The sequence below is a fragment of the Conger conger genome, chromosome 14 (genome assembly GCF_963514075.1).
Source record: "Conger conger chromosome 14, fConCon1.1, whole genome shotgun sequence".
In the NCBI taxonomy this organism is placed as follows: Eukaryota; Metazoa; Chordata; class Actinopteri; order Anguilliformes; family Congridae; genus Conger; species Conger conger.
In genome coordinates, this window is record NC_083773.1 from 22,942,434 (window position 1) to 23,013,795 (window position 71,362).

Genomic DNA, 71,362 nt, shown 5'->3' on the forward strand with positions numbered 1-71,362 from the left:
GATGCTGATCTTGTGACTGACTGAAGGGCCACTTTCACAGACACCGCTTCAGCCTACTTCTAGACTTAATAACATTTTGATTGGCGACTCTCCATACAAAACTCACTTCAGTCCAGGACTAAGCTTAATCTGTGTCGGTGAAACCAGCCATACATGTAGTGTAATGTGATGTGATTATCCCCGCAGGGCCTCCTCCGCTCCTGTTTAGAGCAGCTGGAGGTGATGCTGGAGCACAGCCTCCCTCCCTGCTCCACAGCTGGGGGGGCCAGCTCTCCAGAGACCCCAGTGTCCGGGATCCAGGGCGTGCCCCAGTGGGCCTGCACCCCCACCGACATCCAGGACGTCCAGTTCTCCCCACAGGGAAGATCGCCCTCTAGATCAGGGTCATCTGATCGGTCGCCATCTAAATGAGAGGCTGGTAAGAAGTGAAGGGGACTTCACAGGCCAGGAAGAGAAATACATGGCAAATACATGGCCCTTTTTAGTTTCATTGTGTAGACCAAGTAAAGTATTTGATCAAATTTGTGAAAAGATGCTCAGTTTTTGTTCTGTTATATTGTCAAGTTCTTAGCAACAGTAGTGTTAAAGAATTCTTGGTGGGGTTTTATTTAACATTGTCCGTGCCAAAGAATGCAGTTTCATGTTTTATGGGTGCAATAGACTGTGGCTTTGAATGATAACTAACTTGGTATTAACTTGAATGTAATTACTATGCTTGATATGGTTTATGATCTTTTGCACAGGTGCAAATATTTACAATGCATCAAATACATTTGCTCTCTGAACTCTGAACGCTTGCTCTTAAATATTTTTGTTCAGTTTGTTGAATCAATTGTACTGTTAAAAATGCTGCTTTTCATTTTACTGTCCAATGTCATTTTGAGAGAAAAAACTGCAGTGAAGAATTGTATACAGAATTAAATATACACTAAATATTGCTGAGGTAAAATTAATTCACTGTTTTACCACCAGGTTAGAATTTTATAGTTCAGCAATAAAGTCTATAAAGCACTAAAGTGTATTGTGTTAACAACTGACATGAATTTGAACTGGGTCACTACCTTCCATCATGCCCTGAGGATAGAGGTGGAAGAGGCATTTTGTGTTTTGGAGAAACAATGGATTGACACCCTTCCTCCCTGGCTCATGCAGATAGGTAACTCAAACCAACATTCTCAAGGGCAGCCAGGGGTGCTGCCAGGGATTTTTGGCACCATTAAAAGATCTCACATTGGGCCCTACCATCCCAAGCCAGCACATTCCTGCACAATTTTTTGAGGGCAGTCAGGGCCAACTCTCCCCACCCTCCACACAGCAGCCCTAAGAGGTGCCAAAACCAGGTTTGAGAAATCCTGCAATAAACAGCCTTCTTTACACAATCAGGGACTATGCACACTGCAGGGTGAACATAGGTTTTTCAGGGTGAACATCTGCCCTACTTCCAACCTCCATTTTGCTATATTGCATTAAGTACACAATATGATTTTATTTGTAAGTTTCACAAACATGTTCTCCCATTCTCTACTTTCTATGCAGATACTCATCTGCCCTTGCTCCCAGGACTGGGTCCTGTTGAATATCATTTTATCATTTTGGCTAATACATAACGATTTATTTCCTCTCAGTAAAACTCAAACAGGCTGTTCTGTTGTTAATGAATGTTCAGAAACCAGTGGTTGCCAATAGAAAGAGAAGCATGAAGTTAAATCTAGTTCCAGAGTAAATAATAGGATTGGCCACACCAAGGCCATATTGTAGGAGCTCAGAGCAACAGGTCACATTGCAGCCCAATAACCGTCCCAAAGGACCACAAAAAAATCATGCACTGTTCCAACAGCGGATAACAGCTCATGAAGTTTCATTTGTTTGATTACACCGTGTAAATGTTTCAGTGTAGGTCAACACAAGAGCACAAGAGCATGGCCACATTTTGCTGCTTTTTCCTTTCATTTATTATTTTACTGCCCCCAATCGACCAGGAAGTGTAGACAAAACAGCACTCCGAAGTTCATGCAAAAAGAAAAAAAAACCTTTTGGTCACCATTATATTCTACAAAAAGACTTGCATACATCCTGGGCTACCAGTCCTAAATCAGAATTTTACCATTTTGTGTGAAAATGTTGATCATTTCGATTCCTACTGAAGGGCAGGACTAATGCATTACATGCTTCCACGATAGCCTTGCTTCCATTCCTTGAAATCCCTATTTATACATAAGATATGAGGCACTTGTCAAGAAATTAATAACACTTGGTACCACTCATGTTTAAGAATTGCATTCTGTTTTATTGAGGGAATATCCACATTCTAGTCACATGATCACAAACATCTGTAGCTGTATGCACAGGATGATAAACAGCGTGCAGTAATCGGTGTAAACATTCTTAACAAATTTCTCAACAATTGCACCAAATCGGATTAATAGTATTGAATAAGGCACAACCAAAAGCTGGATTGCAATTCAAGTCGCCTTAAGGCATAAGAGTGCAGTCCAATTCCCCCCCCCCCCCCATCAGATTTACCAGAAACCGAAACAAACCTTTACCCTCTGTCCTTGTAATGCAATAGAGATAAAGCCCCGTTGTTATTAGGCTAGACTGTTCTACACTCGTCATAAAGGCAAAACATTAACCCTGTCCAACAGATGGTATATGGATTCATAATTGACGTTAATGGCACTTATTTAGCATTCCTTTCCCTGAAAGATTAACCTTCTGGATACACACACTCATCTGAAGTGTACATAGGATATGCATATCTTTTTTAAAGCAAACCGTCTTGAGTATCATATTAGGTGAGCATAGCACAACCCCCTTGGTCACACTTGCATATTAAGCCCAGTTACAGCAGATCTTTCAATGGTCAGACTAATCAAATGCACTAAAGATCGCATTTTGTTTGAAATAGCATGGATGATGTGATAATTGTGTTGAGTTACCCTTTGCATACAATCTAGGTCTTTGGTAAGGATAAGAGTTAAATTAACTCCCCCATTTAAGACTAACGGATGGTTTCACTTGAGTCAAATTTAAAAATAAAATTCAACATTAAAAAGCAACAAGTAAATTACAACATGACAAATGGACACAAAAAACCAGTTCAAGTCACACTTCAGATAAATCTCAAATAGCCACCCTCTCATTGAGATCCAATAGAGATAATAATCATTTTGATTGCCTTTTCCAAAAAATGCCTTTAGAAGGTACTTAGATCAAACTCCCCCTGTGATGGATGTACCGAAAACATAGTAAAGGCTTCATGGAGTCTTTAAAAGTACTGAGAATTAAATGCAACCAGATTCAGAGTTTGCCTACTTATTTTAGTTTGAATAAATCCATCAATGTATAAAAATTAATATAACTGCATAACAATAACTTTATATTCCTGAGATTCATTGACTTATACTGCTGGAACATTTTTCAAGTACAAAGTACATTCGAAAAAAAAAAACTACTGGATATCAATAAGAAGGTAAAAGTATTTGCAGTCTGAAGTCTTGGTCACAAGTCTTTTTGGTAGTGTTGAAGGGTTTTGGTATGGTACTGAAGACCACACCATCTTCAAAAAAGTCTCCCTGCTAATGGCTAACCCCAAACCACTATCCAACTCCAGTAATCATGGTTCGAAATACTTCAGTTAAACAAGTCTTTGCAGGCATTCCCAACGCCATTCTTAATGTGCAGTAAGCGATGACACCCTCCCTTTTGTCTCACTGAAAATGTCATAACGGCAGAACGGCCTGGTTTAACAGGTGTGTCCGCAGAGCTCCACCGACCGCCTGTAGGCCTCAGTCACGTTTTCGCAGTCGGTGATGGAGAAGGCGCTCTCTGCGATGCCGGTCTGATAGCAGCGCATGTCCCACAGGTTGTGCTGCCGGCCCCCCTCCCCCGCGCAGTCCCTGAGCCCCAGCAGGTCGTCTGCAGAGACGGACGCTCGCATGCCCCCGCCCCGGGGCGGCTCGGCCGGGGGTGGCAGGCCCCTGCGCTCCGGCAGGTCCAGCATGTCGAAGGACTCGGAGGAGAGGATGCTGTCCTCGCTGATGGCCCCCGACGGCCGCGCCCGCCCCCCTCGCTGGCCCGCGCACGCCAGCTGGTCCAGGGAGCCGAAGTCCTGGGCGCAGCCCGTGGAGAACTTCCCCGGCCGCTTGAGGATGCCCTTCCTACGCGGGGGGCTGGCCGGCGACGCGGAGGCCTGGGGGGTCTGGGCGGAGTCGCTGCTCTCGGGGGAGGAGGAGTAGTACCCCGACTCCCGCTCCGTCGGCTTCTTCAGGATGCCCTTCCGGGGGAGGGAGACGGAGGAGGGGGGCGAGGGAGAGGCTGCGGGGGGCGAGGGAGAGGCGGGTTTGGTGTTCTCGCTCTCGCTGCTCTGCGGCTCGTTAAGGGCCTTCTGCTTCAGGCTGCCGCGCTTCTTCAGGATGCCCTTGAAGGGGCGGGCCGACGTCCCGTCCTGCATGGTCTGGGAGACGTTGTTCTCCTTCCTGGACCTCCGCAGGGAGCGCTGCCGCACCACGTCGCCCCCTTGAGAGCGCAGGAGGCAGCGCACCTTGGAGCCGTTCTCCAGGAGCGGCCGGGAGTTCCTGCGCAGCCAGCCGGCGATGCCCGCCAGCCCGCCCGTCTGGGGCGCCGCGGCGACCGGCTGCTCCGCCACAGGCTCGGGGTCGCTGATCAGAGGGTCGCCGTAGCCCCAGTTCAGCCACCAGTGCCTGCCGATCTCCTCCAGCGTGGCTCTTCGCTCCGGATTCACCATCAACATCCAGCGGATCAGTCCACAGGCGTCTGAAGGAGGCAGCAAGGAGGGTCAGAGCGCTCGGGAGATTGCTGCTGGCCCATTCAGGCTAAACTATTCCAGCTTAAACCAGAGAGCTGACTGTAATGTAGCTCAATCTACATGCATCAGCGAATACAAAACTGCGGTATCACCAAAAACACAATAATCAATAAGAGTAAATGTTAACCTAACAGACAATTCAATTCTTTAGATTTGTAACTAAAGAAAGTACCACTGGTCAGAGAATCTATGTTTACACAGCTATCACTAAGAAAGCAAAAGAAAAAGAATGGCTATCTATCTAAAAGGGGTCAGGGGAGTCATGGGGCAGTCTAATCTATAAAATACCAAATTCCAACTGCCGATTCAGCCATTCAGGAGCATCCAGTTTGCCTAATATTCTCCTTCCAATGACACTCGTGGGCATGGTGGGCCCTGGTGTGGCTGCACTTCTTACCGGAAGGTTTGGTAGGCTTGCGGTAATCGCCAGAGCTGATCTGGCGGATGAGGTTGCGGTAGTCCTGGCCATCGAAGGGCATGGCTCCATGCACCAGGGTGTACAGCAGCACCCCCAGGGACCAGCTGTCCACCTCAGGGCCTTTATACGGCCGGCCGTTCACGATCTCAGGCGAGGCGTACAGTGGACTGCCGCAGAACGTCTGCAGGAACTCGTCACCCCGGTACAGGTTCGACAGCCCGAAATCTGCAATCTGAGAGTAACAACAGGACTGTGGTTATGAACCCTGTTTCATCTCAAAGCCTCTCCATCTGAGAATGGGTCAATATTGCTGATGGTAAGTGCATGTTCTGTAATTTACAAAAGCAAAAGTTTCACTTTTTTTACAGTTATTTCCTTTATTATATAAATTTACATAATGGAGACCACAAAAATGTCCATATGCCTGTATATAATGTGTAATAGCCAATCTCATGTTAAACAATTTCTCATTTTTGAAACACTTGATTTTCTTCAGATGCTTGGCATACTCAAGGAGCAACAAAATGGAAACCATTATATTCCCTTTCAACACTTTCAAACACTGTTATCCAGCTGGATATTTAACTGAAGAAATTCAAATACCTTTCTCGAAATGGCCGCTCCCCAGCTCCCCACACCCTCATTTCTCTAACAAATACAGCACATCAGCCCCCTAGGACTAAGCCACTGATGTTTCTCAGGCAACAGGAAGCAGTGTTCCTCAAGGGAACAAGAAGGGGTGTGACAGAGCACAGTGCAGAGTGGAGGTGTGGGAAAGCTTCAGTGTGCAGAGTGAGAGATGAGCTTCAGTGTACACAGTGAGAGATGAGCTTCAGTGTACACAGTGAGAGATGAGCTTCAGTGTACACAGTGAGAGATGAGCTTCAGTGTACACAGTGAGAGATGAGCTTCAGTGTGCAGTGAGAGATGAGCTTCAGTGTACAGAGTGAGAGATGAGCTTCAGTGTGCAGAGTGAGATGAGCTTCTGTGTACAGAGTGAGACATGAGCTTCAGTGTGCAGTGAGAGATGAGCTTCAGTGTACAGAGTGAGAGATGAGCTACAGAGTAGAGTGAGAGATAAGCTTCAGTGTGCAGTGAGAGATGAGCTTCAGTGTGCAGTGAGAGATGAGCTTCAGTGTGCAGTGAGAGATGAGCTTCAGTGTAGAGTGAGAGATGAGCTTTAGTGTGCAGTGAGAGATGAGCTTCAGTGTGCAGTGAGAGATGAGCTCCAGTGTGCAGTGAGAGATGAGCTTCAGTGTACAGAGTGAGAGATGAGCTTCAGTGTGCAGAGTGAGAGATGAGCTTCAGTGTGCAGTGAGAGATGAGCTTCAGTGTACAGAGTGAGAGATGAGCTTCAGTGTGCAGTGAGAGATGAGCTCCAGTGTGCAGAGTGAGATGACCTTCAGTGTACAGAGTGAGAGATGAGCTTCAGTGTGCAGAGTGAGATGACCTTCAGTGTACAGAGTGAGACATGAGCTTCAGTGTGCAGACCCTCACCTTCACATTCCCTTGTCCATCCAGAAGAATATTCTCCAGCTTCAGGTCCCTGTGCACGATTCCATTCTGCAGAGAGAGAGGAGAGGTCATGAGCTTCAGCAGCCTCTTACCACACAGCCTTCAGGAGCTTCAGGAAAACAGCCAAGCAGGCCCCCTGTATAAGGTTATCAAATAGGTATATAGATCATGCTGGCCATTGTTCAGATTTTGGAAGTGCAGCTAAACATTACTTTTCAAATGCAGTTTACAACCAGAAAAAACTGCTAACAGCACTACTTGATAACACTTTCCTGGGTGCCCTGCTAATCTAAATGGAAGAGGCACATCTCCAATCTGGCAACAAGTCCTTGCGTATCTTCAAATACCAATAAGGTCCCATTTAAAATCTACCAACGCGTACCACTATGGTGTGCACACCTGCACGTCTGCTAGTAAAAACCATCAGTTTTGCCATTTTAGGGTGAGAACAGAATCGTGAACAGAGGGGAGTTGCACATTCCTGCTCTGGGCCATTATCCTGCGCTCTAGGAGGACATTCCTCACATGCCAAAGGAGCTTAAATTTAGCCCAACAGACAAAAATGCAGGTCAGCTCCATTGTGTGCCCATTCAGCTTTAATCATTCAGGACATTAACCAGAGAGCCAAGAAACAGAGGGTACACACTGACCTGCCAAAAACTCTGACCTTCATTTCAAGACTAAAAGTGTGCCAGTAAACAATAGGGAAAAAAGTATTAAATAATTTGGGGTTTTTTTTTCGATCAAATCTTTATATTAATATATTCAAATACTCTAGATGGAAGTGTGTTTGCTGATTTACCACACAGAATTTAGTATGTGAATCGGAAACGCTTTACAATAAGGTTCATGAATTGGCTTGAACTAATGTAGTTGCTAACATGAATTAATGATGGGCAAATACATTAACCATGAAATAACTTAATTAATTATTGCATTTGTAACAACTAACTAACATATTTGTTACATGATATTTATACATTATCAAATGGATGAATTTATCATTAGTTAACCATTAACAAATCTATTAACTGACTTTTTCATTCCAATATGAATTGGCAATAACTAATGTAGTTGTTACATGAATTAATGATGTATAAATACATTAACAGAGCAGTACAAATTAACTTCTCAGTAGCAGTAAATGTAATTAACTACATTAGTTCATGACAATTCATGGAAACTTATTCTATGTTTGGTGTTACCAGTGAATCTATAATTATTCGCATAATTTTTGTTTTGTGTCAAGCTCTAACCGCACCACCATATTGTAAATGTCTTGCATTGTCATCCCAAATGTCTCGCACGGGTGCCAAATGGGTGTAAATGGTAAATGCAATTCAAGCGGTTTAATTAACATGTTCCTAAAACTGCATGGCCCTTAGTTTCTGACAACGATTAGGAGGGGTGTGAAATGGATTTATACTCTCAGAAATCAACCAGACTCCTGTCACACTCACAAGCAACGTGAAGAATCCGTACCGAATAATGCGCAATGGCACTGACAGTCACTGCAGAGAGGGGGAGGGGGGGGGGGGGGGGGGGCTTGTTACGCAAGTAACAAGTTGGACAGTTGGACACCCCTCAAAGCACACAGATCAGATTAAGTGAAGATGGCGTGTGAGGTTCACCAAAGCTCCTTCTGTTCCCACAGTCGCTCATTAGTGTCGCTGTAACCGCCCTTGGCATTCAGAGCTGGGAATGTAACCCTGAACCAAATGATTTGATTCGCTGTAGGACGTTGTTGTCAGCAGCCATTCAAAGGGCTTGATTGACGGTGAATAACTCTGGTTATGTAACAGAGGGGGGGGGAGAGTGGCAGTCTGGATCGGGCCAGGGCAGGGCCCGGCACGGTGCTGCAGGGGGGGTGGGGGAGGTTCAGACGCGCGGGCCCTTACCCTGTGGCAGTAGTGCACCGCGGACACGATCTGGCGGAAGAAGTGGCGCGCCTCATGCTCGCTCAGCTTCTGCTGCTCGCAGATGTAGTCGTACAGGTCCCCGCGGCTGGCGTACTCCATCACGATCACGATCTTGTGCTTGTTCTCAAACACTGCCACAGAAACATACACACACACAACACAATAAGTGAAAGGAACACAAAAACACACAGACAAACACTGGAGTGCTGGGGGGTGGGACTGGGACTAGTGATGGTGGTGGTGGTGGGGGGGGGTGGGACTGGGACTAGTGGTGGTGGTGGGGGGGGGGGGGGGGGGGAGGGTTGGCGTTTGAGAACAAGAGGCACATGCACAGTCCATCTGCAGAGTAGATAGTGTGCACTGTGTCCCCTGCCTGGCTTGTAAATGTCCCTCGGTGCACCGTTTACAGGGCCCTATTACTCTCGCTTACATAAGGGAAAATGGATGGGCAAATTACATAAACCGACATGAGTATAAAGCAGCATTGTGCCACAGGTCCACATGGCTGCAGTACAGCTGTTAGTTTTATTGCACTTGGTTACTTACTTAGCTGATGTACTCACATAAGGCAGTGGCTTACAATGGGCTTTTTATCAGTTTATACGGCTGGACAGCTATGCAGTAAACTTCATACCTGACCCCATAATCTGTGATCATTGGTGGCGAGTTTGTCAAATTTCAGGATTAAAAAATATATATATATACCAAAACAACTGTCAAAGAAGACACTACTGCCATTAACCGTAGCTTTCACAACCTTCGACCTTTAAACACAGGGATACTTCAACCAGAAGGGCCATAAAAAAATAAAAATACTTCTGTGACTGAGGTAATGACAGTTTCTCACTCAGCTAAGCATGGCAGATACAAACAGTGAAAGTAGATGGAGAATTATGAACCACATGTTCCACACATTCTGGCACACAGAAACCAAGGCTGCTTAGACAATAGCTGCCAATACCCAGATTGGTTGATTTGAAGCTACTTGCTTGAACAATGGCGATCTAGTTTTAAGTAAACTCATGTATAATACAATACAATTTATTGTACACTAAAACCTGCTCTATTAAAGAAAGTACCAAGCCATAATTCCGGGAAATACCAAAGGAGAAAATAAAGGGGTAGCAGCAGTGTGGCACAGTCAGGGTTTTTTTGCCCATACATGGAGCACATTTTGAACAATGGGGAAATGCCTTTTAAAAACATTTGTCATTTGCTGGCCCAACAATCTACCATTTTATGCTTGGCTAGATAACTAGCTTTCAAGTCTAATAGTACCTCAGTATAGGCCACACAGAAAGACAAGAAAACAGTCAACTGCTCCAAGTAAAAAGCTGACTAAACTGTGGTTTACAGTCCATTATGCAGGATTTGTATAGAATCTGTCAGTTACAGGCTACTACAGCACACCATCACACTAACTGGATAATGAATACTAATTAACACAGGATGACAGGCACATATACTGCACAGACATCTAACTAAAACTGAAGCACACTGCCAGTCACAATAAAGTCACAATTTTTATTTTACAAATCAAAAGCGTGCTGATATTTTGTTGTGTTATACTTAACGTTCATAAAAATATGTAATTTCAATCTCTTAAAGCCACACACAATTTTAAAGTCACATTTCATAGGCCACATTTCATAACTTCAGACATCTGATCCTTCTACATTTACTGAAAACAGCTCCAATAAAATGGCGCTAGCGCTGGAATGGAATGTTACCAATCTGTCAGGGATCTACCAGAGCAAGTCCTGACGAGTCTAACGAGTGCTGCATTGCAGTGGGGGATTTCTGGCCCAGGGCTGAAAGCCACATCCTTTTCCTGAGTTTGGGTGTGCTATTTCCCATAAAAGCACCTCTATAGTCTTCCTGAGAACCACTGAATAAATCCCAGAATGCTACACTACTATAATACTGCAGTTATAGATGCCGTAATGAATCATATTCATTGTCATGTCATCAATGTAATCAAAGTTTACTAGTTTTGTCAATAATGTCAAGGATACATTCTTGAATTGTACTTTTGTACATTTTTACTCTGTGAAATAAATAAATAAATGGTACAGATAATTGCCTGCAACTTATTTTATGTGATTTTACTTGACCTTCACTTCATTAGCAAATTTCACTTCAACTCTTGCAAAAACACGATATGATTATGACTGGCATCCTCCTAGCTCTCTGGTGAAGTTACAAAGCCAGAACATAAGAGTTCCACTCAGACTCAGAGTAACAAGCTGGACTACAGCAGGAGACAGGTTTGAGACAAACCTTCGTAGATGTTGATGATGTGAGGGTGGTTTAGAGAAGACATGATTTCGATCTCTCTCCGGATGTGTACCAGGTCCTGTTCATCCTTTATCTTCTCCTTCCTTATGGATTTGATGGCAACCTTGCAGAAATAAAATATGAATTTAGAAAATATGCATTCAATTTCCCTTTTGGTTTGGTTTACTAATTGTTTATAACAAAATACATATACCTCAAGATGTACCAGTTTTTGTGGTGGTAAATTTCCATTACTATTGACTGATGCATATGATTTTTTTTTTTTTTTTTTTTTTTTTTTTTTTTTTGATGATTTGATGATTTATGATGATCCAAATATGTCCAAAATGTTAGAATACACACACTTGGTCAATAACAGAAACAACTGAACCCTTTTGACATGAAACTAATACAATTGTACATAATTTTAATAATAAGTATATGGAATCATTTTACATAAGTGATAGTGTAATGTAGCATTCAAACAGATTCACATTTATTATAAATCAATGATCAATATCAAACATATTTCAATCATAAAACCAGGTCTGAATCTTAATCAACTGAAACAGGCTGGTGTACATAAGGGAATTAAGCAATTAGAAGCAGTGGTCATTCATTCCAGTAAATTCCCCAATTACAAAACTGCATGTGTGGACCAGCTCCATGTAGGCTATATCTGCGTATGTGCCATGCTGGTGGAAACGGATGTGTGTGTCTGTCTGTACATGTGTGTGAGCACCTGTCTGCATATGTCTGTCTGTCTGTATGTGTGTGTGCGTGCGTGTGCGCGTGTGTGTATAAGTGTGTGTGTGTCCGTCCGAGGTCCCCGGGGGTGTCCAAATTCCCGGGATTCCAGACAGGCGTGCGAGTGCGTCAGCAGCACACAGTTGTAGAGGGGGTCAGCAGATGGACTGGGCGGAGATGACTAACAAACAGAGGGCTTAGGCCTTTCATCCCCTGAACCTCAGACTACACACACAGGACCTGACACACCGGACCACAGTGCTGAATCAACCTCACCCAGCCCAGTGCTGAATCAACCTCAACAAGCGCAGCCTCAAAGGGCCCATTTAAAGGCAAACACATTCACTAGTATCCATCACGGCAAAGGCATGTTTCACCTTTGTCTGACTTACAAAATATACCCACTGAAGGTCGAGCTGCATGCCAATTTAACACATTATTGAAATCACAAGAAATTAAAATGGGAAAAGTTCCCAAATATTGAACCACCCAGTAGCCAATTGCAATATAAATATACCTAATTTCTACCATAGACGCTCTGCTTCATTCAAGCTTCTGCACAGGTGATCTCTCTGTGTTTATTCCTCCGTAATACTCATACTAACATTTGGTCTGCATTCATATAGTGCCTTTATCCAAAGCGCTGTACAATTGATGCTTTTCATTCATCCATTCACACACACATCAACAGCGATTGGCTACCATGAGCAAGGAATTCCAGGAATTGAGACACTGGTCAGACACCAGATTCCAATCAGAATAATAGACAGCTACTTATTACTTTCTGGCTCTCGTTCCATCATCCACAGCAAACAAGTTCACCTCAGTGATAAATCGTTGGTGTTATCTATTCCCAGGAAATATTTTTATTGCTGTGCCCAGTGCCAAAAGGCCAACAACGGACAAAGACGATTGTCGCAAAGACCCGAACAATTAACCTGAATGATTCTCAATACACTTAATCGTTCCATGGCTTGGCTTTCAAAAGCAAATAGGTTCTCTGAAATCCCAGCTGCAGCAGTCAGCAAGGGATCAGCTCCCAGACAGACAAGCACCTGGTGACAAGCATTCAGCCTGTTATCTTTACACAAGCCCTATTCAGAAATACCAGACGGAGGCTGGTGCCATTGCCAGAATGGGAGGTCACTTTCCAAAGGCCTGCAGCACACGTTTCAACACAACTGTTTGTTCTAGCTTGAGAAGGGGGGAAAATCAAGGTTAAAATAATAAAATAACTGCAGCTATTATTAGGGTTATCCATGTGACTGACAGGACCAGGCAGATTTCCTCCATTTCAGGTGGATCTTGAGCTATGATCTTTGCGCTCGCCTGCTCACTAAACCCTCTTACTCAGCATTTGTACTACAGAAGACACAAACAGAGCCTACCTTTGCCCATGTCTGCAACTGCTTCCACAAAGCTGTCATTAGGAAAAAGTAGGAGCAGACAGATAGGGCTACTTGTAAAGACAGCCCACATGTGCAAGATTACTTAGAAGATATTCAGATATAAGGAAAAACAATTATTAAAAAGCTGTTCACATAGGGTAATTGGGTTAAAGTAAGTTAGCGGAGGAGTTAGCGCATTTTTAAATGCTCCTGGAGGAAATCACACTATTACAGTATGACTTGTAACAGCAACATTACAGTTCTGACGGAACTGAGGGAGGAATGGAGTGTATCTTGCAGAAAAATAACACAAGAAATATGAATTTCTTTGAACAAAGAACTTTCTGTGAGGTCAGCCACATTGACTAGGTAGCTCTGTAGCTCTTGTCATCGTTAATTTTTTCAACACAAAATTATGAATATGAATCACCTGGAGAATCAAGTGATTTGATACAGTCACACCTCAACCAGCCAGGCAGCTGACCCACGTTATCATAAAAACATATTTCAAGCAGGTATTATGAAAGGATTTGTTTTTACATGCCTGACAGTATTACCATTAAAGACAAGATGAGGCGGCAGTTAGAGAGGCTTCCGTGATTTGACGTACAGACAAATGAAACGCTACGACACAGTCGTAGTCACATGCCATCACTTTTTTAAATTAAAATGATATTTTCTGAAGCTTTCAGGTTTGTAGCAGCTTTCAGAATGACAAACCAATGACATTTATGAAAAGACTATCCCATAAGGATCAAATTCAGGCAACACTGACTAATGTCACATCAACTAGCCAGCTGACAAAACATTTTTTTTTTCCTCCCCTAAATCCAGAATCGATCGATGTAAATAATCTCTGTAAACCTAGTTAACCTTTTACCCATCGACCTGACCTAACTATAGAGCCCCATTTCCTTCCTTGTCACGTGCTACGTCCTACACATTTTCCCCAAAATTTATGAACCAGAGAAAAAAGAAAAAAGACGACAATCTAATGCATCAACAATATTAATAAGAATTGTTTATTTCATCTAGAATCTCTTGGTGAACTAGAACAATATTTGACATGATAAGCATATGGACAATTGCTAATATTAATCTGAACATTAGCTCAATTTAATCCTACACAAGAGCTAAAGGAAGAAGTGACTTTATTAAATACTAATGCTCCTGCCTTTTGCCATGGCCTGAAATATCACTGCATTGATATCAATACCAATACATTTTAAACACTCGGCTGTTTTTAAACACCTCTGAATGTGTCAGTAAGTGTGATACCACTCTGAAATCACGCAACAAGATAAAATGACTCATCATTTTGTTGTGGGAGAATTGAGAAGACCTTTGGGAGTAAGTATATTTAAAGCATGTAAGGTCTCAGAAGAAGGCATTAAGTTCTTTTTTTCTTCCTTTTTTTTTTTTTTTTTTACAATAAAACAATGGTGTTGATATTCTCCTTACACTTACTCCATGGAGAGAACATTGGAGCGGTAACATTGAGGGAACACCCCACCCCCCAATCCCCTGGCTGGGACACACTGGCCTCCTATTGTGTTCTGCAATACAGACGGGGCCTGCACGACAAATTCCCGTAAATTAGTCTTTTGGTCCTTTATTAAGCGAGTAAAGGTCAACTCCGACATCTCCTTCCAGGATGCACCTTTTAAAATGACGCGCATGAAGGTGTGAGCTTTCAGGAAGTGGATCTTCAACTGAAATCCACGGGAATCCCCCACGGCCAGGCAACGGCTAAACACTTTCACCGAAACAGGAATCGGGCTTCAGGTTTCTTAGATATTTGCCATCAACTGTGTAAGTTTCGTATTTTATATTGAGCTAGAAAAATGAGTTTCATTATGCTTTATTCATTATTACACACTACGTTTGATATTTGGTTTGTATATTACACACACAAACCTGTTCTGCGTGTTACTGGGTGTGTGCTCCTTAAATAAGGGCTAATTTTAAAACCGAAATTACAAACAGAGTCATCTTTCCTGGCAATGATAATGATAATAATGCTGAAGTTCTTTGTTTAAGGCACAGTCGTTTGACTCTCACAGGTGAGGTTTGGAATGCTACCTGCACAGCGACTTTAACATCAAGCGAGAAAAACAACGAGCCACATTCACCTAAGGACAAAAACACCACAGCATAACTCACTCCCAATCAGCCCTTCCATCTGCGTCATTTTCACACAGCACTCACATCTGCTTTGAAATGCCACCTTTGCCCTGTCAATGCCATTAACCTACCGCCCCATACCTTATATTATGTCTTTGGTAAATCTTTGGCTCTCCAACCCCTCCCAGATTAACCTTATATATTAAACAAAAAGTCTTTGCATTACCTCTTCATGTCACACTATATTTGTGGTATATTCATATTAAACCATCACACTTACATGTGGTTCTTTGTTCAAATGTAGTACTGATCACCTGTATATCTTTTAGATTTTTAGCATATTGGATTGGGATCTACAGCAGGTTTCATGTCACATGCTTCATACTGCAGGTCTAATGTAGATACTGCAGGTGTGAACAGGCATTCATCATTTTACAAAAACACTTTTGCTCCAAGAGTTCACTGCTTTCTATTTCAATTTCCTTTACATAAAAAATGATCAAAATAAATGACTCACGCTGGCGACTGCTCCAGACAACAAAAGCCTGTCTCACTTTCAATGATTCACACAGCCCAGTGAGGCCCAACCAGATTCACTTGTGTCTATTTCCAGGCTATGATATGCTAATGCGAGTCATCTTAGATAAAGCGTCTGGCACATGGTGTGATGTTAGCTCCCTGCATAGCTGAAAACATCACATCATGCAAAGCTGATAAGCGCCTAAGAGTTCACAACTTCTCCAAGGTGGCAAAGGACATTGCGTACTAATCTAGGCAATTTTCAAACTGCTGCTCAATCCTCAATCAAATTCCAAAGAGCATCCTAGATATGACACCAAGCTGCCAGACATTCCAAAAATCTGAGCATGGATAGGACAGAGGTCCCTTTCCAACACACAGGGATAAACAAAACCTTAACAGCATATCAGTTGTCAAGTAATTTACCCTCAAAACAATAAAAGATGAAAACTAACTCAAGAGAAAAATTGCAGCCCTCTTGCCTAGCCTCCATCTGCTTTTGTGCAATAGCTACAGTTACATATCAGGCTTCACCAGCCATTGTATACATCCATTTGAATGGCAGCAGGTAGCATTGCTAATTTTACTGTTTTAAAAAGGCATTCATTTGCTTTTGGAAAAGTTAACCTCTCCAATATGACATTTGAGCTTTAACGACTCCCTAAAAGGCCAGTCCCCCCTCCAGTCACAATAAAAACTATTGACCAGAAATGCTGGGTGTCACCTGTCCTTTTCATCAAACGGGCCTCATCCCCCAACACAATGGGCTTGTTCCTGGCTATTGGTCGAGGCTCATCTACATTCTCTCACACATTCCAAGACCGTGTGAAGTTAGTCAAGATATTGTTCTGCAGCACTGTCCCTTTGTTTGAGAAATTTACACTCATTGTCTAGCGAGGAAAGACAATTCAATTATGCCTCCGTGGTCTGAGAGCAAGAAGTTCCCAAAACTTTCCTGTCCAGGCTCCCTGGTTTGCTCTGACAGAGGCCTCAAATTATTATTCAGCCCCACTGGTTAAACTGAACTTTACCAAGACATATTCAACATTGAGATAATCATATTTTCCTTAGTCTACAACAAAGGGTCACAGACAATGCGCAGTACAATAATTAAAATATCATAAGGTAGTTGCTACTGTCCATGAAAGGAAATTTTATCAAAATGAATTTCAGATTGTGGCTGTTGATACAAGTAAACAAATCAGCATAGGTTTAAGCCCTGTCCAAATTAAATGACTGCACAATGGATTTGTTGTTTTTTAAATTAATTTGAAGTCACCAGATGTAGTAAATTGTCATGAGAACGTTTCACAAAAAAAACTTACCAAGCAATCCTAAACTTATAAAATAATCCTGCTAGCTATATTTAGATATGCTCCTTATACAAATTTAGATAGTCTACTTGCATGCAGGTACTGACGACATCACCATAAACAGCAGCGGACCAATTTTTGTTTCATTAGACACCTCATTGTGCCCAACAAAATTATTATTAATAATAAAATAATAATAATACTAATAATAATAATAGTAATTATGTAATAATAATATTACTAGTTCTGTAACAGTATTGAGAAACATTGTTGTGTGTATATTCAGAATTGTATCCATTAAAATAAAATTATGCTTACCATTCTGCCAGATCTTTCAACGGCTTTCTTTACTTTTCCGTAAGTTCCTTTGCCCAGAGTTTCAAGAAATTCATATCTGTGTTTGAGGTTGTGTTTGTGGTGATGTCTCTTCACGGCATGGCGTCTCTGGGAGTTACCGACAGAAAGCTCGCTTTCTTTTGGTAAAGTTCCCAGGTATTTCGAGATATCGATGCGCTCCATAGTAAAACGTTGTTTATAGTTTGCACACAAAAAAATCTAACCAAAAACAGAAGAGCTACTTATCTCGTTAAAATACTCCTAACTTTCCTCTACTATGTCCTCTTTGCCACATCGTTCACCTCGTATTCAAAAGTGCATCAGGAACGGAACAACACCAGGTGAAAGCGTTCTTTTAGAATATGGGCTATGTTCTCATCCGTGATTTGCTGTTGTCTTCATAGGGGCGTGTTTTGTGGTTGATTGACGGGGATGCCAGTTGCCTTAGGCGTTGAAGCCTGGTGCGCGGGCACACCATTTGAGTTTAGGTTCATTCTCCTAAGAAATGAATTGGTTGGCAGAAATCGCCCGTGTGAATTAATTTATTGCATTTATTTCTAAAGAAAAAGACCAGGGGTTTTTTTACTCCACAAAATCACAAAGAAGCCAAGACTGTACTCAAAAATATTTTTATTTTTTCCATTCCACCAGGCAGGCTTGCTAGGGTTTTGGAGTATTTGGACATCGGCCAACTATATGCATAGTTTGTTTTTGTCCAATGCTTAAACATAATGCCACAATGTCACAGTGTTCCCACAGGCTCAATGTCAATAGACAACATAACAGAGTCATGAAAAGAAGTACAAGGTACAGAGTGCAGTGAGAGTTATGTAATACTGTATACTAGTTTGTTGCCTTCAAGTGCCTACAAGGAAACGCAACTAGAAAAAATCCCCTCAAAAAAGGGGATTTTTCAGGACAATTAAAATAAAGGTTTTATATACTGCGGTATCATATTTACTGATATCACATATATACACTCCTCCATCCCAACACCACATAATTTTAAACTTTAAATTTTAAATGAAATGTTGACATTCTAAAAGAAAAATTCATCTCAAAGTCACATTTGAACTCAACATCAAACAAAAGACATGTTGAAACACTAAATAAATAAATACACTCGAAAAATAAACAACCTGGGAGGCAGAAAGCATTGAACAGTATGCATAGTTCCTCTGTGGGAACAATTTGAAGTAAACTCTGAATTGGAATGCTCTGCAGCACATTTGAAATTATACAAGCCATTTGCTGCCTTTGATTGAATTAACATTATTGCGTTTTTACCCCGTATACATATTTGCTAAGGGCACAGCGGTGTGTTCAAGTTTTGCCCCTGACTGCTGCATTTTCATTCCCTTCAGTATCATAAAACAATACAGCATCAGACCCATAACAGGAAACATTTGTACTAACATAATATTATGCCTGTTGCCATGCATTTCAGCCATTTTAGTTTAAAAAAAAAAGAATAACTTGATCTTGTTGGCAACAACAAGTAATCTGGCAACAAACAATGTAGGAAACAGTAAACAGATACTGTACAATTTATGACCATGTCAAGGTTGTTGTTTGGCTGTTTTCTGTAATTTAATCTTAATCCTGTTGACAACATTGTTTGGAATCATTTGCAAGTTTGATCAGACCTATTATCCAATCAAAACAACCAACTTTTTATGTTTTCTTAATTAGACTTGGAAGATCTGACTGTGAGCTCTGCCTTTGGTTTCACAAAGAACGCAATAATTGAGAAGAACATGCCATGTATCAACTGACAGGACTGAATGTTCCTTTCATTCGGACGCAACTCATTCACTTTACCCCCCTCCTGTGGTCATTTTGGACACTACAACTCCCTATTGTGGTCTCTCTTCAGCTCACAACACTTTGTAGACCCTGGTCCATGTCAATTTGTTTGGGTAATTTACGTTATATTCTAAACCTTAACTCGTTAATTAAATTGTGAAAATACATTCATTACAAAAAAGAGCAATGGAAATATTAACTCTTTCTAGCACTTTCCAAATGTACAGAACCTAGCAGACAAGACCATTTCAGCAGACTAACTTTAGAGAATGTAATATAAATGTGCTTGACAATTCCTGATATCTCAAGCATGCTCTAATTGAATACTCTAGATTTTCTAAATAGATAGATATAAACATTTTATATGTTTTGTTTTTGTAACCAGCAATTTTTAATATGTAATTTAAACAATTTTATTAACAGAGAATTACTTTAAGGGGTTATATTTATATATGTTTTTATAGTGATTGGAGCATATAGTTTAGGGCAGGGGTCACCAACCTTTTTGAAACTGAGAGCTACTTCATGGGTCATGAGTCATACTAAGGGCTACCAGTTTGTTTTGTCACACGCACAATACTGACCTTTGAACTAGAGTAGGTCAGAGTTCACCTAAACTTATCTAAACTTCATGTATAATAAACATATTTTTAAGATATTGTCATTTTTAAATCTATATAAATGAAAGTGTGATTTTAAAAAAAATAGCAACAGAATAAAATTAAATTTTAGATGCAGCTCACTAGTGAGTTGTGCTATTTTTAGAACAGGCCTGCGGGCGACTCATGTGGTCCTTGGGGGCGACCTGGTGCCTGCGGGCACTGTGTTGGTGACCCCTGGTTTAGGGTCTTCTGAGTAGTGAGATGCACATATGGGATATACTATAAAAGTTCAAGAAACTACTGGATACCTAACCAGATAAACTTAGAGAAAAAAAAAAAAAAAAAGCAGAGGTGCCCAATCTTATCCTAAAAGGGCCGGCGTGGGTGCAGGTTTTTGTTTTAACCCAGCAGTAACACACCTGATTATACTAATGAACTAATCGTGGTCTTTAATCAAGACCTTGATGAGTAGAATCAGCTGTCTTAGTACTGTGCTAAAACAACAACCTGCACACACACCGGCCCTTTCTGGATAAGATTGGACACCCCTGCTCTAAAGGTTAGAATGGGAAAAGTGCCGTGTCCATAGATCTTCGGCCCTACCTGAGGCAACCCTTGTTTTTTAGATATATTCAAGTATATATTCAAGCCTCTTGATCACTTTTTCTTTCTACTGATCTGAAGAAGTTGCACATTTGGCCCATTACCATATGCTTAACCTCCACACTTTTTGCCTTTAGGGAAGCTCTGTTTATTTCCTCTGTTAATAAATTAATCAGGCAATAATTCAAACAAGAAATAAAAAGGCCAGGTAAGCATGGCCATGGACAAATATTATTTATAGAAAGGCACTGTCCATAAAGTCTCCAAAAATAGTATTTTAGTATTATGGCAGACACAATTATTCCTGACAGACATTGAGGAGAAGATCACAGTGAGTTTAAACTGCCCATCAGAATCCTTGTAAGACTCTCAATATCTGCTTATCCCAATATGACCAACAGAGACCATGCACACATTAGAAGTGAACTTACAGATAATACAAAAACAATATTTTATTACTATAAACCCATTAATGCCCATAATACTGCATGTTTTGTGGCAAACTTTCAGGTCTCCCCCACTGGATGTGAATGCCTTTCGCCATTTAAGCATTTTAATGTTAATCCAAATGTGATTTCATTCCCCTGACAAGCAAATCCCAACAAGCTTGCTGCATGAATAAAGTACATAACTGAATGGAAAACACCAGCTCGGCTTGTTGTAGAGAATTCTGCGTTGTCAAAGCAGTTTGATTATTCCAATTCCGCAGACCAAGCAGAAAACTATCTCATTGGCAGATAGCCCAGCCAATCAGATCAGGGTTAGGGGCTGCTTAGAGCAGTGGGCAGGTAAACTATGATAATCGCGATTATTGAACTAACAAAAATAAACCTGTGTCATTTTACTGGTTTAAATGTGCCACAGTTAATAGCATCATACATACATTTTCAAATAAAACTGAACATAAGAAATTATGTTTCCATTTAAATAGTGTAATACTACATTGAAATGACGAATTAAATAATCTAGATGTACAACAGAAAATGAACACGGTTTCGTAATACTTAATGTTTCGCAGGGGAGGGGTTTTAAGCACCTGAATAAAGTACAGTGGTAACTTTTGTTTGCACGGTAATATTTGACCTATATATGCCTGCCCTGACATGCAACACAATAATTATTGTTTTTACCTCAGCTGGGATTCAGCATAACTGCGCAATTTTGCCCGCAAAATTTCACAATGTATCCACATTTCTTTGTTTCCTTATGGCGAAAAATTAAGTACTGCAGACACTGCTATCAATGCAGACGAAAGTAAAAGAACTATCAAATGTAATATACAATACTGTGTAGAAATGTAAATATAAATATTTTTTTAACCATATAATGGACGTGTATGCCATGTGTTGTCAATTTTAGTCAGAGCGGAACATGACGGTTGGTGCAAATAAGTGACTGAGTACTGGTAACCTGTCTATGCATTTTGGGACTCATGAAGCCTTTCTTCCCGTAACCTTTGTTGCCATCTAGTGGTAAAATATGGTACCTAGATTGAGTGAATCACATCACTAAAAGTAACACCCAAAATAAAATTTAGCAGCGTTACTGAACTCCACGTCCTGCGAGCCGCAGTGCCTGCAGGGATTTGCTTCAACCGTACGCTACACCACCTGGTTTCACGAATAAACGTATTATCTGGAAGGAGCAGGTGAAATGATTAGTGAAATCAGGTGGTGTAGCGCACGGTTGAAGCAAATACCTGCAGGCACTGCGGCCCGCAGGACTTGGAGTTGAGTAGCGCTGCATTAAAATCTTATCTTTGTAAACTGTGCCAAAACTGTTCAAAATGATTACACAGTTGCTGTGAAAGACTAAGAAATGCATGTATGTCAATATTCAACAAGAGCTGAGATCCAATTATGCTTTCTTCCTAATTTCAACCAAATCTTATTTAAGGTTTTATGTACGGTTATTGTACGGTTTATGTGCATATAATTTGCAATGAGATGCCACATTCATTTTCAGGTGAAAATGTTTTATATTTCAGTCAAAAAATAACATGTTGCAATTATTGCACACTTCTAGATTCATTACCACACAGGCTATCACGTGCATGGGCAGCAGTCCAGTGTAATGGTTAGGGCACTGAGCTTGTAAAGATTGCAGGTTTGAATCCCAGGTAAGTTCCTATGTACCCTTGAGCAAGGCAATCATTAATAACAATAGAATAAAGAAAGTGGAAGTGTCTGTTAAATGCCTAAATATTACTATGTTCATTTAAACTACAGCCAAAGCTTGACTATGTGTGACAAATGCACCAGTTTCTTGATTTTTATTTTAAGTCATTGTATTCTTCCTGCTAAAGGGTTGCTGTAATCAAACAGTTTATGGTGCTAACTTATTTTGGGTGGTTGGAGCTTGGTAATTGCTTCTTGCTTGGATGAAACTTGGTTGAAAACTCTTTGATTGGGCTGAATAATCTTCCAGGATGGATCAATTCACCTGTTAGCGAGTCATAATATAATATATAATATAATGTTACTGCGCATGCAAATATCTGGATTACTCTTCAAAAGCATAACTGATTTCATGTTGCTTATTCTTATAGAAAACACTCATGTTTGAGATATCATGCTTTTTGTGATTTTGATTTATGAAGCGTATATTTGGCAATACTCGTTAATAAGTGTAAAAAAACAAGATTCTTAATCACAGGGAATGGTTGTTTCATATGATTTCATATCAGTTCAAAGCTCACCAGCATCGAAATGTATAATACTTTTTCTGCCAACTACATTCCCCATAAAGCAATTGGTGCGCTTCGGCCTCCTATCAAATATCCCCTCCCAAACTGTGTTTGTTCATGTCTGGAAGAGCTTAGCGTTAGCATGTTCATTCGCTGTATTTGCTGTGGAGACACCAGCACAGAGGGAAGTTTTTGTCAGGATCGGACTTGAGGTGTAAAATGTTGATTTGAGAAACTGAACACCATCTGAACAACTTGATTTGGTAGAATTCCGAGATTGGTCGCTTGCTACTTAGCAAACTGTAGATGCATAACAACGGTGGCTATTTAGTTAACTAGCTGGGTAGCTATCATTGCCTGTCTGGATTTCTGTTTCGGATTTCAGACATCTAGCTAGCTAGCTAGCCAGCCATGTAGCTAGCTAGCTAGCTAGTTTGTCTAGCTAGCTACTTAAAATCTATCGAGTCCATTGGATATGCCTGTGAATCTGACTTCATTAACTTGGCTTTATAGTTTTATGACTGACTAGTTGTTTAGCTTGGTAATCGCATCTATCTACGGAAGACTGGGATTGTAGCTGCCGATATAGCTCGTTAGACCGCAGGGAAAAGAGAAAGTAACTGTTTCGGCTCTATTTTGCTCCATCGCCGATAGTTACCGCTTTGATGTTCCATGAACCCGTTTCATTTTTTCTTCGTTCCTTTGCAATGGTACCCAGTTCTCTGGCGATGCATGGAATTGAATCAAGACAAGGGAGCGGTGATAAATCAGGGCCTTGAATTAGTTTATTTAACTAGCTAGCTGGTTTGTTAGGCAAGTTGGGACACTTGACAGTTCTGTGTGAGAAATCTGGTGTGCAGTTATGTCATAGCTAAAGGCACTTTGGAAATGTCGAGCGAGTAGTTTGTGGATGGTTTGCTTGGTAGTCAACGGCCAGTAAGCTGCACTTTTTGTTCAATCCCGTTGCTTATACGCGGAGCGGTTAGAATGGGATTGCTTGCTTGCTAATTAGCGGGGTAACTTTAAAAGCAATAGAAAGCAATACGTTACACGGGTTGACATCTCTTACGAGGCTGAATTAAACTCCTTCAGCATCGAAAATCGGGCTTAGGCACTGACTGTAAATTGGCGTTTCACTTTGGGTTTTCACAAGGTTCTACCAACGAAAGAACACCACCTATTTAATTTGTTTTTGTAATAGACTCATTGCTTTGCTATGGAGGGTGTTGGTGGGGGTAACCCGCAGAAAGTCACCCCGCTTGCGCGTGAATTGACAAGGATCTTTAGCAGTTACAATAAACACTCCATACTGCTGAAAAAGAACCTAAAAGAGACCCACGCATTTTTCCGCGAAATCAGACAGAACTACAGCAATGCATGTGCATCTGCCGCCAGCTCGGAGGCCGCTGCATTGGAAGCAGGTAAGTCCGATGAGCACCCCCAGTTCGCCCTAAATTATACCACTCCCATCGCTGCAGTTGCCATTGCTCATATTGAGACCACACTAACATCATTTCCACTTTTAGGTAGTGCATCATTATTACTATTCCGTGTAAGGAATATTGTTTGAGCTAAACACAATGTTTTCGTCCTTCCGTGGCTGGTAGCTATTTCTGTCAGAAATGCTCCTCGGGTTTAAGATCAGTCGCCTCAAAGTTGTTTGGCTGTCTGACAGCATTTATAAAGCAGCATACGCTCAGAAAGCGAGACAATGGCTCTTTTATCCACGAAGGAGAGGAGAAAGAACAAGCCGCATAATGTACAACTCTGTACTGTGTTAGCTTAAGTAGAATAGCCTGTTTTTGTTTGGAAAATGACGACGGCCACAGTTGTCGCCTACAGTGACCAACTGCATTAGTTCCTCGTTGAGTCCCTGGTAATACAGTCGTTTCTATTTTGGGCATTGAAAAATGTACTGTAGTGATTATTCCATATTTTTCATATGTTTCCCAAACCTCTACTTTCTCTAATTTAACACCGAACCGTTCCCGGCAGACATATTTTCCAGCCATTACCTCAACTGTAGAAATTGTTTTAAATAGGATTTAGCCAAGGAGATTATGGGTAGTGAAAGAGACTTTTCTTAGGGGGGGGGGGGGGGGGGGTGTAAATTCGGTGTTCTTTAAGGAATCCAATGGTTGTTCAAATAAGACAGGTAGTACTTTCAAAATATTAATCCTTTCAATTGTGAGAATTAGCCATTATCTCTGTTTCTTTGGTGGTTGTGTCTATATTAATATCCAAGAAGTGTCATGTGCTGGAGACACTGAACTCGGATTAAAGTGTAGCCTTTAGTGTAATTACTTCTGTTGAAGCAAAATAGTTTAGCCTATAAATATGAGCGATGTTGCTACATTTTGTACTGGCAATAATGGCACTAATATGAGCTGGCAGCACTGCCTGCTTCATTAGCCCATCATGTTATTTTGTTGAACTAACATCAGTGAGAATCAAGACACAAGACATGTACAATACAATATAGTGCAGCAAGCACCTGCTCACAGCAATATAATTTACATTTATTATTATAATGTTTTTAATTCAGATATGTTCATGTAATTGTTCTGTCAAAAAGCATCCAGTATGTATCTTTGCCTGCATGCTGTGTGGCGTGGGATTTTAAACCGCTCACACTGATGGTTTAAGGAGCTCTATGACATATTTGGCACGTTTATGCAAAAAAATGGGTGAAATTCTCTGGAGATTTAAGAAGCCTTGAAATAGCTCATGTGCACTCATGCACCATTCTATGTAGTCTTGTGGGGGCTGGCATACTTTTCCCTCATTCCCTCATGCACAGGATATGAAATTAAGACCAGCCAAATGCTAATAAATTTAATCTGTGGCTAGTAAGTTTATCTACTCTACCAGCCACTTTGGCAGGTCACGTGGAGGTCTTATTCTGCTCTATATCTCGTTCTCTGTTAAAATGGTGAGAATGGCTGGTGAATTGTGGGGTGCTCCAGCTACTGTAGCTCGTGGACAAAAAAAGGCTTCATCCCCGCATACGACTAACAGAGTTCCCACCTTTGGCACTGTGCTGGCCTTTGAACCCACACATAATCAATGGAATGTGTTAGTCTGTTGAATTATGACATTTAACCAAATTGCCATCGCATTGCATTTTGCACCTTTGTTAACCAGCAAAGTACATTAATTAAATTTCATGCGTAATGTATAAATACAAGAACCCATTGGTCTACAGCCGTGCCGCCTGTAGTGTAGTGGTTAAGGTACACGACCCCCAAGGTCGGTGGTTTGATCCCCGGCATAGCCACAATAGGATTCACACAGCCGTTGGGCCCTTGAGCAAGGCCCTTGACCCTGCAATGCTCCAGGGGAGGATTGTCTCCTGCTTAGTCTAATCAACTGTAAGTCGCTGTGGATAAAAGCGTCAGCCAAATGACATGTCAAATGCCAGTCTCACCCCTAACATTGCCCAATTTCCTTTCAAGCCCACAGACCTTGAATACTCTTCCACATTTCAGACAGGCCACAATTTGCTCTGTGAGGAAATTATTTCTTAGTGATATGCTGAATGTAGGTCATTAGCATATAGATATCGGTGTGGTTCATATTGTCCACTACAGACAGGGACCAGAATAATAGAGTTGTTGTGATATTTCAGTCTGATAAAGACTGCAGAATGTTTACACTGACTCTGTATATTATTAATGTTTTGCTGCTGAATGCTACCCTTGTTCTCAAATATAACTTGGTGCTCTGTTGCCCAATGTTTTATAAGCATTTCTTTGTCTACCTATATGTCTGGGTTTTGACATACATCTGTTGCCTAATCATTGATCCTATACATCTTCTCAGAAAACGGCTCAATGCTCCTTGGCCAGAAGATTAGTTAATGACAATGATTAATTGGATGCATTGTTTTTGGAATTTATGGAGTCATTTCACAATTATCTTCACACTAGGCATCTACTAACATCTGGATGCTAGCAAGTATTAGCTAGATGGGCCTTATTAATATGTAATGTTTAAATAAATAATAAACCTGTTTTTATCATGATAATTCATGATGGAATCATTGATAGAACTGCATTGCGATCAAGATAATATAATTTCCACTCAAAGGCACATCACATTTTTGTGACCGTCATAGAATGAATAGTAAAATGCTGAAGGTTCAGGTGTTACGTGTGCAACTGAATTTTGAAATGGCCTTTCCTTTTTTTTAATGAAAATGGGGACTAATATGGCGCTGGATATTTTGTGAGTAGTAGATCGCTATTACTCAAAAAGTCTCTTGTTACATGCGCTTAAAATATCCTATGGCTAAGTTCAGCTGGCTAAATACAGTGCACTTGAGTTCATTGTTACTTTGGGCCAATTAGTTGTTTACTATCCTTTCCATACATAAAACTTAGAATGCTTTTGGGTGCTGGGTGGCCCCAGTGCATTAACCCATTAATTTCATTGCCGGAAGTTTTGAAATTCCTTTGGCACACTTGCCAATCAGCTGATCACAAATCTGTTGAAAATGTTCAAATCTGCCAGTGTATGAGGCTACACTGTTTTTAGACTTTAGTAAAATATGGGCTATAGCACAGATTCAGGTCCCCCCTCTCTGCTGGTTGATCATATGCCCCTATGTCCACCTATAAAGGTTAAGCAGCCAAAAGGCTTCTTTTTTGAAGCTGATTTCCTGGGGGGTAATTAATGAGGCAGAATTACTGGGTTTGCTGGGTACCTGCACTGATTAACCCTCAAATTGGATGTACTCACCGCACTTATCCAGCTAACTCGGTAATCCTGGTTTGTGAAATACCCACCTAGTCTTGTTGAGCGATGTTGCTCACTAGCGCCCGTGTGGTTAGCTCCAGTGTAGGTCTTTCAGCCACCCATTTCAATATGTCAATGGTACCTATACGGTCAATGTACAAAGTCAGTCATTTTTTCCCCACAAGAACCTTGTTGTTACAATTATTATTATTATTTTTTTAATATAATGTCTACAAGGCCCAAGTCCTTATCTTTCTGGTATTCTTAGCACTTTACTGTAACTGAAACTGTACTCCCCTTGAGGGTCTTTCAGTGCACTTGTCCCTGGTTATGGGTATATGCACTTTGTTGTACATGGCTCTGGATACGAGTGTCTGCCAAATGCCTATAATATAATATAATGTAATGTAATGTAAAGTTATTGTGCCGTTAGGACAACATTTTAATATTTTGCGGACAAATCCGGAACAGCTTGTGTCACTGCCTGTCGCTGTACCTGACTGAACCACTTGGACCCCTCACTTTCCCTACTGCTAAGCTACATGTGATAAGCTACATGTGAAGCGCCTTCCTCTGATTCGTGCCTGAGCCATGTTAGCAAACGGTGACGTGATGGGAAATGGTGGCTGACTGAGCACTTCGGAGGACATCACAAGCTTGTCTGCACTCTCCCAAATCCGCAGTGGAGGTTGTGTGGTGCTGTGATTCAGCGTTCAAGTTGGGGAGAGAAAGGGGAAAACCATTCAAAGATAAATGAGCAATTCTGCGCTGGTGCACGGCTAGGGCATCAGACCTATATTCAGGCATCAGTTGGATTGCAGTTGCTCACTGAGGACCGGGGTTCCCACCGCCCTGTTCCTGCCAACACAGATGGGATCGGGATAATTGGGCCGCTAGTCCGAGGGACTTGGCAGGAAGGATTGCTGCATGCAACAGCGCCCCGATCACCTCGGATTCACGATTTTTAAAATACTTTGTCACGCCAAAAATAAAGACATTTTGTATAAAATCCGTCTGGGAGTAGTTAAGATAAAATCGACTGTAAATGTTGTGCTTAGCTTCTAAAGGTCTGTACAAAACCTACAGACCTATGTGGTATTTGCTGCGGTGTATTGCTGATGGCCTCATTGGTGAGGCTAAGCACCAATAAATTAAGCTAGCTGGGGTTTAAAGTGTAGCCACTAAAGTGATGCTGGATATCAGTATGGACAGTCAGCTCATTTGTGACTATAAATAAAGCCAGACAGAGAGGCGGTTATCCATGCTATGCTCATAGTGCAATGTCTTGTGTCTGTTACTATAACCTGGATATTTATGCGTCCCTGAAAAGTGTGCAGCCTTTCAGGCAGTTAAACAGGCATGCTGTTTTGTAGAACAGCCGATTGTGTTGCCTCTTGGCCAGCTGTGGTCCATGTGGTAGTACTGAAGTTCCTCCCAAGTGCACTTGTGTATCGGTCTGTACAGGTATCTGTGGAATTCCATCTGAACACATGTAAATCTAAAGTCCTGTCACCGATTGTAATTGAATACTCAGTATGACTTGCACTGGCAAGACTGTCTGCCTGATATTTGGTAAAAGCCTTCATGCAATTTCCCATGCCAATTTTTTTTTCTTTGATGTGCAGTCACATATTTCAACACTAATAAAAGTTGTTCAATAATTTAATTGCTGTAACAACAACAATCAGGAAAGAACTGAAGCTCACAACCCAGATTAGAGAGAGGGGGATGGGGATGGGGTGGGGGTCGGGGCTGGGGTAGAGAATAAGAAGCAGAAAGAGAGCTATGACTGCCCTCTGTTCTTTGTCTCTGTTATTCTCTTATATAACTGCCTACACTGTGACTCAGCAGCAGAGAAGATTATGACCACTTCCTGTTATTAACTTGGGATGAAACAAAACTACTGTTTGTCAGGACCAGTACACAGATGGACCTTAAGATAACACACATGAGGCCAATTCTTTACAGCGTTTTGATGAAACACAGGTCATGTTACAAAGGAACTGGCATGTTCTGAAAGTGGTATCGGTAAAAAAAAAGAAGAGACTGGGGTCCAAAAGTCTTGTACCTTATTTAACAAGAAAACTGATTAGGCTGCCCTCTTCTTGTCAACTACGAACAGTGAAATTATGTAAGAGGTCAGACCTGTTAATGTTGCTGAAGTTTATCATTTACCAAACCATTACATTACATTACATTATTGGCATTTGGCAGACGCTCTTATCCAGAGCGACGTACAACAAAGTGCATACCCATAACCAGGGATAAGTTCGCACAGGAACAGGAACCAATTTTCAGAACCGCTTCTGATGCCATTAGAAAGTTAATGGCACTTCGGGGTGGTGGGGGCAAATCTATTGACCGCCTCACGTCACGCAATGCACACATCACAAATGGATATCTTAAAGACCGGAGATCTAGTTTGTGTTTGTGTAGTTTTTTTTTAGCTTGGTAGCACATGTGCTCTTTGGAAAACATGTTGGTGTAGAGCCTTGAGCTGAAAGTGAAGGATGGTTCTCTCCTCTCAGATGGTGGAATGTGTCTAAGGAATACCCTTTCAAAGAAGGGTGAATCGACCTCAAAACGTATGTTGAAGTGGTATCCAACCACTGCAGTTTCTTGGCTGTGCTGAAATGATACTTGGTGCCAGTCAAAAGGGGCTTCCTCATTATTGGAAAAAGCAGAAGTTAGATTTTTTTTTTTCTGCCAATTGAATTATTCTCATGGATATTAGTGACCATAATTAGCTGCGCACAATTTGCTCTCTGTTTAGATGCATGTGAGCTTTAGCATCTTTATAAAAGCAGGAACGTGTAGCATTATCTCGCATTATCTCGCTAGCTCAGGTGTGTATGTCTTACTCTCATAAGTAAAGCAAATATACATGGTATGAATAGACAACAGCTGCATCCACATGTACTGTACACCAATTGTTCCCTCATATTCAAACAGGGAAATGTAAGATGCTCCATAAATGTCCTCATTTTCCAGTATTACATTACATTACATTATTGGCATTTGGCAGACGCTCATATCCAGAGCGACGTACAGTTGATTAGACTAAGCAGGAGACAATCCTCCCCTGGAGCAATGCAGGGTTAAGGGCCTTGCTCAAGGGCCCAACAGCTGTCCTGATCCTATTGTGGCTAAACCTGGATTAGAACCACCGACCTTGCGTGTCCCAGTCATGTACCTTAACCACTACACTACAGGCCGCCCAGTATACCCGGTCTACCCATTGTTTTTACTTGAACATCGGTTTTTGTTAAAATCTTTGGTAAGTATGCTTATACAGTTTGTGTTTATATCGGTCTCTGTTTTGACTGAATGGAGAGGTGAGTTTTGGCTCGTTGGTAAGCAGCTCTCTCCCCCTCAGGCCAGCTGAGCTGCATCTCCTTCCCCCGGCACGAGGAGGAGTTCCTGCAGGCCAGCGTGGGCAGCAGCCCCTACGTCCTGGTCCTGGGGCAGGACTGTGCCGCCCGCTACCAGCTGCTGAACTGCCTCCTGGCGGAGAAGCTGCTGCCCGTGTACGAGGCCGGCGGGGGCTGCGGGGAGGGCGGGGCCTGCAAGCGCAGGAAGCTGTGCTTCACACACGGCCGCCAGACGCGGCTCAGCCTGGCGCTGCCCGGCCAGTACGAGCTGGTGCACCAGCTGGCGGCCCACTGCGGCCGCTGGGACACCGTGCCCCGCGAGGACCTGGAGATCCACGAGGACTGCCAGGACCCCGCGCACCGGCTGGCCGAGCTGGAGGTCACCCTGCACCACCCCCTGCTGCAGGTGAGTGGTCCCCACATGGTTTTTTTCTCCACCACCCCCACCCCCGGCTGCAGGTCAGCGATTCGGTCAAACTCCCGGTTTTAATAAATCACCCTCTGCGATAGGTGTGTGGTCTGGACAAGGTCCCGTGCAACTCTCGAAGGAAAATAACCCTCTGGTTCAGGTGTGTGTCTGGAGACTGTCCCATTAAGCTCTGAATTTAGCCAAATGTGTGGTTAAACACACAAGGTGCGCGATTTTGGCACAAACAACATGGGGATTTCCGTTGAGTGAACTCGGCAACGCTGCTTGTTGCAAGACAGGTTTTCAGAATCGTAGCACACTTAAAATTGGCTTCAAATGCAGGCTTTCTTTTTCATTTATTCATTTTGTAATATTTGTGTCCTTTTTGTATATGTTGTATAAATGTGCCCTTTCCTTCAATTCAAAAAGTAGCGTACTTTCACAGAAAGCGCTGGATAGCGCCCGTTTGCCAAAGTGATATTGTACCGGCTGCTGAAGTGCTAGAACATGGAGTATGTGAGGTGTGCATATTGCCGTGAGTCACAGGGCTGTTCAGCTCTCAACAGACACCTTTCCTTTTGCCTTCTGCCAGTGTGCGTGGCAAGTCACAGCAGGTGGAGGTCAGAATGCGCTGAGAACGATGTGGTTCAGCAGGAGAGACGGTTGGGTGGGTTAGAGGTAGAGAAGAAGGTGAAGAACAAGTTTCAGAATGGGGTGGGGGGGGCTGAACCTTTTATTTTACTGTTATCAGTTTTGTAGTGAGGAAATATAAGGCTAAATAAAGGCTCAATCGCTCTGCATATGTCGGGGCTGGGGGTGGATGACATAAAATCAGTAGACACTATTTTCAGGAATGATCATTTCACAAATTAACTTTGGTGTTTTCTGAGTGCTGATCAGGGGGAAGATGCTCGGTGTTTGTGCTGTATTTTAAGAATACTTAAATATGTGCGATGCGAGGTGTTGGGTCACAAAGAGCTGTGTGCTGTGTATTAAGCCAACATGTACTTACATGTCATAAAAGGTTAGTGATTCATCTTGCCAGCAAAGAGATGGGGGATCCATTATTTCCTTTTCCCACTGCCTCATTTTCCCAGACTGCATTGTGTGGTATTTGCATTGTTATGGCACATGTGAAAGAACTGCATTTTGGGTGATTGTAGTTTCCTGGGTAACAGGGAGCTGGGGAAAGTCTTTCCCAGTTGTGTGACCATAGAGAGAATAGAGAGCACTTTCCTAGATGGACTCTCAGAAAAGTGACTTTGATGGCCAAACCGCATTATAAATCTGCAGCAGAACACCACACTTCTTCACATTGATATCCTCCCAAGGCAAAAATATTGCTGAACCTGTTTGTCCCTTATTATCAAATCAGTCGAAGATGAATTGGCTCATTTTAAACTGTATGACATGGTTGTCTGAATTTACCTTGAATAGCAAACTAGTATATCTGGTTCCTTTACAGTTTTACGTCAGGTAATATTAGCTTTACGTATATTACATAATTAACAGTTGTTAATTATGAAATGTTGTGCACTGTATTGAAAATGAAAATGGCTTTCTTTTGGTCTTATGTGTGTTTTTGGTCTCACACATTGTTGTGTCACATATTTGACTTAAATAGGCTGTATGTAACAGTGAATGGAACAAAAAGATTTTGGTCTGAAGATTTATGCAGAGATCTGATGTGTTTTCATTTCTCTGTTCGGTGGGTTCTTTGTGAAGTGGGCCATTTCTTAAAATAGGCTAAAGCAGGGCTTCCCTGAGACTGGAGCCATTCCTGGTCTGCGAGCCCTGTGTACATGGGATTCCTCATCCATGTGAGAGCTGAAACGCCCTCATTTCAGCTTCTGCGGGGATTCCATGATGCAAAAACACAGGTGGAGCTGCGCAAATCTGCGGTCACGTGCACAGCTGCAGTGAGAAACCAACCCCTCCTCCGTCAGTAATCCCCAAAACGATGCCTGAGCTCAGACCAGCTGAGTGCGCGTCCCGCACTGCAGGCCTGGGCAGAGTGGTGTCCCACACTGCACTGCAGGGCCGGGCTGAGTGTGCGTCCCACACTGCACTGCACTGCAGGGCCGGGCTGAGTGTGCGTCCCACACTGCACTGCACTGCAGGGCCGGGCTGAGTGTGCGTCCCACACTGCACTGCACTGCAGGGCCGGGCTGAGTGTGCGTCCCGCACTGCACTGCACTGCACTGCACTGCAGGGCCGGGCCGAGTGTGCGTCCCGCACTGCACTGCACTGCACTGCAGGGCCGGGCCGAGTGTGCGTCCCACACTGCACTGCACTGCAGGGCCGAGTGTGAGTCCCACACTGCACTGCACTGCAGGGCCGGGCCGAGTGTGCGTCCCACACTGCACTGCACTGCAGGGCCGAGTGTGAGTCCCACACTGCACTGCACTGCAGGGCCGAGTGTGAGTGTGCGTCCCGCACTGCACTGCACTGCAGGGCCGGGCCGAGTGTGCGTCCCACACTGCACTGCACTGCACTGCAGGGCCGAGTGTGAGTCCCACACTGCACTGCACTGCACTGCAGGGCCGAGTGTGAGTCCCACACTGCACTGCACTGCAGGGCCGGGCCGAGTGTGCGTCCCGCACTGCACTGCACTGCAGGGCCGGGCCGAGTGTGCGTCCCACACTGCACTGCACTGCACTGCAGGGCCGAGTGTGAGTCCCACACTGCACTGCACTGCACTGCACTGCAGGGCCGAGTGTGAGTCCCACACTGCACTGCACTGCAGGGCCGGGCTGAGTGTGCGTCCCACACTGCACATACACAGCCCTGCTTTTCGCCCCCTGCCCCCCTCCCCCCTTGCATAACAAAACCTGGTCTGGTGCATTTCACATGACACTGCTGGAGAAATGAATTGCCATGATCCTGTTACTATGGTTACATCAAAATCCTGGTCCCCGGGTACTGGTAACAAAATCTGTTGCTTGTTGTTTTCAGCTGCACGGTCTCTGTCTGCCAGCTCCTATCAGCTGCTTGGCCTTGCTGAACACCCTTTGGGTGGCTGGAATAGAATAGATAACAACTTGACCCTTAACCTGCTGAAGAGTAGGTTTTATATAAATTCTAAAGTGTTCATTGCGTTCAGTCACCAGTAGTGATTGTTGCATCAGCATTGCAATGCTCAGCTAAGAACATTCTGATGTTATATTTGTGATCTCACACCTTAAAGGGTTAAACGTACTTCCCTGGTCTACAGCAGCACAGTAAGTCTATCACGTTGCAGCTGCTTCAGGCGCAGAATGCATTGCATTCATACAACTGCTGCTCATTTTCAGGTGGCATAGTACGTCTTCCATTGCTGATAAGCATTGCTAATTTGTTAAATTACTACAAATCTTGTATTGGGTTTAAAATGATAATTGTCACTTTATATTTCACAAAAAAAAAAAAAAAGACATTGACCATGTGACATTCAGAGGCCTTGTGCCTATGAGTGATATGACCTATAAAATTATGGAAAATTATCTGCACACCTGGTCTCATCAAGAACCATGTGGAAGCTCATTCCTGCTGGCAATCAATGCCGTAACACACACACACACACACACATAAAGATCAACAAACTGAAAATACACTGAACGTATTTGTTGACTGTAAAATGGTACTACCCTACTGGTTTCAGCCTGTGCTGGAATTAATGGAATCCTTACAGGAGTGTCTGCTGTGATTCAGTTGGCCTGGAGTTTCAGAGTGACATGCCAAACAGCAGACCGTTTTAAGCAGTGATTTCAGTAACTGGGGGAATTCATTGCATTGTGGTTCAAACATGCTGCAGCCGAGGCTATATTTGCGACGATGGACCTGAATGAAATGTGTGAGGGGGGTAAAAAGTTTCCATGGACCCAAAATATCAGCAGTAATTCCTGGGGGCAGTGATTTAAATGAGTTTACAGTTTGAGTTTAAAAGTTTAAAGGCACAGCCCGTGTGTTCATCACTGCAGGATGCTGTGCTGTTTACTGGGTGTGAGACGGGCTTCAGAGCCTCTCACGGCTCTGTGCTAAACTCACGCCGCCCCACCAAATCAACACCAGGCCTTTTTTTGGACACTGGGGGGGACGAAAACAGGAACTTGTTAATTACGTTTCTGCGTGAACCACACTGCCCTCGCCCCGTTCCCCCCTCAGGTTGTGCGTGCGGGGCCACGAAGAGCCAAAGTGCTTTTACTGTACGGGACAGGGCATGTAGTTCCAGCGCCGTCTGCCGTGCGTGTGAAAGAATAATCGCAGTACACAGGGTCATACTTATAGAGCTAGCAGACTGATGTGAGGTTACGTGTTCTTACACAGTACGGCAACTATACAGGGGTGCGTGGATGGATGAATACACGGATGTATCCTCACATGGTGATGTTGGACATTTAGCATTTCTGTGTGTTTTACTGATGCTCCAGCATGTTGATATAGGTGTCCTGCTGACATTTATGCTGCTTTTAAAACATTGTGTTGTTTTAAGAATAGAAGCAATGGCTGTATTCGTCCCAGTGAAATGTCTCCACTATCCCACTGCTCTTGTGTCTTGGAGATGGGACTGTCTGTCTCCTTTGTGAGTTTGTGAGTCATATCTCTCTCTCTCTCTCTCTCTCTCTCCCTCCCCGTCTCCTCCCTCGCTCCCTCCCTCTTTTTCTATTCCTCCATTCCACTTTCTCTTCCTCTCCCTCTTTCTCTCCAACTTTCCTCCCTTTTTGTTTGTTGTCCTCGTTTGTTGCTGTCAGTTACTCCCTATCCTACTCTTTCAGTTTCTCTTCTAATCCGAGTGGTCTGTAAACAAGTAAACTTAGAAAGAAAATCCGATGCTCTTATTTACTCATCCGACTGGACCTACTTTGGATTATTTAGCCGGTGGTTTTCTGGTGGGCACACCCTTTCTCTGCATTGGCTGCAGCTCCTGTTTACCGTGTCTGTGCCACAGGGACCGTAGTCTCATTCTCCCCCTCGGCCCTGACGTTTGCCGGGGACAAACCGCTAAATACCGCACTAAATGGGGCAGCACTTGTGATCCGCAGTCGGTAATGGTGCGGATCTACTGAGAGACAAAAGCACAAAGCTGTACAGAAAATCTGATCGGACTGCATTTGCGCCGAATGGGCCACTCCTCTAAAATCGTGTGTACAGTGTATTGTTTGCGTGTCTGTGTTTTGTATTGAGGTCAGGTCCTTTAGCAACCGAAATGCGTGCAGGAAGTTTGCTGGCACAACCAACCCCCCCGCCCCCAACCAAAAATTGCACGCAACAGCAGAAATCACTCAAGTAACAGGATATAGACCTATATGTCACCAATATGGCACACTACACAGACCGTGTATGACACTTGCCTCTGCATTTGTCCATTGTTTTTAAAATTTTAGAAATTTTTTTCTATAACCAGTTGGTGAGGAAATTGTATTTGGTTTTATTTTTCGATCACGATCACAACCTGAGGTGAAAGGAGACAGTAATCTCTTTGTTCTTGACGTCCCCGTGTTAATTTACTGTGCGTGCGTGCGTGCGTGCGTGCGTGCTGGTTCTTGTTGGTGTGAATACTTTCCTGCATACTTATGAATTGCACCAGTGCTTTCATGCCCTTTCTTGTACAGTTGCCTGTGTCAGGTGCTTTTCACACTTAGCCAGGCTGGATTAGACAATGTGGTGTGTTGCTGTAGACAAAAGCACATGATGCAAATGCATTTGAAAAGACTGGGGTTTCTTGGTTGTGCTTTCCAGGGAGTGCAGGGGGAGACTTTCCCCCACCCAGTTTATCTGAAGGAGCAGGTCAGAGGTCACAGGGGTTTGGGGAAACTCTGAAGATGGACTGAACTATGAGCACTTTCACACTGAGCAATATTAAAACAAAGATAATGGGAAAATGTTTTTAGCATTTCCTCACTTAAAAGCACCTGCTACCAGCAGATGCATTGTCAGTGCTCTCACATATTCTCCAGCTTGGCCGCTTGATAAATCGGGTTTGTCTGCCTTTTTTTTTTTTTTACGTAAGTAAGCTCTTCCTATTGAAATCCTGCAGCAGAGAGACACTTAGTTGTTGGTTGATAATGATTCGCTACGTGAGTTTTTAAAAAGTTGTACAAATTACAGGGGTGGCATTGGGCCCCACAGTGCCCCTATTTTAGGACAATGTGCTCCTGAAAGTTCATGTGTGCTCGCTGGAAAAATAAATTGGGAGCACACGTACTATTTGGGATGCATTAGTGTGCTCCTAAATGTTACAACTTAGGGGAACATGTGCTATTGGAAGAAAGCTGAGCCCTGTGTTGGTACAGCAGTCATGTGCATCAGTGCCCTTTCTCTGCCTGTCTAGGAGGCTAAGATCATGGTGGTGCCCTGTCCCAGTGTGCAGCCCATCGAGGAGGCCCTGGAGGACTGCCTGCGGAAGGTGGTGCCCATCCTGCTGTACGCGGCCAACCAGGACCAGCTGACGCCGGCGCAGGTGTGCGAGCTGCAGAAGGTGCGCGAGGCGCTGCCCTTCCCCATCTGCTTCGTGCGCATGCCCAGCGAGCACGTCCCCGAGGGCGGGCGCGACCGGGGCGCGCTCCAGAAACAGCTCCTCTCCCTGGGGTTCCTCAGCAGCCCCGCGGGGAACTGCTCCTGCGGGGCCCCTCCCCAGACTGCCCACCCCGCCGCCAAGCCCCAGAGTGCCCTGGGGGACAGCCTGGAGAGACTACACCGGCTCCTGGTCCCCTTCACCAGGCAGGTCCTGCACAACCAGCAGGTGGAGGCGGCCAACCTGCTCAACGGCCTTCACTGCCGCTGCCTGGACCTCTTCATCAACCAGGTAGCCCATCCTGAGCGTCACCCAGAGGGGCTTAGTCATGTGAAACAATTAGGACACCCTATGGAAAATTGTGTGTTTTTTTTAACATTTTTAGGCATATGGATATTTAATATCAATTTTAACAAAACTGAGAGATTCAAGTAATATAACTAAACTAAAACTAAAAAATCCTTTTTAAAACTTTCTGTAAAATGTAATAAAATAAAAATGCGGAATGAGGTAAGGAATAAATTAGGACACCCCCATATTTTTTCCCACCTAAAATGGCTGAAATCACACACAGGTGTATCACATCAGGTGCACATGATTAGAACATTGTTACTCAGCATTTTGAAGGAGGCTTGCCCTATTTAAACCTCAGACATTTCGTTTTTTTTGGTGTGCTCCTGACTGTTGACGTGAGAGTGAACACCATGGTGAGATCGAAAGACCTGTCTGAGGCCTTCGGAAAGAAGATTGTAGCAGCTTATGAGTCTGGTATGGGATTTAAAAAGATCTCAAAAGATTTTGAAATCAGCCGGAAATCACTGTCCGGAAAATAGTCTACAAGTGGAGGACATTCAAAACAACTGCCAACATGCCCAGGTCTGGCCGTCCAAGCAAGTTCACCCCGAGAGCAGACCGCAAGATGCTAATAGAAGTCTAAAACCCCTAAAATGTCATCACGGGACCTACAGCAGGCTCTGGCGACTGTTGATGTGAAAGTGCATGCCTCTACAATCAGAAAAAGACTGCACAAGTTTAACTTTCATGGGAGGTGTGCCAGGAGGAAACATTTACTCTCCAAGAGAAACATTAAGGCCAAACTGAAGTTTGCCAGAGAGAACATGGACAAAGACCAGGACTTCTGGAATAATGTTCTTTGGACAGATGAGTCTAAAATTGAATTATTTGGACACCAGAACAGAGGACATGTTTGGCGCACACCAAATACAGCGTTCCAGGAAAATAACCTCATACCAACTGTGAAGCATGGAGGTAGAAGTGTCATGGTTTGGGGATGCTTTGCTGCAACAGAACCAGGCCAGCTCACCATCATAGAATCTATCATGAATTCTACAGTGTACCAGCGGGTGCTTGAGGAACATGTGAGACCATCTGTAAAAAGATTTAAGCTGAAGCAGAACTGGACCCTGCAACATGACAATGACCCAAAACATACCAGTAAATCCACCAAGGACTGGCTGAAAACTAAGAAGTGGAGAGTCCTGGAATGGCCCAGTCAAAGCCCAGATCTTAATCCCATTGAGATGCTGTGGGGTGACTTGAAACGGGCTGTACATGCAAGAAACCCCTCAAACATCTCACAGGTTAAAGAATTCTGCATTGAGGAGTGGGGCAAACTTTCCTCAGACTGATGTCAGAGACTGGTAGATGGTTACAAGAAGCATCTCACTGAAATTATTTCAGCCAAAGGGGGTAACACTTGGTATTAGGGGGTAGGGTGTCCTAACTTTTTCCTCAGTTAGAATATGCATTTGTTTAATGAGTAAAACAAGGTTAATTTTTGTTGTTTACCTGCAATTAGATCACTTTCTTTTCCAGAGATAAATAAAAACAAGATTAGACATCGATATGTGATCATTTCTTAATGAATAACTGAATATTTAACGGGGTGTCCTAATTTTTTCAGCCAGTAGTTCATATAGGGCTACATGTTTGGTCTAGCGTGAGCCTCAGGAAATTACACGACCAGGGGGATTCCCCTGTGCTTTACGGTTCCGACTTTACAATGCAGATTTCTAAACTTCACTTCCTCCTGTGGTGGAGATCGCTGTGTTGCAGGTGACTTCTGACCGCTTGCGGGGGTCAGGGGGCAGGTGACAAATTCCAAAAGAGTCCTGGAACTTCCAGGAGTGGTTTGATGTCTGTATGTTTCGGGTCTAGGCTCAAGGGTATATAGAGTTCAGTAGGAGTGTTGGGGTCTAAGCCCAAGGGTGTATAGGGTTCAGTAGGAGTGTTGGGGTCTAAGCCCAAGGGTGTATAGGGTTCAGTAGGAGTGTTGGGGTCTAAGCCCAAGGGTGTATAGGATTCAGGAGGAGTGTTCGGTCTAAGCACAAGGGTGTAGAGTTCAGTTGGCAGTCACCCAGTGGGTCATATGTGCGTACGTGTTTGGGTCTAAGCCCGCGTGTGTATAGGGTTCAGTAGGAGTGTTTGGTTGAACCCCACATGCATATAGCTATAGGGTTCAAGACGTACGGTTTACCCAGTAGGTGTTTGGTCTAAGGCTGTGTGTGTATAGAGCTACAGACATCACATGATCCAATCCGTTTACACCACCATGTTGGCAGGAGTTCACAACAAACTTCAGTTAAAAAGGCATTGATCAGGATGTTAAAAGGCTTGACAGAATAAATATCAGTGTCCCTTACCGTGCACCTGGGGTGAAGGGACGTGACCTCAGAAAGGGAGAAATTCCTGACCTGCAATATCCTGATGTTTTAACTACCTGAAAAACCTTCCCTCCACTGCTCCACTGACTCAAGGCCAAAGGCTGGATTTGTCATGAATGTTCAGCAGTCTTCCTTCTAAAGACTGCACTGTTGTTACTGGAAGAGTAAGCGTCACTTGACATTAGCAACAGCAAGTGCCGGAATAAGGGCCGTGTCTGACGATAGGTTTTAACATTAGTGCCATCACAAGCTCTGTATTCAGTGAAACATGGGCTAAATGCTGGTTGTTGGTGTAAAAGGGTTTCAAATAAGCTGTAATGGATCACTTTATATATGAAATTACATTATCATAAACCTTCATCTGAATTTGTCGTTAGCCTACAGGTGCCAGAAATCCATTTATTTGGCCTTGCACGATCATTTGGGATACAATGAAAAGATCTCCTTTTTCCATAACCCCCTCCTGTTTGCACATCCTGGGGCACAACAAGCATCTGGCGTTTTGAATGTGCTCCCAGGGTGTCGAGCCTCCGCAGTTTATACATTTGAAATATTCTTTGAGATTTTACTTGAAACTAGAACAAGATGCAAGTGAGTGGTATTAGCATTATGTACTATATTATGAATAGATGATACATTTCTTATTGGACTTCAGGCTTCAGGTTTGTGGACACCAAACCAGGAGATGACCACTGTTCCACATTAACTATATCAGGTGGAGTACACAATACACAATGCCAAACCACATCATAAATGTTCATAAATGTCAAATTACATTGTTAGTAGGTCAGGCCTGGGTCAAATGGGTAGTAGGGTTCAAGTATTTTTCTGTGCTCAATTTGATCTTGCATGGAGCAGTTGAGCCAACTAAGAGGAGGTGGGGTGGGGTTTGCAGTTTTTGTGAGTGTTTCATAGGTTTCAGTTCACCCAGAGAAGTGTAGAAATGTGTTTGAATCCAAAACCATCACGTGTCATAATGGGATGGATAATGTGAATAGTATCTTATCCGACCAGTTCTGCACTTAGTTCTAATAACTGCAGTATGCACTTACGTCACTTTGGATGAAGGCACCTGTTTAATGTGAGGCAATGCGGTAACGCGAGGGCGTGGTTCCAGGCCTTCGACATGCAGCGGGACCTGCAGATCACGCCGAGGAGGCTGGAGTACACGCGGGAGAAGGAGGGCGAGCTATTCTCCTCCCTCATGGCCATCGCCAACCGCAAGCAGGAGGAGATGAAGGAGATGATCGTGGAGACGCTCGGCAGCATGAAAGAGCAGCTCCTGGAGGACGCTGCCAACCTGCAGTTTACAGGTAACGCCGCTGAGGGGTAACGCCGCTGAGGGGTAACGCCGCTGAGGGGTAACGCCGCTGACCACCTGTAGACTGGTGTAACACCGGAGGGGTTAGGGGCTACCGACAGACAGCCTATATCCTGGTGGCAAAGGTGCTTGACTGGGGGTTGGTGGTTCAACACAATATTGAGTACAATAAGATCAGTGCAGCTGTTGGGCCCCTGGGAGGGATTGGCCCCTGGTTAGTCTAGTCGAATGTAAGTCACTTTGGATGAAAGAGTCAGCTAAGTAACTGTGCTGTATGTAATCTGACTGCAAGGATGCTGGCAAGAGGGGGAGGTGGGTTTAATATCAAACATTTTATGGGGGATATTAAATGTCAAATGTAGTGAAATGCATTTGCATAATTTCCTTCTGGGAGAGAACCCAGTGTAATTGGCTTATGAGAGGGGAGGGTCATTTCCAGTTACGCACTCAGTGACTTTGTTAGAGTAGATTGGCAACTCGTGGCTGGATGAGCATGAGCTGTTCACCCGGTTGCCATGACAGCTGATCCTGTTTAGACCAGCAGTGGAGCTGCTGCATAGTTGTTGAGTTGGAGGGGTGCGTGAAGGGGGGGTGTTGGTGTGAGCGCAGGATCCTCCAGCAGCCAAACACTGGAACTGCACCTGCTGCCACCGCATCGGCTCTTTGAAACAGTGCTTCAGAATGCTCACGCAAAAAAACCCCCCAAAAAACTGTGATGTTTATGGCCCCGGTGAGGCGAGCACCCAGTAGCCTGTGGTGTGAGAAACGCACCCCGGCTCATAGAGGAGTACAGTGCAGTGCTACCTGCATGGGCGCAGGTCAGGACCTTTGAATGATATGGTTCTAACTGACATTTTTTACAAAAATAAAGAACTGCCCTGCATTTCAGTTTTGCTGTGTTTGGATGTGAAGGCTTTGAGCTCAATATCTCAAAACTGCTCAGTAAGCAGAGAGAACCTCGTAATTCCAAAGTCACAAAGTGTCGGAAAATGGGAGGGTTTAAATTTGCCAATTGACCAAAACATGAAATACCGAAAATTCCAATCCCTAGAGAATATATGTATTATCCTGTAGAAAATCCTAACATCCATCATAGTTCATATATTCTCTACATTTGTATGTTATATTTTGTCTCTCCTCTGACGTTCCATCCTTCTGCCTCTCATTCTTCCCCCACTCTCTCTCTTTCTGTCCATAAGACGTTATCGTTACACCCAACGGGGACCCAGTGACCTCCAAGGACATCAAGTCCTGCATCCATCAGATCCAGGAGCTGATCGTGGTGCGTCTCAACCAGGCCGTGGCCAATAAGCTAATCAGCTCTGTGGACTATCTGCGGGAGAGCTTCGTGGGAACACTGGAACGCTGCCTGAACAGCCTGGAGAAGTCCACCACGGAGTCTTCTGTGCACAACGTCACCTCCAACCATCTCAAGCAGGTAGAGGGGCTAGCTTCTCATCCCAATGGACCCATAAGATGTTCATTTCTGCATCGCGTTGAATATTGCGCAATAAATCCTTCCTATTACTGGAGCTTCCTCTGTGCACTTTGTGTGATTTTACGCAAGAGATAAGCCAAAAAAAAACATGCCTTTTCAGTTCATTACATGTAATTGTGATGTACAGCACATGGACAATATGATTAAATGACACTAATCTGTTAGTTAAGGCACTATTCAATCCCCAAGTGTGGGGTTGCCATTATTTATGCAATATATTCTCTTTATCTGTATGACTGCCGGACTCATTGAACCAAACCTGACTGAGCTAAGCGAAACATGTAGTACTAAGTTCTATGGTCAACTAATTGCTCTTTGCATCTCATCTTTGACCAATTTCCTGAATAGGATTTCCCATTTGTTTTGGACTCGATCTGAGTTAATCGCCATACTTGTAGATTGCCGTTATGAGCGGGTACCTCTGCGTCTCTCTTAGATTCTCAACGCTGCCTATCATGTCGAAGTCACATTCCATTCTGGGTCTTCAGTTACGCGGCTAGTGTGGGAGCAGATCAAACAGGTAAGAACCTCCAGATCCAAAGTATCCTCCTGTCAGAATGCAGAGGACCACTGGAATCTTGATAACCTACAGATGGGTCGGTAACCTAGTAACCAGTAGAAGGGATTTTACGTGTGCTTGTGTGTGTAAGTGCTGTTGGGTGGTGCACCATGCTAAAGTGCAGGCTCTCAGTGTAGACTTCTTCTGTCTGTTTGCTCCTGGTCTGTTTGCACAAGCACAGCGTTGCTGGTCTGATGACAGGGCTGTGGTATGCCTGCACAGCCCGTAGGCTCTGGAGCACTGCAGGAAGGCTGCAAATTGTGACCGCTAACGGAACTCATTCGCCAGGTGTACGCCCACGGTTACCTCCTGGCACCCTACCAAAATGCCAGGGGCTGGGCCTGCTTGTACAGCTGGACTTTCCAAATCAAGCGGAAAGTAAAAAGAAAAAATGTAAGAAAATGGTCCCAAAATGGTGAACATATGGTATCCATGACGATGAGAAATGTATATAATAGTAAAGGACCATGTGAATATGAAGGACTAATTTAGTTATTGGACTTATTTGGAATATTTATATCCTTTTATGAACACTTAGTGTGTGAAGTTAAACAAAAACAAACAACAACAAAATACACTTAATGTTTCTTCAGAGTGTAATACAATGGTCAGGGAATTTGGCTTGTAACTCTGCTTTTGATTAAACAAAATGGTGGGACACTTCTGTAATGTCGGTGTGCTTTCTTTGTGTAGCCTGTGCCAAAACAAGTCTCGCTCAAAGAGCTAATTGGGTGTGCCTGTGGGAAGGAAGATATATGACTTTAATAAGTGTCACTGTCGTATTTGCCTAAGTGCAGTGCCTGTTTGTCAGCCATAGAAACGTGTTGTCTATATGAAGCTTTATGCTGCTGAAGGATGTTCTGACACTATAGCTAGAAAAGCACTCTTGTGTTTTTATATGGCGTCTTGACCCCCGTGACCTGAAAATCAGCTTAAGTGACCATCCTGACTAATCGTTTTTCTGCTGCTGTCACAGAATGCAGCCATCCTTTTGGTGTTGTAATTACATAAAGCAATTAGGGAAGTGTTGCATGTTACAACAGTGTGATTGATACGTGCTACACGTGTGCCACATGCTGTGGCTATTTTTACTTCAGGGTAAGGGTGTTGAAGTAAATTCATGGATGGTTTGGTGTGTCTCCTTTACACTGCAGTTATAAATAAAATTACTGGATATTACACATGTCCTCCGGCATTTGTATCAGCATCTGTGATGTAAAACCGGTTTGCACCAGAGTTTGCTTCTATTGGAGAAGAAAGCAAAATGTGAATGTAGTCCACCCCTGTCCTCATCCTTTCTTCTCTCTCTCCCTCTGCTGCGCTGTGTGCAGATCCTGCAGAGGTTAACGTGGGTGAACCCGCCCGCCATCACGGCGGAATGGAAGAGGAAGGTGGCGCAGGACGCGATCGAGAGCCTCAGTGCCGCCAAACTGGCCAAGAGCATCTGCTCTCAGTTCCGCACGCGCCTCAACAGCTCCCACGATGCCTTCGCTGCCTCCCTGCGCCAGGTATGCTCCGTATTCGGCAGTCATTCGCCCCCAATGCCAGCCGCGAGCCCCCAATGCCAGCCCTGAGCCCCCAATGCCAGCCCTGAGCCCCCAATGCCAGCCCTGAGCCCCCAATGCCAGCCCTGAGCCCCCAATGCCAGCCCTGAGCCCCCAATGCCAGCCCTGAGCCCCCAATGCCAGCCCTGAGCCCCCAATGCCAGCCCTGAGCCCCCAATGCCAGCCTCGAGCCCCCAATGCCAGCCCTGAGCCCCCAATGCCAGCCCTGAGCCCCCAATGCCAGCCCTGAGCCCCCAATGCCAGCCCTGAGCCCCCAATGCCAGCCCTGAGCCCCCAATGCCAGCCCTGAGCCCCCAATGCCAGCCCTGAGCCCCCAATGCCAGCCTCGAGCCCCCAATGCCAGCCTCGAGCCCCCAATGCCAGCCTCGAGCCCCCAATGCCAGCCTCGAGCCCCCAATGCCAGCCCTGTCCCACCACCCCACTCCCCTGTCACTTAAACACCATTCTTTACCCCACTAATCGATCAACACCATGAGTTAACAGTCAGTACAGACTGACAAAAGGACCTCTGGCTGAGTGCTGATGTTAAAGTCCAGCCCAGTCCAGCCCAGAAAGTGCAACGCAAAGAACAACCCAGTACACCACTAAAACCACCTTGTGCTTGTTTATCGTAACTAATGGAGGGAAGCTGCCAGAAAAGGAGAACTGTCCTCATCTTAAAGGAAGGCGGTTTTATTTTCAGGTGGCTGGTTTGCATGTCCTGAATTTACTTGATGTGGTTATGTGGTACGTTTTCTATTTATGCTGCAAATGTTAAGCCTCCTTTCACCTGAGCGAAACCCACTTTAATTTCATCTTGTGAAACATGTACAAAAATTTACATTTGACTTGAGACTGATGGAAGTCATATGGTTAGTGGCCAAGTCTTAAAAACTATGTTTTTGTTTTTCTTTATCCCTTTTGTAAAAAGAAAACTAATACTGGTTGAAAACGGAAAGTTAGTTTGAGAAGATGCAGCTTTTTTTGTTAAACATACTGAGTGTGTATCCGTTGTGGCCTGTGGTCGGTTAGCGTTAGCCCGTGGTAATGGCGTCCCTCTCTGTGCCCAGCTGGAGGAGGGTCACACAGGCCGGCTGGAGCGGACGGAGGACCTATGGCTGCGCGTCAGAAAAGACCACGCCCCCCGACTGGCACGCCTCTCTCTGGAAAGCCGGTCACTCAGAGACGTTCTGTTGAACGGTAAGAGCACCAGCAGGCCTCCACTCTTTCGAAGACTTGCCCTATCCTAGCAGGGCTCTATGCAAGGAGGTTGAAGATTTACGGGCACACTAATGCGTCCCAATTAGATGTAATCCTAAAAAAAAATTTCAGTTAGCACAGGAGCAAATGCTCATAGAATGGGAGCACTGTAGAGCCCTGCCTAGCGAACTAAGTAACTGAATGAACAAACAAACAAACAAACAAATGAATACAAGGCTGTTTCACAGAATAAATTATTTTTGGTGTGTAATGATTTTTGTCCCCCTGGAAACCCCATTGAGCACTGTTTGGTTCCTCTTTGGGTTTCCTGCAGGAAAGCCTAAACTGGGCCGGGAGCTCGGGCGGGGCCAGTATGGGGTGGTGTACCTGTGTGACAGCTGGGGAGGCCATTTTCCCTGCGCTCTCAAATCCGTCGTTCCCCCCGACGACAAACACTGGAATGACCTGGCGTTGGAGTTTCACTACACCAGGTGATCCTGTCGAGCAGAGAGGGAACGATAACTGCCACAATTAGAAAATGTCACCTGTTAAAGGGTGTAATCTCACATATTTGTACTACAATGAATTCCTTGAGACCTCACCATTTATCACTGTTAAATCATTAAATTCAATGCTTTTTCACAGTCTCATGTTACCTAGCAATATGACAAATTAGAACTTGCTCCACGTTGTAAGACCCTGACCAATTAGCTGTAACATTCAATATAAAATGCGCAGAATATTTATCGGTACAACAACAGCATTTTTGCTTTTTTTCAATGTGCAGAGGTAGCTAAAGTTAGCCAGCCTAGGTATTTGCCTCCTGCCTAACCTACAAAGCTAACGTTACCCAGTTTAACTGAGAATGAGATGGCTACTTAGGGTAACCTAAGGTCTGCAAATAATAAGGGAATCTCTGATTGGCTATTATCATAAGCATTATTTAGCTTGGCTGGGTGACCAGTTCCATTGACCTGTTTTGCTGATTGTATACATTTGTACAACAATCAAATTGGTTTATGAAAGGAATTCAAATGACGGTCCAACATCTTTTCTGTACAAGCATTGCTGCCCCTTCAACAATAAACCACACCATAAGGGGACTTACTGCATATATTTTGTGCTAAATAATAGACTGTACAAAATGTCCTTCTGTAAATAACCTACATCTTCAGTTTGTTGTTTTGTGGAACACGTCTTAAATTAACAACTTTTGGCATGACATCAGAACCTTATGATCACCAGTGCATAGCTCTCAGTAGACTTCAGTGTTTCAAACACAGGAGTCTTTGTTCTGCTGTGTGAACCACTGTGCTTGCTTTGATTTTAATTTGAGAATCTCCAAAAATGGAAGGGAGGCCTCTTTTATGTTTATGTATGTATCGACACAGTGAGCTCCGTAATGTTTGGGACATATGACCTTTTTAAAAAAATGTATTTATTTATTCTTGATTTGGCTCAACAATTCACATGTGGTATTATAAACACTGGTTTCACCATGAAGAAATTTGAGCAGTTTTCATGCATAGTCCCTCCATTTCACCATAAGGTTTGGGACAAAAATTTACAAAACAAAAAACTTAATAAAAGCTGAGAAGCTGCACTTTTAGGTACATGTCAATTTTTGGATTTGGCTATTTAAGATCAAAAGAAAATATGTCTCCGTGTAGCTTATGGATAGAGTTAATGAAAGCAGTGTTTACAGTGGAGAACCGATCCAGGGAAAGGACATTGCAGCAGTGTGACCCTCTCTCTCTCTCTCTCTCTCTCTCTCTCTCTCTCTCTCTCCCCCTCTCCCTCTCCCTCTCCCTCTCCCTCTCCCTCTCTCTCTCTCTCTCCCTCTCTCTCTCTCTCTCTTTCTCTCTCTCTCCCCCTCTGTCTCTCTCTCAGATCTCTGCCGAAGCACGAGCGGCTGGTGGACCTGCATGGCTCGGTCATTGACCACACGTACGCCGGGGGCTCCAGCATCGCTGTGCTGCTCATTATGGAGCGGCTGCACCGGGACCTCTACACCGGCCTCAAGGTACCGCTCAGCCACCCTGCCCACCAGGTGTGCAGCAGGTCCGCTCCAGAAGGGCAAGCTTAAATGCAGTTTCCATGGAGCTCGTCCCACTGATCAACTTGACTGTTATTCTGCTAATGAAGAAATGATCCATGACCTAGCACCCCCCCCTTCTGTCTTATGACTCCGCCCCACTGCCTTATGACTCCACCCCTCTGTCTCAAGACTCCACCCCACTGTCTCATGACTCCACCCCTCGGTCTCCTGACCCCACCCCTCTCTCTCAGGCGGGGCTGTCCTTGAGAGAGCGGCTGCAGATAGCGTTGGACGTGGTTGAAGGGATCCGGTTCCTGCACAGCCAGGGGCTTCTGCACAGAGACATCAAGCTAAAGAATGTTCTAGTAAGCACCACCCAGCCAAACCGTCTCCCTCGCTTCTGCTCCATTCTGTTACCCCTGCATCGCTGATGTGCATTTGTCTCTTTTCCTGGTGATGCCAGCTCCTTATGGTGCATGGTTTCACATATCGTATTTAGTTAACCTTTTCAAGACCTAAAAACAGAGTATCGGAAGCCCTTCGAATGGCGGTTCTTTAGTTGACTGCAAGTCATAACTTTAGAATATTGGGGGGTTGACATGCAGTGATCCTGAGAACTTCATGTCCACAAGGGAAGATTTAAAAATCCCCATCTGTATTGTATGAAATTATTTTTCTTATCATTATGCTATATTTTTGGTGGGGTTATTTAGCTTTTTTACACCCTTGGTTGACTCTGAGCTGAGAGGGCATCAGCACATTAATATTTCTTTGTCATGTATTTGTTTCTGACATTATGAGTTTAGTTTTTGTATGCTAATACCATTGGCATTAGATGGCTCAACACAGTACCCGTTAGTTTCCCCTTCTCTGGTGTAAAAAGCATGTCGCAGAATGACATCCTCTTTGGTGGCTCTAAGTGATATATATATATTTTGTTTTTTTACCAGCAATACTACAGTTTTCCATCAAGTCGGTTGTTCCTTATTCAAGCATACTATCAGCCCAACTGGATACTGATGAAATGAGAGAACTGACTTTCTGTAGCCAGCTCATTGCTAGTGAGGGGGCTGTCCATAATGTGCCAGTGATTTGAATGAGCCTCGTTTGAGAGTAATCACATTAGTGTAAATATGAGAAGGGATGTGAGCAGTTAGTCCCGCAAGCCCGCCAGATGCCTCTAATGTGTCTGGAGGCTGTTAGATATGTGATTCAAATCCCAGGACCCTACTGCGGATGCACACTGACTAAATTACTTTCGCTTCAAATTCTAACGTGTGGACGGCTGTATACATGGAGCATGTAGAAATGTAACCTGGATAAGTGTTTGCTACACACTGGAATGAGAGGAAGCACAATGTGCAGTATGTAACTGATGTCCTCCCAATAAAACAGCAATTTAATGCACAATTGTGTTTCCAGTGTGTACAGATCGCTTCAGAATCTTCAAAGTGCACTCCATTGCAGCTCTTGGTTTCAATTTCAGAGTTTCGTCCAACAGAATTCCTGTTCCTCCACATGCCTCTTGGATTGCATTTCATTTACACAATTAGCATTTCCACAATTCCACCATTGCTATTTTTGTTGTCAAGATTATGCACTCATAGTTTGCACTTTTATCATGAAAGGATTTGGAAAATGAGTCATTTTATTCACTGTTATCTGCTCATCATTTACCTTCATGGATTTTCCAGAATGTGTGACACATTTTATCCTTTACCACATGTGTGTTTAAGCTGTTTTGGAGATATCAGCTATTTCTACGTGGGGGGAATCGTGAGCCCAGCTTCCAGCTCTGACACTAACGCCCAGCCCCCCTCCCCCCTCCCCTCTCTCCCACAGCTGGACAAACAGAACCGTGCGAAGATCACGGACTTGGGGTTCTGCAAGCCCGAGGCCATGATGTCAGGCAGCATTGTGGGAACGCCTATCCACATGGCGCCAGAGCTGTTCACAGGTCAGACCCACATGCAGCGGGACTGCTTTATCCATCAGAAACAGGGGAGGCACAGGATGAACTCAGCCTGTGGACAAATGCTCATGTGGATCAGCTTAACGTTGTGAACAGATACAAAATGCTTCTTATAGAGGTACATGGGGAGTAGAGTGTCAGGTTAGACGTCTGAATTATTTCTTATGCCTTCATTGTTTAGCATTTCCCAAACTGTCCAATTGTCACATTGCTTAATTACAGGACAAATGTTCAATACTATGTTGTGCGTACTGTGGTAGTAATGCTGTATATCCTAAACATAACTGGATCATTATAAGATTTAAATATATTTATCACAGTTCTGTCAGGCTCAGCAAAATCAATATTCGGATTTTACACTAGCATACAATTTCCACAAAGCTCTTCATTAATTAATCTCTTAAACATCACAGACCGAGGCTCTGCAATTAACAGTGAGAGCCTAAAGCAAAGGAGTGTGGCTGCACTCACTGTCTTTTGTGAAGTAAAAAAAAAGTTTTGTTTTTTTTAAAAGGGCTATTTAAAGGGTATTACTTGTGCCACTAAAGCTCAAGGATTAACCTTCATTGATTTTTGTCAGTTGTATTACCTTTTGCTCTATCTTACTGGTAGAGCAAAACTACATGATATACAATATTTCTGCATAAGGCTCCATATCAGTTGCAGTAATGTTTATAAGAACAGGTGATTGTTTATCCAGAGGGTGGGTCTGCTCGTGGTGTGATCGGTGAGGGTGGATCTGCTAGTGATGTCATCCCCACACACCCATCTCCCACTGAATGTTTGTGGGGAAACAAGCTGAGCTGTGGACTTCCTGACTTCCATCTGTTTTTCCAGGGAAGTATGACAACTCTGTGGATGTGTACGCCTTTGGCATCCTCTTCTGGTACTTGTGCACCGGCTCGGTAAAGCTCCCAGAAGCCTTCGAGAAATGCGCCAGCAAGGATCAGTTGTGGAACAATGTGAAGAAAGGTAATCCAAAAGAGGGGCAGTGGGCAGATGTCCTTGGCATGTGATGGTATGTCAGTTATAACCAAAGAACTCCGCTCCAGCTGCAGCCATTTCATGTAGCCTAAACATTCTTTATTTATTTTCATCGTCCTCCATAAACTCAGTTTAAGTGTTGCTGTTAAGTGGCTTAACCTTGAGTCCAAGTATGAAGTCAGGAGTGTTCAGTTAAGTCGGGAATCGGGGTAGCTCCCGCTATCATTGAAGATGTAAAATTTGAATTTGAAACAACAAAAAACACCGAGGGGCACCGAATCCCAAGTACAGCGTGTAATTAAACACAATTCTACCCGTGTTTTTGGCAGCAAATATCCTTGAGAAAACACACAAGGAGTACTGTAATATTTCAGAACCTGGTCGCAATAACTAAATACTGAATGTTTTGTCTGTTATTATTGATGTAATGCTGGTGATAAAAAGTCTGAAACATGGCTATAGCACATTAAAACGGCATTTATGGACTATGTTTGTTTATTGTAGTTTAACGTAATATTTACTGAATTGCGGAAATATAAAATTTCGGTTGTCTTATGATTGAAACACTTGCAAACGAGGTGACCGGTCAAACTTGAGCAAATTTATCAACGAAGACTGTCTCGATTAGCTAGCTAGCAACATTGTGGGTTCAGTTGTTTGACTACGATAAGTCATGTTAGTTCAATCAAAAGTGATTAGCTTACCTCTCAGTGGATCAAATGCTTCACAATATTTGACGTCCTTCCACGTTTCTGCTTTACTTTTGCGGATAGTACATAGTGCCGACATTTTATCTCTATCAAAGGTATAATTAGCAAATTTTGTTACCCTCGCTACAGACGTTTTGTGTTGCCAAAGAATTCACATGGAGAGTTATATTGATCCAACATCCCACGTCGCTGACGCGGCTGTGTAGTAAAAGGTTGATTGGGGAAGATACCATTTGAAACCATCCATTTCAAGTCATAATTAAGATTTAAAGAGTTTATTTTTCTTATTTTTATAAAGTTAATTATTCTTAAATCCCATATGATTTATCTATTGCCAATATATAAGTGTGTATCATAATGCAAGTCACTTAACCGCAAATATAAAAAATATTAAAATGGACAAGTGAAGTTTTAAATAAAATCGTGATCAAAGTAAGATTTCAGTCCAAATTCTAGACCCCAGCCCTACAACACTGGCATAGACTAACACCATGCCTGCATGACTGGAACAAGTTGATGTAACAGTGGAGATAATATTGTCTGGGAAATCAGCTATGCCTGGGCAATGGTATGTCTCTCTGCTGTGCTACGGGCCACTGTCAGATGAAGGCATGTCACTGAACTGGGAATAAGTGCTTCATCTCATGGGGGTGGACCCCTTTTTAAAAGAAAAACTCACACTCATTCTTTTGTATTCGGAGGTCAGTGACTCACATTTCTGCATGTCACTTCCGTGGCAGGTGCTAGGCCGGAGCGGTTGCCCGGTTTTGACGAGGAGTGCTGGCAGTTAATGGAAGCCTGCTGGAATGGAGACCCATCCCAGAGGCCCCTGCTGGGCATTGTGCAACCCAGTCTGCAAAGCATCATGGTCCGTTTGTGCACTACAGGGTCTGACGGGAAGAGCACCGGTTTGGAGGACTCTACTTGAATGGAGGAAGGAAGGGACGATGACTGTGTGGCAGATAAATGTTAATTTTTGTCTGAATTTGAACACTGAACAAGCTTGAGTTCTGTTGGTCCAGAGAGCACGGTGAATAAACACAACCAAGTCGGATGTTTTTTCCATTCCAAGTAAGTTAATGTAAACACGGTTTGAGAAAGACCTGAACAAAATGCAACACTTACACAAGTATTTGTTTATATATGTTTTTGTGTCTTGTATTTATATATAAATTCAGGCATACACTATGCTTCTTTCATAGCATGCATGCTAATGCCTGCTTCTCATCAGATTATTAGCTACTAGGGTAAAACATTGTTTTAAAAGTAGTAAGATTCCCAGTATTATAAAAAAGACAGTAATTTTAGTCTGTATTTAAAAATGATATTGGAGTATTACATATATTATAAAATGACTTTTTTAATAAAATGACTTTGACAAGTGACTTGTGTTGAATTTGTTTTGTTATTTTCTCGTCGGTTGTTGAATCAACTCATATGTTGACATTCAAGTTCTTTTAAACTAGGAAAAGTTTTGGAGCACTTCTTGGATTGGGATTGGGTTTTTGCAGTTGGCCTAGTTTTGGAAAATCAGTGAATCATTTTGAGATTGAGGCTATTGTTCTTTTGAGACCGCCAATTTGAAATTGGTGTCCGTTTTGTTGTGTTCTGTAAGAAAGAAGCAATCCCCATGAGTTTACAAAGATTACAATGTGTGAAAAGTGCAAGGAGACTGCCATTGTTTTGTCCAGAAGTCAGTCTTGCAAATTATTCTTATAAACATCCAACAATAGAGGCTTTTTGCAACCTATGACAGGAACAAAGTGCCCCTGTCAATATGTTTATATAATTTTTTTTTTAAAGCTCATTCAAGTGTTTACGTTGGCTTGGATTGACTATTCAAACAGCTGTCAATCGTGTTTAGCAGAGAAAAAGCCAGGGTAAGGACTACTTCTGTTGCCCATTGGTAGTGGTCATTAGTTGTGCTGTTGGCTTATTGATGAGCAAACCTTACTATGGGTCACAGACTAATGTGACATAAGGCAAACATTTGACCAATGGAGTCTTATTTTCTGGTTACCAAGTCAGCTTTGCATATTTCTATGACTATGTACGGTGTCTGAAAATGTGTCTATAAAGGAGCATTTATTCTTAACTGCTCTGTTAGAGAGGGACTCAATTTATAGGAAACTTTCATGGGGGGCGGGGCTGGAAAGGGAGGTGTTGAAGACACAAACCGACTATAATGGAATGTGACTGTTAAAGCCAGCACAAATCAGCCAGTGGTGTGGAAGGCATGTTAATCTGTCACCCAAAAGGGGAAACCGGTACCACCTCTCTGAGATGGAGGCTCTGGAGTTAAACTGATAAAAATGCACTTTCCAGGAGTACTCCTAACCACAGCACACTGTCGGGTAAAGCGTAATGTTCAAAGCGAGGACGTTTTGTAAATGTAGTTATCAAAGAGGAGTCATTTGGAGAATCAGTAATGGCCCTTCCCCAGCCCTTGCACATGTGGAGAATATTATATGGGACAGAAAATATTCAAGTGCCTGCAGCAACAGTACAAATATACATACAAAAGGCCCTGCCCTGCCTCACTCCAAAACCTGTCCTGTGAACTAAGGCGAGGTCTGCTGGTGGAGCATTGGGGGAGGAAGGAAATAACAATCACACAATTTTGGTTTGGGCACCAACGTCACTTTAATTTTCCCAACTGTAGTTGTACGGTTTCCTTTGCATGGCGACAAACAACAGGTAGAAAAAAAGTGGACCCACGTTTATGTAGTTAAGACGCATTGTAACAGTTGAAAAGGACTCTAAAGAAATATGTTTTAGGTCTGCATTAAAATGTATAGCTAACTAATTAGACGGAATCTAGAACAATTTGAGGAACATTTTAAGAACATATTGGGCCATATGCTTAAGTTTCATTGCTGTCCAGAGCATGAATAAGTCGTATTAGAGGCGTAAATGGAAATAGTCTTTGGTAAATGACAATGAACTTTTAGTTAAAAAAACGAAATTACTCTTCATATTGAAATGAAAGAAATTGTAACTGTAAATTGATTCAACTGATCAAAGAATATGACTGAAAATTAAAAACAAATTTTGAATTTTGATGAAAACCTTGTAACATTGATAAAGCGCAAGCAATGGCTAGTCTACTCTCCACATCTAAAGCTCTCCGTTTGGACAGGTGCCTGTGCTTGCAGCGAAAAGAACAGATTGTGCACAACTAGGAAACATGAGCTTATTCAACTTTTTTGTGTTAATGAACTGAGGAAGATGACATAAACAGTGATACAGTAGGAAACCAAACTGAGTTTGCAGCAAAACATTCCAAAAACAACCACTGAACGAGTCATTTCAAGAGTCTAATCTTTACAGCTTGCTATATGAATGTACAGTGCCTGATTGCTATATACCCTGTTAGGCCATGGATAGATGTGAGAAATACCCAGAGTTGGAAACCAGTTTCTGTAAAGAAACACTGGCTGACCTCCACAGCTGCATCCGGAGGTGTGATCATGTCACTCCACGGTGAACTCCATCACAAACTCAGCGACTCGCACACCTTTGAACAAGCGGATGCTCAACTGGAACTTGATCAATATTGCAGCCGTTTGACCTATCGAGATGTAAGAAAATACTTTCTTCATTAGAAAATTGACACTTCGAAACAAGTGATCGGGGACAATTATCCACACTGAGAGACTGGAAGAAGGAAAGTCTACATTGAGCATTATTTTTTACAACACATTAATTTCTCCATGACTATGCCATTGAGTACAGTAGCCCTGAATATTAGGCTTGTTTATATCAGCCAGTGACAGCATATAGAGTAGAGATGGGGAGGGGCACAGAGCCACTAACGGTGCTGCTCTGTAAATATCCAGTAGTCATACAGTAGTATTAGCAGATTTCTTTACAGTAATGAATTAACACTTGCTGACGTTTCTCAAGGCAAGAGTTTCCAGAGCATATGTTTAAAAAGTCATACAGCATTTTTTTTCTTTTCTTTTTTTACAAAAAACAAAGCCCCAGGTCTGTACAACATAAACAAACTACAAAGTTTTCTTCACAGGATTAAATAATAAAAACAAATCCTTTTGACAAAATTTTTCAAAAAAGGGAAGCCTCTTAATCATATAAAATTAGCTCCCAGCAATTGATGTCAAAAAAAATATACAAAAGTCTTCCTTGCTATGCAGTGTCATCTTCTTCCACTGCCATTAGTAAAGGAAGGCCGAAGTCTGTTGTCCCATGGTGTCCCTACGCTGATCGATAAAGAGGGGCGATCCTCCCAACGCAGTGTGATCCATGCCTCGACAAATCCTTGATCTGTTAGTGAAAACATAGGGCTTTTATATTTAACAAGAAGTCCCTTTTCTTCTGTCATTACTAACGTTGAGGCATGCAAACCAAGCCAGATGGCAGCGTGTGGTCAGGATGAGGGACGCTAATGAGCAGTTTGGCTCCTGAGAGAGGTGTTAATTGGGCAGCGAGCGATTAGGAGCCCAGTCCTCCACTGTGACCCCGCAGAGCAGTGCCTCATTTCAGAAATCAGTGTGCCGTGGTTCATTAAATCACACAGCCAGTTCTCTAACATGGAAAACTGCACCGCTAGAGAAAGCGTATTCCCTGAATGTTAAGGTTTTTTAGGCAGCTGAGCAGCTTTTCTGATTCCAGTTCCAGTGTTTTTTTCGTTTTTTTTCAGTGAAAAAGTTTTTTTAAAAATGAAACAAAATTTCAGCCATCTTCCCTGCATGTCCATTTGGGCGCAGTACATGAAAAAAGTGCATCCATTCAAGTATGTAAACAAAAAACAATAACCCAGAAAACAAAGAAAATAAAATGGCAATCTCAGCGCATCTGCATGCACAAGGCCAGTGAGGGTTGGATGTCATTCAGGAACAAACACAGAGGAGCAGGGACAGGGAGATCCAGCAGGGAGGAGCCAGGAAAGTTCTGCGCTCCCTCGCCGAAGGGCCCTGCTAGCTACTTCCTGTTCCTGACAGGAAGTGGGTGTGGCAGGGGGGCAGAGGGATCTGGAATGACATTCCTCACTGTTGGCCAGGATTGGCTGCTCAAGTGGACGTCTTTCGGCTCCTGCGGAGGAAAGCGAGTGGGGTGGGGGGTGCAAGATACAACAAAAGACGGGGAGGAAAAGACAGAAACAGAAAAGGAAAGAATGCATGGTCATGAATCGAATGCCAGCGTGCGTGGGAGATGAAAAGCCGTTAATGCGTACTGAGAGTTCTTTTTTTTTTTTTTCTGATCGATGAAGAATGCTTAAAAATGCTGGCCGGCAGATTTGGCTGGCAGGGTTTGGATGTGGACCAAATGCTTTAATGGGTAAAATTAAAAAATAGGAATCTATGATTTTATTTTTGGAGAGAGAAAAAAAAAAGACAGGGGAGAAAAGAAGTTAGATTTGTTTTCAAAACCAGTTTAAATCTTGTACCACTAGCAGTGTAACCTGCTAAATCTTCCTGTGAAAAGTGGGCTGTATTTAATGCATTTTTAAAAAGGGTAAACTAATTTGACATCAAAAGCAGTTGGCATGGCCCAAACTCAATAATTCATGTGATGGTAATATGTAGGAGAGGAGCTCCTGCAGAATACCGAGAAAAAAACAGTTCAAAATGGTTTCTCTGTCGCACCATCTTTATGAATTGCACTCTGTAAGGCTAACGAAGCCATGTGCCCCATATGATAGATGGTTCACTGCAAACGTTGTTTTTCTATCTTGGGTTTATTTCTTTCAAATAGAACACCAAATAATTGTGTGAAAATAGTACACATCAGTATAATTCCATTAGCTTCCAAGCTGTCAGTTAAAATATTCGCTGACCCACTTGACACTCCATGAGAGGACAGAGTGATGAAATCTGGAACCCCTGTTGTGTGAAACTAAAAACGAAGTCAAATTTCTCCAGGTTTTCTTGGAAACCCTGGAAATGGGCATGTCCATTGCGATGCTGACGCTGATATGTTGAGCAGGCTCTGCTGGCCAAACGGTCCCTTGATGGTCTCTTATTAGCATTATAATAGTGAGGGATCAGGACCTACTCGAGTCAACAAGGAAAGCTAATTCAGTCACACCAGGATGGCCAGTACACTACTGCCTACTTGATAGGTGTCACACAATTGTCTACATCCTCCCATTATGTGTATTGCGCACTCCTGATCAAAGTTTTAAAAGTGTATAAACAGTAGGCACTAGAAAGGTTTGGGGTTCAGTCCAACACTGCTGAATCCTCACTCATGCACTGCCGGAATTGGAATAAACCCTCTTTTATATTTTCAAGTTCCAGAGATGTCCTTTTTCCAAATACAAACCTACACACAAACTCCTGTTGTCTCTTCTGGACAGCTCCAATAAGCAATATTCCATAAATTCAGTCAATAATTTAAATGGTAGTAGGTTTTCCCTTCTTCGTGTATTGTAATTGTATGATTACCAAGTACATGCGTAGTCCTGTCCTACACCAGCTGCCCTTAGCCTAGCACTCACTCTGAGCCTGAGGAGTCATCGTCCACGGTCCCTGCTTTGATGCTCATGGCGATGGGCGTTATGGAGACCGGCGTTATGGAGACCGGTGTCACGCCATTGGCTTGTTCCTGCAGGGTGGTCTTAGCCCCGCCCCCACAGCCCTCGCTGGAGGAGGAGCAGCGGGAGGAGGCGGGGCCGGCGGCGGTCATGGAGAGCTCGTTGTGGATGCGTTTGACGCCGTTTCTCTCCGCGATGGGTGACAGGGGCTTCTTCTTCAGGATCCCTGTAAAGAGACGAGAGTGTGCTTACACTGCTGCGGAAAACCGCCTGGTCCAATCTGGAGACAGCCCCGCCAAAACAATAATGTGGAACCAAGGACACTGCTTTAAAACCATTACCTTGTAGAGAAGGCTTTTTGTCTGTCACATAAGTTTAATAATAATTATAATAATTTGTTATTTAGCTGATGCTCTTCTCCAAAGCTACTTACAGTTGATTAGACTGGGCAGGGGACAAACGCCACTGGACCAATTCAGGGTTAAGGGCCTTACTCAAGGGCTTCAATGACTACACCAGGGCTTCAACCACCAACGTTCCGGGTCCCAGTCCTGTACCTTAACCACTAGGCTACAGGCTGCCCCCCATCATATGGATGAACCCCTGTTGACCGGGTCATTGGGTCTGGTACAGAAATTCAGACATTCGTGCCTCCCTCACCTTTCTGGGGGTACACGCTGGGGTTGGGGAGGCTGGACAGGAACAGCAGGGTGTTCTCCTTGGCGTGCCCCTCCCCTGCCCCATCCAGCCTCTGCTCCACCAGGTCCCGGCAGTCCTGGGACGGGCAGAGGTCCGGGGGTGTCGCCGATTCCACCTTCAGCCTCTCTGGTCCGTTCGGGCCCTCACTGTCACTCGGCGTCGTGACAAACTCCCCCGGCCACAACAACTTCGTCAGGGTGTTGTCTGGGAGGAGAGAGGAGGTCCCATGTGGGTGTTCACTGGGTCAGTAACACTCATTTCTAATCTCTAGTGCTTACCCCAGTCAAACAAAGATAATGGCAGCACTATGGCTCTCATACGCCTTCATATAGTCACGATATAATGTTACAAAATTGGAAGGGGGGTGTATACATAACTGCAGCATGGAAAAGTTGCCAGATATACCACAGAATTATTTCTGTATCCTGAGCTGTAAAAGCACAACTGGAATATAGGTCTGACCTGTCATATCTGTGTGTGTGTGTGTGTGTGTGTGTGTGTACATTAAGATGCTCCTGTGTCTGATACACTTGTACTGTACATGGTATGCTGCCGGTCAGTAAGGCGTTAATTTGGTGATATTTCAGCCATATGCTGTTTTGGTCACAGTGCTATAGCAGTGCAATATGACCATATGAAGCAGATGAGGACTCTCAGCATACCTTTGTGGGCGAGGTGTGCTACAGCAGTGCTATATGACCATATGAAGCAGATGAGGACTCTGTGTACCTTTGTGGGCGAGGTGTGGGTGCTTGGCGATGTGGACAGCCAGGTTCTCCCAGCATGTCTCAGGAGGGTAGGGCCCTTCTTCGTCCTCACTGTCCGACGAGTGCGAGGAGGCGAAAGAGCCGCTCTGATCGTCTTCGAGGGACAGGTCGCTGTCGGAGTCCGAGTCCTGGTCTGGGGTTCAAGACGCAGATATGCACACATCAGAGACGCATGCGTTCAGTACATGGAGAAGGCTGACATTATGGACATGATACCACAGTATGTGTACAAATTCTAGAATAATTTTTTTCTGCTAGTAGAGCAGAGTCTGGAACATTCTACTGATGGTTCTGACCGGTCTGATGCAGTCTTTTCAAAAATGTACTAAAATATCCCCAACAAAAAAATGGTCCCAAAAACCAAGTCCTGGATGGAAGACAATTTTAAGCTTCTTAAAACCCTTGAAAGTCTCTAAACCATGTTTATGTTGCTGGCTCCTTCAACTGGATTTTAAAAGCACCCAGATGGTCCTGTGGGACCATCTCCAGAGAAAGTGTTGTATAGATTTATCAAGTGATGCAACACTGCTACACTACCGCTAATTAGAAAATCATATTTACTTTATAGAAAGAATAAATAACTGTTATGCTACACTAATGTGCAATGATATTTGTAAGGTGCTGAGGGTTATTCTGAAAATGTAACTCTAATCCAACTCTGAAACCTCTCTGAATCAAACTCCATTAAATAAGGAAGCCACACTTCTCTTATAAATCACTGTTGAGCACAACAGTTGTCAATTCACAGAGAGGATGTGGAGGTACGAACGCTTTATTTCCTGTACGAAACCAAACTAAAGGAAGCCACGAAAAAATTTAATGTAGCATTCATGTTCAATTTGTGTTAAGAGTGGATGTGCTTCCACCAAAAAAAAGTCATTTCATTCCACTGTGTTAGCTGCCCCTGCCTTTGTGAACATTTTCTTTCCCAAGCGATATTCTGTAAACATGTCTGCCACACTGCAGTAGTGTGAGAACAGTCTGAGATGTTATCAGAACGGTTACAGAGTGTGTGTCAGAACGGTGAGTTACAGAGTGTGTGTCAGAACGGCGAGTTACAGAGTGTGTGTCAGAATGGCGAGTTACAGAGTGTGTGTCAGAACGGTGAGTTACAGAGTGTGTGTCAGAACGGTGAGTTACAGAGTGTGTGTCAGAATGGCGAGTTACAGAGTGTGTGTCAGAACGGTGAGTTACAGAGTGTGTGTCAGAACGGCGAGTTACAGAGTGTGTGTCAGAACGGCGAGTTACAGAGTGTGTGTCAGAATGGCGAGTTACAGAGTGTGTGTCAGAACGGTGAGTTACAGTGTGTGTCAGAATGGCGAGTTACAGAGTGTGTGTCAGAACGGTGAGTTACAGAGTGTGTGTCAGAACGGCGAGTTACAGAGTGTGTGTCAGAACGGTGAGTTACAGAGTGTGTGTCAGAATGGCGAGTTACAGAGTGTGTGTCAGAATGGTGAGTTACAGAGTGTGTGTCAGAACGGTGAGGTACAGAGTGTGTGTCAGAATGGTGAGTTACAGAGTGTGTGTCAGAACGGTGAGGTACAGAGTGTGTGTCAGAACGGTGAGTTACAGAGTGTGTGTCAGAATGGCGAGTTACAGAGTGTGTGTCAGAACGGTGAGTTACAGAGTGTGTGTCAGAACGGTGAGGTACAGAGTGTGTGTCAGAACGGTGAGTTACAGAGTGTGTGTCAGAATGGCGAGTTACAGAGTGTGTGTCAGAACGGTGAGTTACAGTGTGGGTGTCAGAATGGCGAGTTACAGAGTGTGTGTCAGAACGGTGAGTTACAGAGTGTGTGTCAGAACGGTGAGTTACAGAGTGTGTGTCAGAACGGCGAGTGTGTGGGCAGCTGCGGGCGGCCTCTTACCCCCTACGTGCTCCTTTGCTTCGTGGAAGAGGGAGCCCAGACCGTCGTTCAGGCTGAGGTGAGCCTGGCTGTTGTTCAGACCCGCGTCCTCCCTGAAAACAAACAGGGAGCGTTAGCACTGAAACCCAAACATGCTAATACTGCGCAGGGATCGCCTGCACCTGGATCCCCTTCCCGACAATAACATGTCCTTTTAGGGTGCAAAATTATAAACATAGGCCACTCTACACAAGTATTTTAGTTTTATATTTAATACATTATTTCTATTATAGTTTTGCAAAAGAAAGAATATTGCCAATGAGGTGAGAGTTTCAAGACTGATGCAAAATTCATGACTCATTTCAAGATTTGCTAAAGGGCACTTGTCAATTTCTCTTGTCAAGCGAACAGGAACTTAAAACAAACAGATATTTTCTACCTGAGAGAAAAAAAGATTTTAAGTCACATTATAAGTCCAAAACAGATATTTTATTTTGCATTAGCATTACACAATGGAAACATCTGCTCGAGGTTGTCCACTGTACCTCAGGACAAAGGGCACGTAGCTCTGCTGACTCTTCCCTGACTGCAGAGTGCCGTTAAGGGAGGCGCTGGAGTCCCCAAAGGGAGGCTGGTACAGGCGCCCGCCCATGTAGATGCTGTTACAGTTATAACCCTGTGGGGGAGCGATGGACAGCAGAGGAACATACAGGGAGGAGAGAGAGAGTGAGAGACAGAAAGACAAACAGTGAAAAGAGCATGAGAAAAGCCACGGTAAACGCCTCACAGCCTAAGCTAACGCTACGCTAACCTGCCGTCTGAAGCAGTATTCACAGTAAGCCCGTGAGTGATGAGGCAAGGTGAGACAGAATGAACTGGGAAATAATGTCTCAGTTCCTCAACAATCTATTCAGATTGTGTTTGCAAGTGAACTGTACAAATCTCATGCACTGCACTGTAAGTCTATGTGAAGACTATATGAATTGTGCCTGAACTGGCAACTGTTCAGTTGTTTGTTGTATTACCTTGATATGCACTGTTTTGTATGTCGAATTGGATAAAAGTGTTTGCTAAATAAAATGTAATCTAATGTAAGTCATCATTTCATAATTGTATAATCAGTTGAAGCCCAAATCACAACTACTACTCTTCCACATGCTGGAAAAAAAGTTATTTTTTCTTTTTTTTCCAGTCAAAATGGTGGCTGGCAGATTAAAGCATTCGATAAAAATGGCCTGGAGCTGAACTGCTGGGCCCTGTGTCTCAGCACTGCCCCCTGCTGGCTGTAGCAGTGAACGAGCGCAGCTCTGAAATGTTTGGGATCGCCTCAGACTGTGAAAGGTCGCGGGTGCGTGGCGTGTTGGGGCGCAGCCTCACCGAGGTCAGGTGCTTGGAGCCCATCATGTGGTCCGGGCGCTTGCGGCTGCAGCAGTAGCGGATGGCGGTCCTCACCTCCTTGTTGAAAATGATCCGGAAGAAAAAGATGAACGGGCCCTGAGGAAGAGACAGAAACACAGACACGTTAGAAACACTTCCACCACTACCCCTTACAGGGGAATACCTGTGAACGGCTGGATCAGCAGCAGTCACGGCAGTGACTCTTTTACACTGAATGTGGCGAGACATATGGGTGAGTGATTCCCAAACCCACATACAAATCCCCCGCTTGCGGTCAGGGGTTTGATTCCCACCCATTTCACTCCCTGCACTGTGATCCCATCCCTATCCCGAACCTTCTTTGCTATCCCGCCAAAAATTAAATTAAATTAGTGAAATATGCAGACAGAGATATGCAGACGGTGATTTTCCCACCCGTATACATAAAACGGGGCTCATAGTTACTCTGACATTGAATCCTGTTGTTACCTGGAGGCAGTTGAATCCAGCAAACATGTAGTGGAAGATGACTGAGTCGCTGTTCACCGACAGCACACCCAACAGACATGTCACCGTGATCAGCAGGAGAACTCCACAGGCTGTCCTTAGTCCTGAGCTGTGGAGTGAAGACAGGCTTATTACACACACACGCACACACAATGCACACACTTATGCACATACTCACTCATGCATGCATGGATGCATGGATGCACACACACACACACACACACACACACACTCGCACACACACACATGTATGCATGCACACACGCACACGCACAGATACACATACATACATATACGTACATACACTGGTTCATAACCAGAGAGGATGTCCAAATTAGTACTAACTGACAGTATGAGTGCCACAGAAACATCTGGAAATATGCGTCTATGGGTCCAGACTTCACCCTCCCAACATTCATTTCCCAGCTGCATGCTGCACAGTTTGAACAGTGTGTTAATAGGAACCTGAGAGACTACGATGCCGTGCTGGTGTAAGGTGTTTGTCCTTAATTGTGTTTATATAACATTATGTTTTTATATATTTGCAGTCAGGCTGTAGCAGAGGCACTCACACTGGGCTCTCTTTCTTCTCAAAGCCATGGTGACGGAGAGAGCAGGAGGCCTTGGAGGTTATTATATACAGGAACACGTTCATCTGAGGGCAGATCACAGAGCACGTCTCAATCAAAGCTCAGAGTACAGCAGTCAATCAACAATACTGAAGGATCATTTCTATTTCATATCCTTCCCAAAGGACTGTAGTTAAATATATTACAATATAATCATGCAGCAATCTCAGAAGTACAGTTTGTCCGGTAGGACTGATTTCCTAAGACTGAGCAAAACAAAGCAGTTTCGGTCTGTTGGGCACAACTGTCTTTTGAAGTTTTTTAATTCACACAAGGAACTAAAAGACAGGGATAACATGCCCAGGAAATATACATTTCCATTCACTGGTAATCATAATCATAATCATGATCTTCTCTTAGTAATCAGTTATCTTCCCTCAGTTATCTGGGCTCCTCTCTCAGTGTCTCTAACTGCAGGATTACATCTCTCTGACTGAGGCAGATCTTCTGGAATGTAGTAACATGAGCACACTACTCTCCACAAACACTATTGGCCAAACTACGACTGTTAAACATAACCGATTGGCCAAACTACGACTGTTAAACATAACCGATTGGCCAAACTACGACTGTTAAACATAACCGACTAGCCAAACTACGACTGTTAAACATAACCGTTACACGACCAATTCCTCCCCAAATTTTAGTGTCAGATGGCACTGGGGGAAAAATGTCCCCCAAAAGAAAGAAATGTTTTTTTGGCTGCTAAAAGATGACCCAAGATGAGAACTGAAACACTGCATAGAAAGATAAAATAAAAATGTTAAGGATAAAGCTGGCTTGAAGTTGCACCCGCCACAATACATTTGAATGAATGACACAAGTCTGGTGTGATAAGCTCTTTTGGTCCTCACAGAGAATAGCTTTGGCATAGTTTGAGAATTAGAAACTGTCACTTTAGCTTCAGTCTCAGAACTCCAGAGAAAGACTAAATTTGACAGTTGTCCACTTGACCTGATACCCAGCCTAAAACTCGCTCTCTTCCTACAACCCCCCTGAGAACTGGGATTAACAATAAATCCTTGCAGTCTGGTTCTGTGACCCATGACCTGCAGACAGCTGTTCTAAAATAGAACTGAATTAAGGCATGACAGAGCCGTTTCCAATCTTCCTTTTCACGCCAAGATCTCAGCCCATGAATGTTTTCCTCTCAGAGACTGACATCCAGCAGCCTTTTCAACCAGGCAAAGAGCCTGTCCTAATAACGCAATAACTTTCAAAAATAAATAAATAAGTAAAAATGTAATATTAATAACAATAATGATGATAATAATATAATTAATATAGATTCATTAAAGGTACAATAGGTAAGATTTTTGTGTTAAAACATTGTTGTAAGACCATTGTAAATCCCTTTCTATCATTGAAAAAGGCTCACTGACATGTTGACTTACCCTCTGCCTTTGTTTATAGTCCTTAAATTCGGATTTCAAAATATGCAGTTGATGGGCCAGCACTCTGTACCAAAACATCGTATAGTTGTACAATAATTCAAGCTCGTTGATTGAAAATTGGTTCTAATTGCCACAGCCAATGGTGTTTCAATGTCAGCGCATTCACAGAGAAGGGGTGGGATAAACAGTGTTGTGGTTTGAGCGTATTTGTTGCTGCAATTCCTCTCTTGACTGTTAGTGGTCTGAAATTACCTATTGTACCTTTCATGATAATTAATGGCATATTTACTACAAGTATTAGAATGAAAGATGATAACCATTATTATTATTATTATTATTATTAGTAGTAGTAGTGATCATATTTTCTTCTTAATTGGTGCATATAAATATAAAATATTTCAGTACTGATAGCAGCAATGCCAACCAAAAGGAACAGCTACATGTAACATTTACAGTAAAACAGCGTGTCATCTTATATTTAAGTCTACTACTTTTTCATGCTTTCTGCTACTTGTTCATATGTAATGATGCTGAGAGAGGAGAGAGCGTGGCCTAAATTCACAGCTCCACAGAGGGGGGGTACTCACGGACACAACCAGGGCTATGGGACCAGCAAAGCTCCAGATGAGCGTGTCGTAAATAGAGAGCCAGCAGAAGTCAGGGTTCCCATAACCCTCTGGGTCCAGGCCTACCGCCAACCCTGCAGAACAGCACACAGAGAATGACATCACAACCAGCACGCACAGAATCACATCACAACCAGCACGGAAATAATTAAATCACAACCTCACAACCAGCGAGCACAGAATGACATCACTACCAGCACGCATAGAATCGCATCACAACCAGGCAGCAGAGAATGACATCACACCCACTGAGCAACAAGAATGCAGCCATCTGTAACAAGCTCTTAAAGTAGGTATTATTTTTTTATACAAAAATTGCCAACTGCGTATATCCATGGCTCACTTGATGTAACAAGCCGTTATTATAACGTGCAAAGTGTAGTAAATTCTTTATAAAAGCATCTAAAATTACTTCCTGTCGAATTAATAAATAGCTTGAGCAAATATTATATATACTGTACATCTGCAAGGATGGTTTGGTTTCAGGTGCAATAAGTCATTACAAGAATTTCTAGGGTAACTGAGCAAATGTTTGTGAAGGATTTATAGAAACCTGGGAAATATGTAATATAACAGGATCTTATTAAGGGCCAGTCTGTTTAATATTCTTGCCTGATATAACTTGTTAAGTTAATTATGTGGGATTTGTGCTAATCCTTAGCACATCAGTGAGGCAAGCCAGTCAAAATGGGTGCCAATACAAAATGGTACAGCTTAAAATGGCTCCTCAAGTAAAAGCGCACTGGAACAAATATTTGAGCTGAAAACACAGTGGATTTTACAGACTTTGTTTGAGAAATGTTTTTTACAGTTCTTAATTTTAGCAACTGAAGAGCGTGTTAACAACAGCAGACAAGTGTGTAACTGCGGATGGGGGGGCTGTTAGCATTGGTTAGCGCTGTTAGCACTCTTTAGCACTGCTTAGCACTGTTAGCACTGTAAGCACTGGTTAGCACTTCGCACTGTAAGCACTGGTTAGCACAGTTAGCACTGTTAGCACTGACCTGTGATGAAGGCCGGCACGCCCCAGCCGATGGTGTAGTAGAAGCGCATGGGGCCGTAGTTGACATCACGCACCTCGCTCAGCATGCGGTACACGTGGAGGCTCTCCAGGAAGAGCCAGGCAAACGTGCACAGGTAGAAGAAATGCAGGAGGATGGCAATGACCGTACACAAGAACTGAGAGAAAGAGAGAGAGAGAGAGAGAGAGAATGAGGGAGAGATAAAAACGAATTAAATTTTTACAATTTTGTAATTTGTTTGTTTAAAAAAGGGGTTTAGCAAAAGGACATTTTAAGCCATGTAAACTAATCATTGTTAATATTACAATACAGATTTGTAATAAAGTATGTACTTATCTAACGGTTTACAAAAAGGCCTCTAAATCATTGCCAAAACAAAACCTGCTTTGTGGGGTTTAGCTCAAGGACGTTTGAAGCTATATAAGGATCATTGTTAATATCACAACACAGATTTAAGATAAACATCAGAGATTAAAGGAACCCCATTGTGGGCTTGTGTAATGTAGAGGGCAGGAGAGCGTACCGGATTGTCGGCCTGGTTAATGCCGAGGATGAAGATGAGCTCGGAGAGGAAGAGGGCGGCAGAGCCGTTGTTAATGATGCTGGTCTTGTTGCAGTGCATGGCACGGAGGCAAACGAGGAAGAGCGTGGTGAGGAAGAGGAAGCCTAGGGTCACCCCAACCGTGCTCCACGTCACCAGCTTGACCGGTAAAATCTCACCATTCTGCCCAATGGAAGGAAGAGAAGAGGAGAGAGGGAGATGGACGAGTTTAGAGTTTAAACATTAAACAAAGCAATAACAAGAGAACTGTGTTCTTCAGCACACAAACCTGGCCTTCTGATGAAATATCAAAACTCAAGCCCACTGTTCCCCCCCTTTTCAATAAAAAGATAAGTAGAAAAGCCACCTATCGCAAAGCACAGCAGATAACTATATTAAATCAAATATTAAACTTAAACCTGCTTTCCCCAGAGGAACAGTGCATCACTGTACAACCGATTCAAACAAAAGAGCTAAGATCTTTCAATAACCTATAATAACTGTACATTTTTATCAACCAGCTATGGAGTGTGGAGGAGAGGTGTGGAGGAGAGTGAAAACGAGAGAGTGACCGGGGGGGCTGTGTCCCACTTTCAAACAAGCAGGTAGAAAAGGAGATCACAGCAGTGAGTAATGAGGTAACATAGTTAAGGTGACAGTGCAGGGAAATAATGGTGTGAGACAGAGAATAACATTCACCCAAGGAAAAGAGAGATGGACTTTGGGGAATGAAGAAAGAGAAATGGAGAGGATGATAGAGAGAGAAAAATCTGTGGTGGACAAACAGGAGGAAGAATGGAGGGACTTGGAAGGTACACCATAATTGGGGCGGGGCACGCAGCGGCCGTCTCTCTCACCTCTCTGCGGGAGATGTCCATGAGAACGGCGAAGCTGGTCATGTGATAGCACTGGCAGCTGATGTGGGTGTGGTTTCGGAACACCACCTCACACCCCTTCGCTGACCATCCACCATTGCCCCCGACACTGGAGGACAGGGGGAAAAGGAATTCACAGATTTTAACAACCCCTGTTCCACCATCACCTTCCTCACACCCCCTGAGGTTTACCAGTCATTCAGCAGCATGAAACCGTGAACGCTCCCCCTCTGCCCAAGTGTACTGGGCTAGATCACTTTTACACAATATGGCCGACGTGTACGTCTTATTTCACCAACTAGGGCAGGGGCCTGCAATACTGGTCCTGGAGAGCAGGCTCTGCTGGTTTTCCTTGTTATTTTACACTTATTTAATCAAGCACAGCAGTTAATTACACAGTTAACTCACTTCACCTGGTTACTTGGGTTTGAACTGGGTGCTGATTTTAAGGTGAAAACAAAAACCAGCAGATCTTGTGGCCCGACAGGACCAGGGTTGCAGACTATAGACGAGGCTCCCAGGACTAGGGAAGAAAAGGTGAGCAGGGGTATTATGGGTAAGTTCTCACAGGATGGAGTGGTTCCAGAAGACGCAGATGGGTTTGGAGCGGTCCTCGGAGTGGACCAGGCGGAACTGGACCGTGATGGGCTTCTCCAGGGCGTGCTGGAGCAGCTCCTCGTTGTCGTGGACCGTGATACTGACCACCGGCGTGTTGATGACTGGACGCTTGGGCACCCTGCCGCACAGAAAGGCTGGCGGTTAGGGAAGGGGATACCCTTGCAGAACATCACGGGTTTAAATCCCAGCAAGGACATGGAAGAGGTGTACTTCATCAGGCGCATAGAATGGCTTCACTAAGTGTTCTAGTCTTGTAAAGAGGGTCAGTAGAAAATATTAGTTCGTTTAAAGCCACATTTTGCTTAAAAACAGAAATTGCCTTAGTCCACTGGCACATTTTGAAATGTGTAAAACTGTCTCAACTCATTGCCAATCTTTTGTCTGATTTGGCAAAACATTACCTGAATAGAAATAGGATTTTAAGTCTAAATATAGGTCTAAAATACTTGTTATGATTGACCTATTCCTGGTTTTTGAAGTGTTCAGTGAGCACTAGGCTGTGCAGATGAATAGTATGAATGTATAATATGAATTTATTCATGATTTTTCCCTCATCTTAACTGCTCCCTCTACCCCCCACCCCACTCTGAATCCCGGCCCACCTCAGGCTCCTCTTGTCTGGGTCGTAGCGTTCGGGCAGCAGGGGGGCCAGGCTGTGGAAGATGATGACGCTGGCGACCGCCTCGCGCTCTGTCTGGTCAGGATGGCGGCGTCTCCTGTTCACCGTGAGGTTCCCGGGGGCCTCGGAGGGGCCGGCGGGGGTGGGGGCGGGGCCGGGAGCAGGGGCCGGGGGGGTCCTGGGGCCCTTGCCCTCCCGCGCAGACTCGAACACCGAGTCGGGGAGGGTGACGGCCGTCTCCAGGTCAGCAGGCCGGACTCCTCTCAGGGCCTGATAGCGGGGGAGTTTGGCCCCGGCGAAGTTCATCTTGTCCAGCCGATCCACCGAGATGACTGCAGGGCAGACCAGGTCATGAGAACAGGGTGACAGCGACAACCCACCACAACACTGCACAGCACTACGAAGTATTCTCATAGGCACATAGGGCAGTTCTCTGGGAAACTGAGAAAGGGCGTGTGCTTGGACCTACAGCCTCATAAGTCACTCTAAGGTCAAAGGTCATTTGACATTGACATGGGGGGCACTCTGTATACTCAATGACAGACTAAGGTGCATTTTCAGAAGCTTCTTTAATGTATACAAGAAACCTTCAAATTTAAAGCTCCAAGAAGATATAAATATAAATTAGCATGATATTTACTTTACCAGAAGGGTCAATAGACAACAAGTTTTCATTTACAAATAAGAGAGTAAAAGAAATAACTGTTAATTGAAATATTTGAGAAATAACTAAAATGTTTTGACTGC

The 71,362-nt window shown here is 43.6% G+C and overlaps 4 protein-coding genes across 5 annotated transcripts in view; 2 read left to right on the forward strand and 2 right to left on the reverse strand.

The window, feature by feature from the left end:
* Nucleotides 1-758, forward strand: part of ccnd3 (cyclin D3) — a 2,992-nt gene extending 2,234 nt beyond the window's left edge. The window contains exon 5 of the mRNA XM_061220662.1: nt 187-758. Coding sequence (XP_061076646.1) covers nt 187-411 — 225 coding nt within the window. The 3' untranslated portion in view covers nt 412-758. The remainder of the gene's footprint in view (nt 1-186) is intronic.
* Nucleotides 759-2,264: 1,506 nt separating this feature from the next.
* nuak2 (NUAK family, SNF1-like kinase, 2) lies at nt 2,265-17,727 on the reverse strand. The gene is made up of 6 exons (XM_061219689.1): nt 17,367-17,727; nt 10,961-11,081; nt 8,660-8,811; nt 6,744-6,809; nt 5,226-5,478; nt 2,265-4,776 (listed from the first exon to the last, which is right to left on the reverse strand). Exons 1-6 carry the CDS (start codon nt 17,565-17,567, stop codon nt 3,746-3,748), a joined length of 1,824 nt encoding a protein of 607 aa, XP_061075673.1. The 5' UTR covers nt 17,568-17,727; the 3' UTR covers nt 2,265-3,745.
* A 5,484-nt stretch (nt 17,728-23,211) lies between these two features.
* On the forward strand, nt 23,212-53,986 carry dstyk (dual serine/threonine and tyrosine protein kinase). Of its 2 annotated transcripts, none has more exons than XM_061220919.1 (14): nt 23,212-24,502; nt 31,195-31,595; nt 37,909-38,382; nt 41,893-42,088; nt 43,296-43,534; nt 44,031-44,114; nt 45,485-45,661; nt 46,768-46,897; nt 47,232-47,388; nt 48,788-48,920; nt 49,187-49,300; nt 50,778-50,892; nt 51,745-51,879; nt 53,342-53,986. In XM_061220919.1, exons 1-14 carry the CDS (start codon nt 24,298-24,300, stop codon nt 53,527-53,529), a joined length of 2,748 nt encoding a protein of 915 aa, XP_061076903.1. In that variant the 5' UTR covers nt 23,212-24,297; the 3' UTR covers nt 53,530-53,986. The 2 variants fall into 2 exon arrangements, with proteins under 2 accessions (XP_061076903.1, XP_061076904.1); XM_061220920.1 differs by having other exon boundaries at nt 53,489-53,986.
* A 2,124-nt stretch (nt 53,987-56,110) lies between these two features.
* celsr2 (cadherin, EGF LAG seven-pass G-type receptor 2) overlaps nt 56,111-71,362 on the reverse strand; it is a 73,854-nt gene continuing 58,602 nt past the window's right edge. The window contains exons 20-34 of the mRNA XM_061220144.1: nt 70,599-70,947; nt 69,947-70,114; nt 69,361-69,487; nt 68,486-68,686; nt 67,945-68,119; nt 66,902-67,014; nt 64,864-64,946; nt 64,274-64,400; nt 63,785-63,901; nt 62,953-63,083; nt 62,429-62,520; nt 60,526-60,696; nt 59,758-60,000; nt 59,062-59,323; nt 56,111-57,653 (exon numbers count right to left, since the gene is read on the reverse strand). Of these exons, the coding sequence (XP_061076128.1) occupies nt 57,632-57,653; nt 59,062-59,323; nt 59,758-60,000; nt 60,526-60,696; nt 62,429-62,520; nt 62,953-63,083; nt 63,785-63,901; nt 64,274-64,400; nt 64,864-64,946; nt 66,902-67,014; nt 67,945-68,119; nt 68,486-68,686; nt 69,361-69,487; nt 69,947-70,114; nt 70,599-70,947 (2,381 nt within the window). The 3' untranslated portion in view covers nt 56,111-57,631. The remainder of the gene's footprint in view (nt 57,654-59,061; nt 59,324-59,757; nt 60,001-60,525; nt 60,697-62,428; nt 62,521-62,952; nt 63,084-63,784; nt 63,902-64,273; nt 64,401-64,863; nt 64,947-66,901; nt 67,015-67,944; nt 68,120-68,485; nt 68,687-69,360; nt 69,488-69,946; nt 70,115-70,598; nt 70,948-71,362) is intronic.

Coding starts and splice junctions, on each gene's coding strand:
- nuak2 (XM_061219689.1), bottom strand. CDS start 17,567: ATGGAGCGCATCGATATCTCGAAATACCTGGGAACTTTACCAAAAGAA. Junction 8,812..10,960: donor CATCATCAACATCTACGAAG/GTTTGTCTCAAA, acceptor TTTCTGTGGCAG/TGTTTGAGAACAAGCACAAG. Junction 6,810..8,659: donor CGGTGCACTACTGCCACAGG/GTAAGGGCCCGC, acceptor CTCTCTCTGCAG/AATGGAATCGTGCACAGGGA.
- dstyk (XM_061220919.1), top strand. CDS start 24,298: ATGGAGGGTGTTGGTGGGGGTAACCCGCAGAAAGTCACCCCGCTTGCG. Junction 31,596..37,908: donor TGCACCACCCCCTGCTGCAG/GTGAGTGGTCCC, acceptor CTGCCTGTCTAG/GAGGCTAAGATCATGGTGGT. Junction 49,301..50,777: donor TCAAGCTAAAGAATGTTCTA/GTAAGCACCACC, acceptor TCTCTCCCACAG/CTGGACAAACAGAACCGTGC.